This window comes from Diabrotica undecimpunctata, chromosome 5, assembly GCF_040954645.1.
Source record: "Diabrotica undecimpunctata isolate CICGRU chromosome 5, icDiaUnde3, whole genome shotgun sequence".
Classification (NCBI taxonomy): Eukaryota; Metazoa; Arthropoda; class Insecta; order Coleoptera; family Chrysomelidae; genus Diabrotica; species Diabrotica undecimpunctata.
Window position 1 is genome coordinate 65,534,259 of NC_092807.1, and position 72,089 is coordinate 65,606,347.

The 72,089-nt window shown below is 32.1% G+C and overlaps 1 protein-coding gene across 1 annotated transcript; it reads right to left on the reverse strand.

Annotated features, from left to right (window-relative positions):
• Window positions 1–17,199: 17,199 nt before the first annotated feature.
• LOC140442234 (TBC1 domain family member 1-like) lies at window positions 17,200–56,738 on the reverse strand. Its single transcript, XM_072533310.1, has 8 exons — window positions 56,710–56,738; window positions 54,499–54,823; window positions 40,954–41,123; window positions 40,586–40,824; window positions 31,467–31,787; window positions 26,183–26,334; window positions 24,770–25,022; window positions 17,200–18,754 (listed from the first exon to the last, which is right to left on the reverse strand). Exons 1-8 carry the CDS (start codon window positions 56,736–56,738, stop codon window positions 17,634–17,636), a joined length of 2,610 nt encoding a protein of 869 aa, XP_072389411.1. The 3' UTR covers window positions 17,200–17,633.
• Window positions 56,739–72,089: the final 15,351 nt, after the last annotated feature.

Here is a 72,089-nt window from a genome sequence, read left to right on the forward strand (position 1 = left end):
CTCTCCCCACTTAGGCTGGGGCAGCAGAGATAACAACGCTCGAGGTAAGTCTCTTTATGACTGTATTATTAGAAAAGATTTGTATATCTTAAATAGAGGCACCAAACGTACCTTTATTAATGTTCGTAGCCAAACAGTCATAGATATCACGCTGGCAACAGCTGAAATATCGAATAAAATTCAGAACTGGCAGGTATCGGAGGATACCTCTATGTCTGACCACCGCTGACCAACCTATAATATTAGTCTGGAAAAAAGCCTTATCAAATCGCGCGACACTAGAAGGATGGATGTAGAACTCTACAACCGACTCTTAGAAGATGCTCTGCTGAATTAAAAGGCTTCAACTCCAGGAACTAATACAGAATTGGAAAGATATACGGTATCTATCCAAAGCAAAATAAGCTATGCTTATAAAAAATTCTGTCCAATAAGAATGGTCCAGGAAAGCCGCAAAACCAACTCTTGGTGGTGTACTAAATTGGAACACCTTAGGAAGATAGCAAGAACAGTTTTCAATAGAGCAAAACGCACCAAACTCAAAGAGGATTTGAATTCTTATTAATTAAATCTTAGAGAGTTTAAAAAAGTCTGCAGACAAAGACAAAGAGCTGCTTGGAAAACCCTCTGTGAGGAAATCGAAGATTTCCCGCAGGCTTCCAGGCTACAAAAAACGCTCTCAAAGGACCCACATCGGCATGTCGGCATACTAACGAAGGAAGATGAAAACAAAATTTCCAACCTTCGCAAAAGTGCTGAGGTCCTGATGAAAACACACTTTCCCGGTTCTAGTGTCTCAACAGCACCAAACTGGATGGAAGAAGTAATCATACCCTCAATAAACGACTGGCATCTCTCCAGAACAATGATTAATGAGAAAAAGGTAAAATGGGCCATATATATATATATTCAGCCCTACTACGGTATGGACTGGATATCCTTTTGCCGCACCTCGTGGAAATATTCAGAGCCTCTTTGGTTCTGAGATATATTCCTAGGAAGAGGAGAGAGGTATGTGTGGTCTTCATACCAAAGAGAGGTAGGATGGACTACACCCTACCAAAGGCTTTCCGACCAATTAGCCTAACATCCTTTGTGTTGAAAACGATGAAAAGGCTATGCAAGAGGTACAAAAGGGATAATGTTCTGGTCCATAATCCACTTCACCCAAATCAGCATGCACATACTTCGGGAAGATCTACCGATTCTGCACTGCATCATGTAATGGGAAGAATTGAAAGATCGCTGGATAATAAAGAATCCACCCTAGGTATATTCATAGACATTGAGGGAGCGTTTGATAAAACCACATAAAAACACAGGAATGTTCCCCTGGCCGTAAACGAATGGATATTCAGTATGCTCTCTAATAGAGCAATAAGCATAAATGTAGAAGACGTTTCTGTTAGAGGCATGGTTACGAGGGGGTGTCCACAGGGAGGGGTGCTATCACCACTACTCTGGAACATAGTTCTAGATACCCTGGTTGACCAACTCAGCAGCAACGGTTTCTACACAATAGTCTATGCAGACGATATTGCTGCCCTGCAAAGCAGTAAGTTTGAGAACACACTATGTGAGAGATTACAAGTTGCTCTCCGACTAATAGAAACATGGTGCAAGAAACACTGACTATCTATAAATCCTAAGAAAACAGAGATGGTCCTTTTTACCGGAAAAAAAAATCACGGGTTTAATACTCCCAAGGATTCTAAACTACAGTCTAAATTTTTCTGACGAGGTGAAGTACCTTGCTATTACCCTTGACAGGAAGTTAACATGGAATTCACACTTAGATGGTAGAGCTAAAAGAGCATATATATGCCTGTCATTAGGCCAATGCTAACTTACGGAGCTATTGCTTGGGTACCAAAAGGGCTACAGGCAACAGCGATTAACAAACTAAACCATATTCAGCGGATGGCTTGCATAAATATAACAGGTGCCATGAAAACAACACCAACTGCTGCAATGGAGTTGATCATTGGCATCACGCCTCTAGGTCTAGATATATATGTCAAAGAGGTGGCGCTAGTGACAATGCTGCGACTGCGCTCAGCTGGTGCAAACCTTGATGTAGGAATGGGACAATTGAGAACTCGTTTCTGGCAGGGAGAGCTGGATGCGCTACCACTGCTACAGGCACTCTGCGACTCAACTGAACCAAAGTTTGTCTTTAACAAACCCTACAAAATCGAAACAAGACAAACGTGGCAAATGCCTATTGCATATACACCGATGGCTCCAAAATGAAAGAAGGCTCAGGATGCGGGATACACTCCAGATCACTGAACCTAAGAATAAAGTGGGGTATAGGCAAAAATGCCAGCGTAGTTCAGACAGAACTAACTGGTATCTCCATAGCCGCAAAAGGGATAACCCAAAAAGGAATAGCAAAGAAAACTATAATGTTCTGCACAGATAGCAGACAAGCGCTACTAACCTTGAATAGACCACGTGTCACATCAGGGTTAGTAATGGAGTGTCATGAGTTACTAACTTTAGCTTCGCATGGTAATACCATAATCTTGAGGTGGGTTAAAGGACACAATAGGAATAAAGGCAACCGCATTGCTAACCAATTATCTAGGAAGGCGGCAGGCCTAAGACTCTTAGGACCTGGGGATCTTTTTGGTTGGTCAATTACAACAATCGCGGAAATTGTCAAATGTCACTACCATACGCAAACTGTAAAAAGATGGGAAGAAGGGTAAGGATGTAAACTTGCCAGGGTAACACTAAGTAACCTTGAAGAGTCAACATCAAAGAAGTACTTGGGAATGACCAGGAAAAACCTACGTTTGGCAGTTGGTTTTTTGACTGGCCATTGTCAACTAAGCAAACACCTCCACACACTGTGGCTAGCAGACACACCTCTATGTAGGAAATGTGAACGAGAAGACAAAACTGTAGAGCATGTCCAATGTGAATGCCCGGAGTTATCGTTAATACGAGAGTACGCGTTCGGCGAGTCCTGGCCCACACCTGCCCACATAAGAGAGATATCTCCTGGTGACTTGTCCACCTTCCTAGAAATGGCAGGATGGACAATGAGCTAAAGGTGACAGCTCGCTGGGAGGATGCACAATGGGTCAATTGTGGCCTAAGTGCTGTGAAACTTAACTCGCCCTCCCTACTCTACAGATACAGATACAATACGTTCATTCAACTATTTTTTTTTTACTTTTTACATGCATGCTAGTGGTACATTAGTGCAAATTTTAAAATAGCTGACCCAGTATGGTTATATAATCCCACATATAAGAATGAACTTTGTACAAAACTTCAAAAAAACTGGAATGGCTCGTACACCATTTCTTCAGAAAATAAACAATCTAATCTATCGTATCCAGTTTTCAGCTATAAGTACACCCAAGGTAATTCATATCGAGAGACTAGCTCCATACCATGGAACTGATCCACCATGTTGGCTTCAATCGATCCCTGATAGTCCAGTTATTAGAGGCGTAAACTATAAAGGAGGAAACAGTGTTACGGAAGTTTCGTAAGATTTATTTTATATAGAAAAAGTTTCTTGACGAAACACAAGTAGTAGTTCGAGAACATTCAAGATAACATCGAAAAAATTCATGAAATTTGTATTGAAGGTTGGAACGTCAAATATATATATATATATATATATATATATATATATATATATATATATATATATATATATATAGATATATATATATATATATATATATATATATGTATATATATATATATATGTATATATATATATATATATATATATATATATATATATACAGGGTGGTCCTTAAGTAATTGTACAAAAAGAAACAGTAGATTCTACACTTTAAAATATTAAGATTTAAGCCAAGTAGCTTTAATAAAATGTTGATATTAAGAAAGATACAGGGTATTAAAGTGCAAATTTAAAAATTTACTTTTCACTATAACTTTCATGTTTGTAAACATTTATGTATAAAAATTTACAACTGGGTACTTTTAAATATGAGAAATTAAAATTTGATGCACACTTTGATGTAACTTTTTTGCTCCTTAAGTTACCTGTATTTGGGACAAAAAATATTATGTTAGTCAAAACTCAACAGTCAGTTTTCAAGATAATCGCATTTTACAAATCAGCTGCATAAGTCTGATTTAAGGCAATTACTCCAGGCAACGAAGGAAAAATATACAAAAACCTTAATACTTCTGAATTTTGGTATAAAATACCTTTAACTAAAGTTAATAGTTAACAAAATATTAAATAAAATAAATATATTAGCAAGATAATTAATAATAGGATTTGACAAAATAACAGAATAATAGGATTTTACATCAAACATTTTCGTTTAATTTTAAATTAAAGTCATAATCAAAACATTTTGTTTACAAACCAAATTAAGAAATAGTTAAACTAAATAACATAACGTTTTGTCAAAGTAAGTGTTCGATATGTCCACCATTTTATTTAATTCATTTGTCGATATATTCCATAAAAAATTGTCTCATATTAAATAGCATCATTGGTTCTAAAGAAACTGCTGCAGTATTTATTTCTTTCCATAGTTGGTTGCGAATATTTATGGGATTCTTATAGACACGTTGTTTTAATGCGCCCCATACACCAAAATCAAGCGGATTAAATTCTGGGCTACTTGGTGGCTATAATGTAAAATGGATGAATATATTCTTTTGGATACATATCCAAATCTTATGGTATATTATGGAACTACATCTTATTTGTAGCAGAGGTTAAATAATGTATTAAACTGTGATGCATCTCGTCCATTGGTTACTCATAATAACCTATCGATAGCATTACTTATTTATATGATTCCGTTACAGCTTACGAGTAACTATAACTACATCTCGAACAAATGGACTATTGTGATTTACTAACGAACTAATATTATGCTGAACTAAATTGCCTATGTGTTTACTATATTTATAACAATATCGGTTATTAGGCAACGATGATGTTTTTGTAAAAATGCTGAGTCTTTAGGGTTAGATTTGTAGCAAAGGTATTATGAAACAAGACACATATGTGTTATTTAATACCTTTGCTCTGGCTTTGTCCTAATAAAAATGGATAAACAATTTACGTAATAAATAATAAGTATTCTTTTCGGATTTTTTATGAAATAAATAATTATATCAACATCTCACCATATTGGCAAGGAATATGACTACCACGACCAATCCAACGTTCAGAAAAGTTGTATTTAAGTATGTTCCAACTGGCTTCTCTCTAGAATGTGGTGGTAGATTTTCAGCATTTTACAATACAGAAAAAGTAATACAACGCCAGTATAGAAACTTAAGAAGCGATAGAAAAATGAAATTGTAAACATGATGACGGCCAACGTCTGAATACGGACATGGCACCTAAAGAAGAAGATGTATAACAAAGCATTTTGTGATATTAAATTATCATCTTTGAGTTGTTTTAATAAGAATAAACTATGAATTATGCTTATCTAGAGGTATTCAGTGCTTTACCCTTAGATTAACGAAACCGCACAAATATCAAACTAAGAATTATTATGCAGCTGACTTATAAAATGCGATTATCTCGAAAACGGTTGAATTTAGAGGTTACTAACAAGTATACCTTTTTTTGTAAAAATAATGTATCTTTAATATTTTTTAACACAAATAGAGCTAACTTAAAGAGCAAAAAAGCGCAAATTAAGCGCAAATTTATTCCACACAGGTGGCATATGTGGCGCCCTCTATCAGTTACATTAAAGTATGTATAAAATTATAATTTATCCTACTTAAAAGCATCCAATTGTAAATTTTTTTCCAAAAATATTTACAAACGTAAAAGTTATAGCAAAAATTAAATTTTAAATTTCCACTTTAACACCCTATATCTTTCTTAATATCAACATTTTATTAAAGCAAATTGGCTTAAATCGTAATATTTTAAAGTGCAAAATCTACGGTTTCTGTTTTCTGTTTCTGTTTCGGTATATATATATTTATATATATATATATATATATATATATATATATATATATATATATATATATATATATTAAACTTAGAGCTAAGATTAATATTATTATAAAAATTAATATTAAACTCACCAGTCTTCCGGGTTGAACCGCGTCAGTAGTGAACTAGTGAGTGAACTAGAAGTGACTATTGAGTGTAGTAGTGTCTGGGGGCTCGGGAGACTGAGACCTCGGAAGCCCTGAAGAAGACATCAGAGAGGATGTCGAAAGCTCGGCAAAATGGATATCGACGCGGTTCAACCCGGAAGACTGGTGAGTTTAATATTAATTTTTATAATAATATTAATCTTAGCTCTAAGTTTAATTGTACTAACCGCGGAAATCTTTCCGAACATATATATATATATATATATAAATATATATATATATATATATATATATATATATATATATATATATATAAATAATATATATATATATATATATAATATATATATATATATATATATGTATAATATATATAATATATATATACTATGTATATATATATATATATATATATATATATATATATATATATTGTTATGATATGTAAAATCGAGAAAAATATTGGTTTGTTTAAAAATATTTCAAAGTTCAAAAACATTAAAATAATTCAGATAAGTAGGATAATATCCAACAAACATTTCGGAGAAGGAAAGTTATTAAATCCTTGGATTTCCTGTACTAAACAAAGTGTAAGCTTTGCATTTATTTCTTTGTTATATTTGAGTGACCCGCATAAGTTTAAGTGAAAGCCACAGACAATTGAACGGGGTTTTTCAAAATACATTAGTGCAGTGATTAAAGACAATAGAAGGGATTATAGAAAGTGGTTTTTGTAAATAAGTTTTAGGAAATTTATAAATGTGGGTAGGAGTTTGTTTGTTATCGAAGTGAAGGAATGGGGGAATTGTGACGAGTTGTGATTGGCGGAGATTGAAAAAGGTGGATAAGTATGTAGAAAAAAGTTTAGCGAGATTGAGGAGTGAAAAAAGATATAGGCAGTTGGTTTTCCAAATCTGTAAGAGGAACAGTGATTGTTCTCTGGCGGTTCCTGAAATGTAGCAAGCAGTAGTGTTGAATGTTAGTGAGTTTTTGTGGAGTTAGTGTATCTGACAGAAGCTGAAGCAGAAAATATTGTAAGTCATATTTCTCTACTTATATTCCAAGAGTCACTGTTCAGGCCAATGAGAGATTCAGTTTATCGTAAAGAGAAGATATTCCAAGAGTCATTTTTCACTCGGGCCAACGAGAGATTCAGTTTATCGAGAGGAGAAAGGCTATCATAATTTGAATGATTTGTGCTTTTGAAGGAGATCATTAAGGACGATATACTTGCAACAATCTGTGTAAGATTGCTGATTACATAGGGAGCGGTTGAGAGGAGATAATATAGTCTACAAGGAACAAGGATTTGGACCACTCATCATCAGAGAGAGATATTTTGTTTTCTGCAGTTTTTTCTTTTATGGATAACACAATTTTTACACTTAATTTAGAAAGGATATAAATATTTTGATTAGGAGAGTTAGAATAGTTCGGAATTTTGAGATTTCAATTAATATTGTTTGTACCATTAATTTTGATTGTTCACGTACGTAGAACAAAATTTTTGAGAATCATTATATGAGATTTGTTTATTGAAAACTTTTGAGTGTGAATTATTTCATTAATTTTTATTTCAATATATAGTGTTAGATCATATGTGTTTTTTATTATTCCGGTATTCTCTGGACCTTACCTTTCACATGTAATAGCATAGATATTGAAGCACGAATTTAACCCTGAGATAAGAGAATTAAAAATTGTGATAAAGTCATAATCATATCATTTAAATAATTTTAATTAATCAAAAAAATTAATTAGCTAATTATTGCTTGGCGCACCAAGACTTTAAATATCACAATAACTGGCTTCCAAAACGTGGGGCTTGAAAATATCGCAGCTTTACATTTGAAGGAAGGGAAAGAGATCTGGAATAAGTACAGGTGATCCAGAGATAAAAACATATAACATTGAGGGAATTTGAATTTGAAAGTATTTTGACAATTTTTCCAGGGAATATAAATTTGATTTATTGATTGATTGTAGTTAGTGGATATTTACTGCTATTGAATTATTTGATTTTATTTTCTTTACCAATCGTACATTTGATATTTATTTGGAATTATTTGAATTTTACTGATTGCATATTTGATATTTGTCGTGAAAATTTAATACATTTGGGGAGAAATATTGTCGTGTTCTGAAACATATAGAGTGTTGTAAAATTTCACATTTGGCGGGGACAAAAACAATAACAAAAAGTAACAACATGTCTGTCACAAGGAGACAAAGTAAAATGCAGGAAAGGAAGGAGGATAACAGAGAAGATGAAACAAGTTTGGAAGAAGTATCGGATAATGAAGGAAATGTGACAATAGTTGAGGAGAGAAAAGAACTATCAGGAATAGATAAAATATTACAACTAATGCAACTCCAGTCCCAAAAAATGGATGAAACATCACTAAAAATGGATAGAAATCAACAAGAAACAAAACAAACAATAGAAATAAATAACAGAAATATAGAGCAGCGTTTGGAAAACTATGAACAGGAAATTAAAGGATGTGTTGAGGGGATAAAGAAAGAACTGATACAACAAATAGAAGAGATTAATGAAATTAAAAATAATATGAAAGAACAAGAAATGAGAATTAAAGATAATTTGGAGGGATTAGAAATAAAATTTGAAAATGCGCTACAAGAAGACAGGAAGGAAGTAGAAAGAAGATTAAAGCAAAATGAAAAACAAATGGCAGAAATTGAACTAAGAGGGGTAGAGAGAAAAGAAATGGTCATCCATGGAACAAGCGAGGCGAAAATACAATTTGGCGGGGATATTCGGAAAACACACCCAGTACCGTTTGTTAAAAATTTGAAAACCAAATTACAACATATTAGATATTTTGACGATTGCAAAGAAACAATTAGAAACCATTTGAAAGAAGGAGCAGCGTTATGGTATGAAAGCAAGGAAGATGAGTTTGAAAATTGGACAGATTTTGAAAATAAATTTCTCAACTATTTCTGGGGGAAAAATAAACAGAGAGAAATCAACCAAGAGCTACAGAATGGAAAATATCACGAAAAAATGGGAATATCTGAAGAAAGATATGCTTTGCAGATATATAACAATTCAAAATATCTAGAATACAAATATTCTACCGAACAGCTGGTAGAAATGATCAGCAGACATTTTGAGGAAACGTTGGAAGATCACGTGATTTTGAGAAACTATCAAGATATTGATAGTTTGTGCCAATTCCTTCAATTAAAAGAAGCGAAAAGAAAAGAAATGAGAAATAGAAGACAACATGACCAATATAATGGACCGGAAAGAAGGTATTCATCAAATTATGACCAGAGAAACCGACATCCCAGATCAACAAACGAATATAGGCCGAGAAATTACAATAATTACAATAGACAACAAAATTACGATAACCGGAATGATACACAAAATAGAACATATGAAAATCACAACAGGAATAGAGATGCACAAAATCCTCCGAATAGGAATACTAACGAACAAAGGGACGATAGAAATAACCAGAGCTTCCAACAACAAAATAGAAGGGAGATGAATCATGTAGCAATAGGAAACGACAGACAAATTTCTAATTCTAATCTAATATTTTTAGATGCATTTATAAAACATAAAGCGATTAAAATTGTGATTGATTCTGGATCGGAGATATCGCTAATCAATAAAAAACTAGTAAAAGAATTAAATTTGGACAGATTTGTGTATAAGATTCCTAGGGTTGATTTAGTGGGTGCAAACAATAAAAATTTGACGACAGTAAACGAAGGCTTGGGAGTACAGATAAGAGTGGGAAACAAATTCCATATTATGAAATGTGTGGTGATTGAAGATTTAAATCATGATATGATAGCGGGAATTGATGAATTGAGGAAAAAAGATATCACCATAAATTTTTCGGAAAATAAACTGGAAATCAGAGCAGAACCAGACAACACAGGAGAAGAAAAGCAAACAGATAGGAAAACAAATTCTGGAAGGATCAATGCACAGGAAAAACGCAAAGAAATCGATATGACTGTAGAGGATAAACCGAAAGTACAAGAACAAGATCTAACAGAAAAGAAAAAGAGAAGGAAGAAAAAGAAGAAGAGTTCGAAAAGAAAGCAGGAAAATAAGATGGAGACCAGAGAAAAACAGGAAATAGAAGGTACAGAAGAATTGTTGGCAACCGACGATAAAACAGAATGGAAGCAGGAAGAAAAAGAAGGTATCATCAGAGAAATGAAAGGAATAGAAACATGGTGCTCGGAATACCAAAGGGAATTAGAGGATAAAAAGAAAACAGAAGAAAAAATGGCACTGATGGACGAGAATCCAGAATTTTGTGAAGAAGTATTATGGACAGTGAACACATGTGAACAAAAGGTGGATGAAAGAAAAATAAATTGTGGAAAAAACATGGAGAAGGAAATAGAGAAGATTTTAGAAAACCATGGAGATTTTGTTAATAAAGTAAATCAAGTGGTTAAAAATTATGAACTTTCTTCTAAGGGAAAATACTTGGAAAAATTTAAAACGAAAATATATCCAATCCCGTATAAAGACAGGCAATATACGGGGTATTTTAACATTCACGACATTTGTCAGTATCATGAATAGATTTTAATAACATGGTGAAATAATTTGATCCTAGAAAACTTTTGTCATTTTTAAAATTTAACAAAGAGTTTTCGGCAGATCAAATGGCGGGGATTTGTTATGATATGTAAAATCGAGAAAAATATTGGTTTGTTTAAAAATATTTCAAAGTTCAAAAACCATAAAATAATTCAGATAAGTAGGATAATATCCAACAAACATTTCGGAGAAGGAAAGTTATTAAATCCTTGGATTTCCTGTACTAAACAAAGTGTAAGCTTTGCATTTATTTCTTTGTTATATTTGAGTGACCCGCATAAGTTTAAGTGAAAGCCACAGACAATTGAACGGGGTTTTTCAAAATACATTAGTGCAGTGATTAAAGACAATAGAAGGGATTATAGAAAGTGGTTTTTGTTAATTTTTAAGAATTATGGAAGAATATTATTTGTAAATAAGTTTTAGGAAATTTATAAATGTGGGTAGGAGTTTGTTTGTTATCGAAGTGAAGGAATGGGGGAATTGTGACGAGTTGTGATTGGCGGAGATTGAAAAAGGTGGGATAAGTATGTAGAAAAAAGTTTAGCGAGATTGAGGAGTGAAAAAAGATATAGGCAGTTGGTTTTCCAAATCTGTAAGAGGAACAGTGATTGTTCTCTGGCGGTTCCTGAAATGTAGCAAGCAGTAGTGTTGAATGTTAGTGAGTTTTTGTGGAGTTAGTGTATCTGACAGAAGCTGAAGCAGCAAAATATTGTAAGTCATATTTCTCTACTTATATTCCAAGAGTCACTGTTCAGGCCAATGAGAGATTCAGTTTATCGTAAAGAGAAGATATTCCAAGAGTCATTTTTCACTCGGGCCAACGAGAGATTCAGTTTATCGAGAGGAGAAAGGCTATCATAATTTGAATGATTTGTGCTTTTGAAGGAGATCATTAAGGACGATATACTTGCAACAATCTGTGTAAGATTGCTGATTACATAGGGAGCGGTTGAGAGGAGATAATATAGTCTACAAGGAACAAGGATTTGGACCACTCATCATCAGAGAGAGATATTTTGTTTTCTGCAGTTTTTTCTTTTATGGATAACACAATTTTTACACTTAATTTAGAAAGGATATAAATATTTTGATTAGGAGAGTTAGAATAGTTCGGAATTTTGAGATTTCAATTAATATTGTTTGTACCATTAATTTTGATTGTTCACGTACGTAGAACAAAATTTTTGAGAATTATTATATGAGATTTGTTTATTGAAAACTTTTGAGTGTGAATTATTTCATTAATTTTTATTTCAATATATAGTGTTAGATCATATGTGTTTTTTATTATTCCGGTATTCTCTGGACCTTACCTTTCACATGTAATAGCATAGATATTGAAGCACGAATTTAACCCTGAGATAAGAGAATTAAAAATTGTGATAAAGTCATAATCATATCATTTAAATAATTTTAATTAATCAAAAAAATTAATTAGCTAATTATTGCTTGGCGCACCAAGACTTTAAATATCACAATAATATATATATATATATATATATATATATATATATATATATATATATATATATATAAATATATAGAAAAGGATACTCCTGCAGTGATCCTTTCCCAAGTTAATATGCTCCTTTTCTAACTTGGCTGCACCGTACTGAAGACGACCAATAGTCAGAAATACCTATATACGGTTGCCTTCCATCGATATACCATTTTTGGTTTTCTGTTTTGCGAGACATGCCGTTACTTTTTACTTATATATATATATATATATATATATATATATATATATATATATATATATATATATATATATATATTGGTAAGCTATGTAAAATTGAAAATAATATTGGTTTACTTTTAATATATTTCAAAGTACAAAATATAATAATTCAAATAATTCAACTAATAAACTATAAAAGATATTTCGAAGAAATGAAAGTCCATTATCCTGGATTACCTGTAGTAAACAAAATTTAAAGATATGCATAAATTATTTTCTTTGTAAAATATATTCGAGTGACGTGAGTGAGCTTAGTGAAATCGTGAACAATGCGAGCGGGTTTGCCAAATAGACTTGTACGTCGATATACAGTGAATAAGACAATAGAAGAGAAATATTTAGAAAATATAATTTTCCGTTAGTTCTTAAGAATTTGTAGAAACCGATTAGCATGTTAATAATTTTTAGGAAATGTATAATCATAGGTAAAATTGTTGTTTGTCATCTAAATGGTAGATGGGGATAAGTGTGACGAACTTTGATTGGAGGAGATTGAAAAAAGTGGGATAGGTATGTAGTAATAAGAGTTTAGCTAGATTTTTGAGGGAGAAATGTAATCCGTTATTTTTCCAAAGGTTCAAGGCGAACAGTCGTTGTTCTTTGGTAGTAAGCAGTAGAAGTGAATGTTTGTGAGTTTTCTTGGAGTAAGTGTATCTGACGGAAGCTGATCCAGTAAAATATTGTAAGTTATATTTTTCTACTTATATTCCAAGAGTCACTGTTTAGGCCGGAACGAGAGATTCAGTTTATCGAGAGGAGAAGAGGCTAGCATCATTTGAACGATACGTGCATTGATATTGAAGCACGAGTATAACCCTGAGATAAGAAAATTAAATAGTGTGATAGAATCATAATTGCATCATTAAATAAGTTTAATTAATTAATTAATTAACTAATTAATTGCTTGGCGCACCTCAGACTTTTAATATCACATTAATTGTAATAAACGTACGTATAAACAGATACATAGACGCTTTGTACGTGAAATCAAATCTTGACTGTCTTTTTCATTTTATTCGGATCTACTCTGTATGAGTACAAGAAACCAATTCGCTAATGATTTCTGCTTAGTTGAGGAGACATGTCGTGGAATGCAAATTTTAGATTCCCCATGTCTCTATTAACATCTTTATCAACGTCTGCTTTGCCTTGCAATTTTTAGAAGGCTCAGATTAAGGCAGAAATCTGAATTGTGTTTCGAAACTATTTTACGGATTTATTATCAGATGTCGCTATTGCGTCCGTTTCGAAGCCATTTTAGTGTTGCTTCTTAAAGACAGGAAAGATTTATTTTTCACGTTGAGAACGCCTATGAATAGCTGTTCTGATGAGCCTTATTAAGGCGAAATACGTATAAACAGATACATAGACGCTTTGTATGTGAAATCAAATCTTGACTGTCTTTTTCATTTCAAATTATATATTGATTAGTTTAGATGTTTTGTCACTATTTACAAACCTACCACTAGATGATATTCTTAACAGCATCAAAAATAACTGGAACAGCATCTCTCCGCATACCAAGATCAGTTTAGATGATTTCATAAGAGTTTTAACATTAATTTTTGACTCTAACATCTTTTTGTTCAATGGTAATTTTTTTAAACAAATCTTTGGCACTCCAATGGGCAGCAAAATATCCCCCATACTATGTAACTTTGTTTTGGATGAAGTTATAAGAACGTGTAGAGAAAAAAAAACAAAGTAACTGATGTTTTAAACACCTTTAACGCCCAGTGTGAACACTTAAAGTTTACAGTTGAGAGAGAGGCTGATAATATGATTCCTATTTTGGACATGCTTATACATCGTGGCAATGATGGCATGCTAACGAAGGAGTGGTATCGTAAACCTTGTTTTAGTAACCGTTTCATAAACTTTTATTCTCAACATCCATCTAAGATGAAAACAAATTTGCTACCACAATCTAAAATAACGTATGGTTGCCTACCCTATATTCCAGTTCTCACACCTAACCCAATGAACATTTTCAAAAATGTTAGTGGCTTAAAAATTGCAACTAAGAATTTGAAAACGGTATCGAAGTTGTACACAAAGACAAAGGATCCTTTCACAATACAGGAGTCATCCATTGTTGTTTATTCTATACCGTGTGCCAATTGTAAAAACGTGTATATCGGAGAATCATCTCGTAATTTTCACAGTAGAGTGACCTCACATCGCAGCGACATAAAAACCAAAAAAATAAACGCATGTTCGCTCACAGAACATGCATTAACGTTAAAACATGAATTTAATTTCGAGGATTCCTGTATTTTGGCAAAGGAAAAAACCATTCAAAACGTGTTTTCTTGGAAATGTGTTTCATAAAATCCAATACGTCTTGTATAAATAAAAAATCTGATATAGATAAACTAAGCAACATTTATTGTTATTTACTGACAAACATCAAATATAAAATAAAGATTTACTTTTACATATACACACCATAATGCACCTGCATACAAAACATGTTGCATACCATCAAGACAGGTTTAATATACTACTTTCATTAATATAACATGAAGAACACCTTAATTACTTTTTAATCATACTATTTTTGTTTTTTCTTTCTGTTCTCTATGGATCAGTTAAAACACACCATTAAAAGATGTCACAAACAAATTTTTACTATCATAACTAAATATTAAAATGTATTTTGTTCATTATTTTATATGTTTTATTTTATATGTGTGTTATTAATGTTGAGTGTCATAGCTTTATATAAATAATCTCAACGCCTAGTAAGTTGCACGACAATTTGTGATATATTGTAAATATTTACACATTCTTCTAATTACAGTGTCTTGAATAAGGAATAAAACAATTCCGAAAGCTAGACCAAAAGTCAAAAGAGTGTTTCTGTAACATCCCGGCTAAACACTGACACTGACATTTCTGACTGCAGCCCTAATAAACTGTGTTGTTTGTTTATATCGACAATCAATAATATCTAGTATTTCTTAATATATATATATATATATATATATATATATATATATATATATATATACATATATATATATATATATATATATATACATATATATATATATATATATATATATATATATATATATATATATATACCTATACATATATATATATATATATATATATATATATATATATATATATATACATATATATATATATATATATATATATATATATATATACATATATATATATATATATATATATATATATATATATATATACCTATACATATATATATATATATATATATATATATATATATATATATATATATATATATATATATATATATATCAACAGATGTTTGTGACAGTTTAGGACTTGTATTTTGAGTTTTAAAGTTTATAGTCGGTAAAATTATTGTAAACGAGTTAGTGTTCAATAAAGTTGATTTCAAAGAACTGTAACAATATTATGGTAACGTAATTACTATTTAAATGGGAATAAGCCACAATTAAAGGTTAAATTGCGTTTATTGACGTTTCAATTTTCACTTCGGAAATCGTTCTCAAAATACAAACATTAGTAAATTAAACAAATTTTTGTTTTTCTGTTATTTACTGAAAAATTCTTCTAAATTAAAATTAAATTAAATTAAAAAAGAATTAAAATTAAATTAATTAATTAAGTAAATTAGAAGAATTTTTCACTAAATAACAGAAAAACAAAAATTTGTTTAATTTACTTTTTAATGTTTGTATCTTGAGAACGATTTCCGAAGTGGAAATTGAAACGTCAATAAACGTAATTTAACCTTTAATTGTGGCTTATTCCCATTTAAATAGTAATTACTTTAAAATACCACAAGAAAATAGCTTCAGAATTATGGTAATGACTTCTTCTTCTTCAGTGCCTTATCCGGTCCGGATGTTGGCGATCATCAAGGCTATCATGGTTTTGTTGACTGCTCTGCGAAACAGCTCCGCTGAGGTCATCCCAAACCATTGTCGGAGATTTTTCAACCACGAGATACGACGGCGTCCCGGTCCTCTTCTGCCAAATACTTTACCCTGCATAACGAGTTGAAGAATTCGATGTTTTTCTTCGTTCCGCATCACGTGGCCGAGGTACTCAAGCTTACGTTGTTTAATTAAATTAAGCACTTCTTTTTCTTTTGTCGTGCGCTGTAGGACCTCAACGTTGGTGACATGGTCCACATAAGATATTTTTAGTATCCTTCTGTATATCCACATCTCGAAGGCTTCGATTCGTTTTTCAGTGGCTTGCGTCAGTGTCCAGGCTTCAACTCCATATAGTAATACTGGAAGAACGTAGCACCTCACTATCCGCATCTTGGTATCCCAAACTGAGATCACTGCAGCACAGCAAAGATCTCAACTTAATAAATGTAGACCGTGCCATTTCAATTCTGGATCTAATCTCTTGAGCGTAGTCCCATTGTACGTTGAGGGTAGTTCCGAGGTAAGTGAATCTGTCGACTCTCTGGATCTCTTCGCTACCTGCCATTAGTGCCCCGGGATCTAAATTTGTACGGCTGACAACCATCAATTTAGTTTTCTTAATATTGAGGTTCAGTCCGGATGTTACGCTCACAGTTCGCACTCGGTCTAGTAAGGCCTGCAGATCGTTTAGGCTGGTTGCTAGTAACACAGTATCATCGGCGTAGAGGATATTATTGATGTATTCACCGTTCACTCGGATTCCCATGTCTAGGTTTGTGAGGGCTTCATTAAAAATCATAATGACTGTGGTAACAAAATTAGTAGTGATTATAAAACAATGGTGATTAATAGATTGTTGTCTACGACGTGAAGTATTTTATTGAACCATACAATCTTATACATATACAACTGGTTAAATGCCTATAACATTTGGTTTTTGTTTAATTTTTATATACTTGAATCCTGAATATGTTATAAAACAATAATAAATGTTAATATTTTTTATTCACTAATTTTACATAAAAAGTTATAAGAAATCTGATTATTAATTTATTCTGCTTTAGAAATTATCTCTATACAAAACAGTTATTATTGAACTATTAGTATACCCTGTCTATTATAAAATTTAACTGAGTATTATGTTTAAATATCAATACAACACTTCCTGAACAATACAAAAATCACTCTAAATATTCCTAAGCTATATCTTGATATCACTTATTTCTAATAGGATATAAAGTACTATATTTCTAATAGTAAGTAGATTTCTTATAGTTAATATAAACATAAAATATTTTCTGAATCATTTATTTATAACGTTAGGGCTAATTTGTCTAAGATTATTTATGTTCTTTATAGTTTTTAGTTCCCTAGTACCGTTAAACATAAAAGAAACATCACAGTTGCTTAAGGGGTGTGATTCTATGGATTTAGGACTTAGAGGGTTACTAGCTGGAGATACCACACCACTGTCTTCCGAGCTTGTAGGAGAGATGTTATTGTTGACAAATGGAAAATCGACAGAATTATTTTCACGAGCACCTTCGTTTTTGAACTCTTGAACTGTTATATCTATTTTAGTATTACCTAACATATTATTTTGAGCGTTTAGTTTCTGTTGGAGTATATGGTGATGAGAACCTGAAAAGAATTTTGATATCCTTTCAGTTGAATTACTAGGGGTGGTTGTCAGATTGGGAATAGCTTCATTTCTTTTACTTAGACTATTAGTTCTCGATCTAGCTTGGTCTGACTTGCTATTAACATGTGTTGGTAAGTTAATTATACCCATACTTTGTGATTTGGTCATTATTTTTTCTGGAGATCTCTGGAACATTCTTAAAAGATTGTTTTGATGTGGTTTTACTTCATGTTTTATTCGTTCTGTAAATGATAGTTGTGATAATATTCTTTGTACATCATCAGGAATTTCAAGGTCTAATTTTTGTTCAATTAAAGATTGAACAAAATTTCCTAAAGAGCCTATAGTTACATCCAGAGCTCTGTTCTGCATTTCCAATTTGTTTATTTGTGACTGTTGTAGAACCCTAGTTTTCTCCAATCTTTGAACATTAGACAGACTCAACTCCAGTTGTTGCATTAGTGCTTTATTTTGTTCAGTTAAAATCTTGCTATGAGCTTCTAATTTATGAAATGCTTCAACCTGTGGTTGGACTAAATTCAGCTCCTCTTGCAAAACTTGATACTCTACTTTATACTCATTTAGTTGTTTGGTAAACGAAGTAGCATATACTTCTTTCATAATTTTATCTAAAGTAATTTTATCTATATTAGGAAGCTGTTCTTTAAGGTAATTCATGATCTCTTCAAAACTATCACATAGAAGTAATTTTTCTTTGTGGAAGATTAAAAGAGCCAGCGCTACACGAAAAATGACTTCAGGTCCTTCCAGAAATATAAGATCTGAAAAATAAAAAAATAATATCAATTAAAAACATTGATACATTTTTTACGTGTTTCTAATTATTTGTTTTAATCTATATCAGAAAGATCTACATTGAATTATCTTCAACATTTTAATAACAATCTAAAACTAACTAAGACCTAACTAAGAGCTGGCTGACTAGAAATTCGACATTTTGAATATTAATATGAATAAATTTAGTAAGTACATAAATGACACAATAATATAGTTCTCAATTTTGACAGACCTCAAATAACCCATGCAATAATTTATAAACTATTTTTATATCAAACGAATAACCGTTATAGAGGGCAAGCAACAATTAGCTTTCTTTGAATTGCAATCGTATTTAACGTTTATGTATCATTTGTAGTGAGTTTGATAATGTTAAATACATCAAATTTTTCATGCATGTCCATAAGAAAAAACGCGTATGTATAAACTGCTTGATATAGTGCGTTGTGGGTTTTTAGTGCTCCTGCTTATTTTTTAACAAAAAAAAGACTTCTAGATACTTAATTGGTTCCCTGGATATACGGTTGGTACACTTTTTCCCCAAGCTCACACTGATTTGAATAGATAAAAACAACACGGCTTTGTTACATACTTTTTCATGTATACCTTTCACATATTTTCCAAACTCACTGGGAATTAGTTTTTTATTCATTGTCCTCACAGAACTGTGTTTCTTTATGTAACTGCTTATTAGTTACTTTTTCATATTTTTATGGTGTGGATTCGTATAATAGTAGGTAGGTAAGTATGACTCTATATAGCGCTTTAGAACATAAATTTTTGGAAATATACAATCTTGATATTAATATTATTTAGGGGCATAATTTTTGTTAACGGGGCTGTCATTATGTACCATTCTCGGTATTATTTTTTAGTATTGAATTGCACGTGTGTGATTGTTAGATTCACCATCGGGCGCCTCCCAGGTGGTACAGAGGAAATGAAATACTCGGGTTGGACCAAAACTGGCACATGATTTATTACCGTTTCCAGGTGAAGGAAGGTGGTAAAGGAAGGTGAAGAAGGAAAGCTCTTTCAAGCTTTCTGTAGCTAGATAAAATGATGCCTAGATATTTAAACCCCATCACTTGTTCTATTATCTGACCTTGGTAAATTTACTGTTACAACCATGATTTTGTCTTTTTTTGAAGAAATTAACATGTTTAACTTTCTGGCGGTTATATTAAATTGGTGCAGCATACGTTGTTGTTTTTGTATTTGTTGTAATTGTATTTTAAGTTGTCTTTCTCCCATTTGGTATCCTTTTTTTAGTTCTTACTTTTTTTATTATTTAATCCATAATCAGGTTGAACAATAGAGCACTCAGGGAACCTCCCTGTCTTATCAAACTGCCAACTTCAATGAAGTTGATTTTTCTTGCACTTGCCTCATTATTAATATTTCGTCGGTGACGTCGTCATCTTCCTGACCTAAAACCTTGTTATTCTTCTGCCAGTATTATAATTCCATTCAGTTTATTTATTATAACTTTACCTTTTCCTATTCAATATGTATTTCTTCGTTTGCCGTTACCTCTGGTGTTGGTGGTTCATTATCGTCACCTTTAGAAAATAGGGATCGAAAGTAGTCTGCCCATGTTGCCTTCTCAATGTGTTTCGTTTTAATTAGTTCGTTCATCTCTTTTCTTTGTCCTTTGATCATTCTCCATATCTCTTTCTGTCGTGTTCCATCTGTTTTGAGAAGCTCTGCCAGCGTTCCCTTTTTATTTGTCTAACCAAAGTATTCGTAATTCGATTATTGTGGTTGTATGCCTGTTACGTTTGTTTGTTTTGTATTGTAAAAAGGCTTTATTTTTTTCTTCACGTTTTATCTTGTCTTCCTCTCTAAACTATGGGGTTTTCTTTTTAATTTGTTATATGTTATTCTTGAGTTTTTCCCAGCTCTCCTTGATGTTATCGTTTTCTAATATTTCATTCCCGGCATTCTTCTCTGATATTCTTTTTCTGTATAAGTATTCCGTGGATTTCGTATTCAGTCCTTTGACTCTGATTTTTGTTTGTGTTGGAGCCTTTCTATTAGGTGTGAAGTATTCATGATGATTCTTATTTTACATAATACTAGGCTATGGTCGCTACTTACATCTGCTGAGTTGAGGCATCTTACGTCTATTATTATTAATGGATGTATATATATGTTGGTTATAACATAATCTATCATAGATCTTTGTCCACGGGTGTTATTGAATGTATATTTTTTTTGGTCTTTGTGGTCAAAAAATGTGTTGTTTCTTATCGTCCTTACTCGACGAAATGGGTACAAAAATGATGGTAATTTATATGGGTAAATTGTTAATGCATGGTGGAATATAAATATTCCCAGCATCGCTCTGAATAGCTTGATTAAGCTTGGGTATATAGTTTACTTTAATTGCTATCGACATTTCACTTCATCTTCCCTCACTAGAGGTCGCTAGTAGCATACTCTAGTAATTATTTTTCCTATAATTGCCATACTAGTCGGTGCGTTTTGGTTTGGTTCGAGTCTTCTTACAAGTCTCACTGATGACGAGTAGACCCAAAAACACGTGTTAGAGAATGGTAAGAGACTCAAATTAAATCCAAGTCTACGTATATATATATATATATATATATATATATATATATATATATATATATATATATATATATAAAGAAGTAAACGTTAAATAGTGGGTTTGCAGCAATAAAAAATGAAACGAGTACTCTTTTAAATTTTTATTCCAAGCTTTCGGACATTGGTTATGTCCTTCATCAGGGAGCTACAAATGTGATGAATAAATTGTTGGCGTTGGTATAATTAATTAAAAAATGTTTCTACTTACAAACTTAATGAGGTTGTATCAACGAAGATGTATTATAATGTTGATAAAATTTATCATAGTCTCTCATCTTTTTTCAATATATAAAAACTATTTTTATGTTTAAAAATTTAAAAAAATTACTATACATCCAAAAACACTTAATTCTTCTAAATAAATACATGACATTATTTTGTCAAAATAATGTCATGTATTTATTTAGAATAATGAAGTATTTTTGGATGTATAGTAATTTTTTTAAATTTTTAAACATAAAAATAGTTTTTATATATTGAAAAAAGATGAGAGACTATGATAAATTTTATCAACATTATAATACATCTTTATAATGTATTCTCTCTAATAAAAATTTAAAAGAGTACTCGTTTCATTTTTTAATTTTTTATTGCTGCAATCCCACTATTTAACGTTTACTTCCTTACGTTGTCAGCAAATACTTCTGGTTCATTATATATATATATATATATATATATATATATATATATATATATATATATATATATATATATATATATATATATAATGAACCAGAAGTATTTGCTGACAACGTAAGGAAGTAAACGTTAAATAGTGGGTTTGCAGCAATAAAAAATGAAACGAGTACTCTTTTAAATTTTTATTCCAAGCTTTCGGACATTGGTTATGTCCTTCATCAGGGAGCTACAAATGTGATGAATAAATTGTTGGCGTTGGTATAATTAATTAAAAAATGTTTCTACTTACAAACTTAATGAGGTTGTATCAACGAAGATGTATTATAATGTTGATAAAATTTATCATAGTCTCTCATCTTTTTTCAATATATAAAAACTATTTTTATGTTTAAAAATTTAAAAAAATTACTATACATCCAAAAACACTTAATTCTTCTAAATAAATACATGACATTATTTTGTCAAAATAATGTCATGTATTTATTTAGAATAATGAAGTATTTTTGGATGTATAGTAATTTTTTTAAATTTTTAAACATAAAAATAGTTTTTATATATTGAAAAAAGATGAGAGACTATGATAAATTTTATCAACATTATAATACATCTTTATAATGTATTCTCTCTAATAAAAATTTAAAAGAGTACTCGTTTCATTTTTTAATTTTTTATTGCTGCAATCCCACTATTTAACGTTTACTTCCTTACGTTGTCAGCAAATACTTCTGGTTCATTATATATATATATATATATATATATATATATATATATATATATATTTTGTTATGATATGTAAAATCGAGAAAAATATTGGTTTGTTTAAAAATATTTCAAAATTCAATAACATTAAAATAATTCAGATAAGTAGGATAATATCCAACAAACATTTCGAAGAAGGAGAGTTATTAATTTCTTGAATTACCTGTACTAAACAAAATGTAAGCTTTGCATAAATTATTTCTTTGTTATACTTGAGTGACCCGCATAATTTTAAGTGAAAACAAAAAGACAATTGAACGGGGTTTTCCAAAATACATTAATGCAGTGATTAGAGACAAATAGAAGAGATTTTAGAAAGAGGTTTTTGTTAGTTTTTAAGAATTATAGAAAATATTATTTGTAAATAAGTTTTAGGAAATTTTATAATTATAGGTAAAAATTTGTTTGTTATCGAAATGAAAAAATGGGGGAATTGTGACGAGTTTTGATTGGCGGAGATTGAAAAAGGTGGGATAAGTATGTAGGAAAAAGTTTAGCGAGATTGAGGAGAGAGAAAAGAGAATCAGTTGATTTTCCAAGTCTGTAAGAGGAACAGGATTGTTCTCTGGTGGTTCCAAAGAAGTAGCAAGCAGTAGTGTTGAATGTTAGTGAGTTTTTGTGGAGTTAGTGTATCTGACAGACGCTGAAGCAGCAAAATATTGTAAGTCATATTTTCCTACTTATATTCCAAGAGTCACTGTTCAGGCCAACGAGAGATTCAGTTTATCGTAAAGAGAAGATATTCCAAGAGTCATTTTTCACTCGGGCCAACGAGAGCTTCAGTTTATCGAGAGGAGAAAGGCTATCATAATTTGAATGATTGTTGCTTTTGAAGGAGATCATTAAGGACGATATACTTGCAACAATCTGTTGTAAGATTGCTGATTACATAGGGAGCGGTTGAGAGGAGATAATACAGTCTACAAGGAACAAGGATTTGGACCACTCATCATCAGAGAGAGATATTTTTGTTTTCTGCAGTTTTTTTTCTTTTATTGATAACACAATTTTTACACGTAATTTAGAAAGGATATAAATATTTTGATTAGGAGAGTTAGAATAGTTTGGGATTTTGAGTTTTCAATTAATATTGTTTGTACCATTAATTTTGATTGTTCACGTACGGAGAACAAAATTTTGAGAATCCTTATATGAGATTTGTTTATTGAAAACTTTTGAGTGTGAATTATTTCATTATTTTTATTTCAATATATAGTGTTAGATCATATGTGTTTTTTATTATTCCGGTATTCTCTGGACCTTACCTTTCACATGTAATAGCATAGATATTGAAGCACGAATTTAACCCTGAGATAAAAGAATTAAAAATTGTGATAGAGTCATAATCATATCATTTAAATAATTTTAATTAATCAAAAAAATTAATTAGCTAATTATTGCTTGGCGCACCAAGACTTTAAATATCACAATAATATATATATATAGTGAATGGGATGTTTTCGGTCAATTTGGAGATAAAAAAGACAAGAGTTGTGCTACTTTATCTATTTAATGAAGACGTTTATTATATATATATATATATATATATATATATATATATATATATATATATATATATATGTATATATGAGGTAACAAGAAGTCAGGATACCTCTCTTTGATATCTTTTACTTGATGGGATTTCTTATTTGGCGAAAAAAAAATAAAATTTACATATTTCTCTACTGCGCTTTTTACAACCACGGCATTATCCTTCCTGACCTGAGTAGGTCTCCTCAGAGCGACTTATACAGAAGCTCAGCTTTTAGCGTTTATGATTGTAATTTGAATAATTTGGTACTCTACTTTGGCGCTATACAAAAACATTCACAGGTTGTTGCTAAAACTATATTTCGTACATAGTTTTAGATGACAGAATTATTTTAAAATGAACTGGAAATAGTATATTTTAGGAGAACTAAATTAATGGTAATTACAAAAAAAAAAACAAAAGGAGCTGATATTTTACGACATATAGTGACACTTACCAAATACTCTTGTAACGAATCCCAATGGAAACTGTGAGGAAAAAACCGTCAGCAACCATGGAGCTGCATACAAAGTTGGTGTTACTTCATGAAGGTCAAAATGAACGTAAACATCGTGAAGCTGGTCATGTAATAATCTAGATAATTGATACAGCTTAATTTGTAAGCTCGCCATATCCGGAAGGTACTGAGTGCGCATTCCTCTGCGGAACATAAGATGTTTTAGTAGTAAAAAAGCTTTACTCTCTTCCATCTGAAAAAATAATTTGGAAATAAATGTATCCTAGTGGCAATGATTTTTTTTTTATATAAAATGTATCGAAACGTATGCCGTCCCTAACTAGAGTTACAGGGTATAATTTCAGGGAACTATATTTAATAGATTAGTCCAATTTTATGCTTATGCTGACGACGTGGACATTATAACAAGAGGCAGGGCGAGAACCACGGAAATTCTAACAGACCAAGTAGCAGCAGTAGAGCAAATGGGATTACCTACACATAAATAAAAATAAAAATAAATCTAAATGTATGCTGACTAACACAAACACGAGAGCTGTAAATGTTGATGAAGAGCTTACTGTTAATAACAAACAATTTCGAAGCGGTTAAAGAGATCATATAGCTACGGACAGTGGTTGACCAATAATTATTGGAAACATTAGGGGAAATAAAAGGTGGATTATAATTGCAGGTGCAAGGTGTTGTCATGGTATATTAAAGTACTTAGCTAGTTAGCTAACAAACGTCAGCTCAAAAAAACTCGTATAAGTGTATATTATATATTCCTACATATGAATCAGAGACATGGACCATAATCAAAATCGGATCATCTGTACAGATTTTTAAAAGAAGGATATTATGCAAAACATTCGGGACGATATGTAAAAATGGGGCATAAAGGAGTAGATATAACTTGTAATTACAGAATATCAACAAGAAAAAATCGTGAAAACGGTATTACCATCTTAATCAAGCAAAACCTCCAGGACATGTAGCCCAGGCCCCGAATCAAACATAATAAGAAGGATTTTAAGTAAGCCGCCGCGCCGGTGGAAATGAGGATGGGCAAGGGATAAAGTAGAATGGAGCAGACAACTTAAGAATATCGAGACTCTTTAAGGACTTTGGCACCGTAATGAGTGAGTGAATGATTACAAAGAGAAACAACAAGTTGATACACCATCTTGCGTCGTATGTCGATTCAAATATTATTGAAGAAGCAAGAAATCTTTACATGCAAATGAATTTTAGCTCAAATGCATAACAGCTTAAACTCAAATTAAATATTTTTTGCTCGATTTGGATGCTGTTACGTACCATATCCCTGATTTAAATTTTGCTTTGGAAAAATTATTAGTTTATTTCAGTGGTCTTTTGAAACCTTTTATGAAACGTATAAATGTTACTTACATGTAATAAAAGAATACCAGCTACAAAGCTTAAGCCCTGGCAGTATCCAACATCAGGATCAAGAAGGGAATAGGCTTTCAGTAGATTAAAAAGAGCTAATTGTCCGGGTCCTAGAGGACTACTGAAGTATGAATGATTAGGAAAAGTTCTGCCTAAAAAGTTAGTATAGTAAATAATTAATGACAATGAAGTAAAATAATGGATACTAGAAAATACATGTTTTGTCCCATGTAATATTTCCACTATTTTTTGAGTATTTTGATGAGTAGAAATAAATTATGCAATCATAAATAGTCTATCACATAAGATTTTCTCAAAAAAAGTCTACTTTATTATTTATTGTTCGTATTTTTTGAAATTTTAATATATAATTAAAATAACACTTTACCCCAAAAATCTCTAGTTAAATGCTGCTATTTAATAACAATAAATCCATTAGTTACTGCATACATTTAAGAAATCTGTACGCCGCAGAAAAAATGTTTTAAATATAAAATGTAGCTGAGATAATTTTAAACAAAAATGTTTGTTAGCACTTTTTGTGTAGATTGAACCGTTCTCAGTTACGTGCGCAAAATCAATGTTAAATAAAATTTGTATCAGCTTGACGGTAAAAATTCGATATCCTTTGATCCAAGTGTCCTATCAACAAAATCAGGATGCATTTTAAAGGTAAAGCGTGCAGCTTTCGTAAGCAGTTTCCGCATTTTGCCAAGAATAAACTCAGTTGTTATAAAGGTGTTAAATAAGTAAATATGGCGCGACTTTTGCCATTTTTTACGATTATCGTGTGATCAATAAAATTGATCAGTTTCATTAACCGTTCGTAGTAAAATTTTCATTTTTAGAGATCAATCTTTGAAACCAGACATAAAATTTCAATTTTAGGTTGTGGCAACAAAAAACGCGGATTTAATGTTTTATATTACAAATGATCGCACGTCACGTGAAATACCTCCAAGAAGACGGTTTTGGGTGTAATTTATAGCAAAAGTTTAATTATTCTTCTAAAAAAACGTACTAGTGTAATTGAAAAAAATTAAGTTTTAAACATTTTAGTATTTAGTTTTGTATTTTAGATCGTTTGTTATGTGAAAGTGTAAATGCAGCGTTTTTTAAGCATATTTTAAATACCTCAGATTTGTTGCCAAAACTAAAAACTAAAATTCCATGCAAGTTTTGAAGGTTATGCTCTAGTAATCGAAACTTTAAAGTCAATAAAAGAAATATATTGTATTGTATTTTTATAAATCATAAAAAATGGCAAGAATAGCGCAACGTTTATTTATCTAAGACCTTTATGAAATTTAAGTTTATTTGCGGCAAAATACAAAAATTGCATAAAAAAGCTGAACTCTTTACCTTTAAAACACATTTTGACTTTGTCCATAGGACACTTGAATCAAAAGATATCGAATTTTTACCGTCGAGCTGATACAAATTTTATTGAACATTGATTTCGCGAGCGTAACTGACGTTCAAAATCGACAGCCGCTTCCAAGCGTTGTTCGAAGAGAACGGTTCATTTTACACAAAAAGTGTTACAAATGCTTTCAAACACTTTTGTTTGAAATTATCTCAGCTACATATTTTATTTAAAACATTTTTTTTTTCAAAACGTACAGAATATTGGTAAATCGATTTTTTTGCGTTTTGTCCACTTTTTTGCTTTTTTTTTGGGATCCCAAAATTAATAAGCATTCTCGGCTAAATTTCAGCTTGTTCGTACGATTTTTTAAAGGTTCAGTGGCATTTTCGTCTCTGACGACTGGAGTATAACGGCATAATATTACATAAAATAAGAACAGTAACAACGATGTAAATTCTGGTTGTTTAAAAAATTTTCCTGACATCTATGGTAATTACTTAAGATATATATATATATATATATATATATATATATATATATATATATATATATATATATATATATATATCGAGAAAAGGAGTACGACCGTCAATCCAAAATAAACTAAGGTACACTCGAAGAGTGGTGGGTTTTTCGGTCAAAGTGGAGAAATAAAAGACAAAGAAGTTGGCTACTTCATCTATTTATTGAAGACGTTTCGCTTTCTGCTCAGAAAGCATCATCAGTTCATCTAAAAAGAACAATATGAAACCAAACATCCATAGAGAAGTTAAAAAAAATGTGTGTTACCTTACACAGACATGTAGCAGTCAATGATATTAAAAGTATAAAAAAGCTTCCGAAACTGGACATTTAGAGTTAAAGTTGTATAAAACAATTAATTGAAACTAGGAAAAGTTTGCAATTAAACAACATTAGCACAGCAAAAGAACATATGGTAAAAATACATGTATATAAAAAAGTTATTATAAAAACTTAAGTAAAAAACATTAAAGTTTATTTTGTTGTATAAAAGAACTAGAAAGATCATGAGTGCACTTCCAACAATTTGTTTATAATCAATTAGATTTTCATTTTAACTTTAGGAATCATTATTAAATTATTTAAGATTGATGTAGTAATTAAGATAAAAATAAAGTTACCAGTCTTAAGCTTACTGAGTCTCGCAGGTAAATGAAGTGACAGGTTTAACACCCACGCACCCAACGTGAATAGATATAGCCTTGAAGTCAGATGACAGAATAGCAAGGCAAAATACCAACTTCTAATATAATAGAACGGTACATTCATAGAATGTGATAAATTTGGTTGACAGCTTGTCGTTAAAAAGCCAAAAAATGAAAGGAAAAGGTGGTTAAGATCACCATTTACCCCCCAGTGTTTGATTTGTTAACAAAGAACAAAGCATGCGAGGTCAATCCAAAATATCATATATTAAATATTTTATTTATGACGTCACTGGTTAGCCAGCAACAGGTGAAGATTAATTCAACTTCCACAGTCCCTAGGTTCACAGCATTTGGAACTGCAGTGAAAAGGATTCTATGAATCAAATTTCAGTTTAAAATTTTACCAAAAAAGTTAATCAACAGGAACAATTACTTTAAGTATGTAAAAGTGATATTGACCAAATAGTTAATAAAATTTAAGTTAATAAATCTAAGTTAATAAGGAAAAGAATAATATATTTATTTTATTTTATTTTTATTTAATTTATTATATATGAAAATATGTTGAAAAGAACCCATTAAGGGACAAATTTAAAAGTAAACAACATATTAAGCCTAATTCTTGCAGAACTTTAACTCTAAATGTCCAGTTTCGGAAGCTTTTTTATACTTTTAATATCATTGACTGCTACATGTCTGTGTAAGGTAACACACATTTTTTTTAACTTCTCTATGGATGTTTGGTTTCATATTGTTCTTTTTAGATGAACTGATGATGCTTTCTGAGCAGAAAGCGAAACGTCTTCAATAAATAGATGAAGTAGCCAACTTCTTTGTCTTTTATTTCTCCACTTTACTTTACTTAAAATATATTTATTAATAACGAAGTTATGACAACTTAAAATTTTAAAACTCACTAAGCTACGAGCCAAAAAAGAACACCCTGTATCAACAGATAACCATTAAACTAATTATTTTTCAAATAATTTTAATAATAAACCACTACTAGACAAAAAAATGTTTAAAATAGCATAAAAATTTAATGCAAGTAACGCACTTACATTATTATTAACTTTACATGCTGCAACTTAAATCTCAGTTGCCATGACTACGATATTACTGTTTGATTATTTGTGTCATACAAATTTCAGTGCTAGCATAAATTTATGCATAATATTTGCAACAATATTTACTTCAAATTCTTTTAATAATATTTTGTGTCATGGCTGCAAGATTAAGTTTGAGAGAAAAAATTAAAATTATACGTCTTTTGGGAGATAACGATAGAAGTGCCAGGGAAGTTTGTACAATATTTAATGACAGACATGTAGATCGTCCTAATATTAGCTGCGGTACGGTAAACAAAATAAATAGAATATTTAATGAATATGGTGCAGTATTAAAACTAATTTTAAAAAATAACCCGTTACAAAGAAGAAGAGGAAATGATCAAATAATTTTAGATCATTTCAGAAATAACCCTAATGCCAGTTTAAGGAATGCCAGTTTATATTTGAATGTGCCTCGAGAGAGTATTCGGCGATGTCTTAAGGTAAATAATATTAAACCTTTCAAACCAAAATTCTTACACACATTACAAGAAGGCGACGAAGCAAAACGTTTAGAATATTGTTTATGGGCCCAAGGGGAATATTTAAACAATATAAATTTTCTAAAAAACGTGTTGTTTACCGACGAAGCCACTTTCACTACAAATGGAGTAGTATCATCACAGACTTGTCGCTATTGGACAGCAGATAATCCCCATTGGGTAATAAACTGTAAAAGCCAGTATTCTCAAAAAATCAATGTCTGGTGTAGTATACTGAACGAGCGAGTTATTGGTCCTTTCTTTTTTGAAGAAAACTTGAACTCACAGAACTTTTTAGAATTTTTAAATACCGACTTGTGGGATGCTATTCATAAGCTCCCAATTAATGAACGATTAAATTTGTATATCCAGTTAGATGGGTGTTCTGTTCATTACGTCAGAACCGTAAGGCAATGGCTAAATGAAAATTTTCGGAACCGTTGGAGAGGCCGGGGTAGTCCGTTGATAGATTGGCCACCCAGGTCTCCAGATCTCACAATTTTAGACTTCTTTCTCTGGGGAGTTATCAAACAAAAAGTTTACCAAATCCGTGCAATAGACGTAAACGAACTTCGTGCAAGAATTCGACAAGCATGTGCAGAAATTGCTCCCCAACAACTAAGAAATGTAATTAGAAATATTCATAAACGCTACGAAAAATGTATCCAATTAGATGGTGGATTGGTAGAGGCAACTAGAATTTAAACTAAATTTATGTTTCCATGTTTCTGTTAATACAGAGTGTTTTTTTAACGTTAATACAGAGTGTTTTTTTCTTAGTGAGTTTTAAAATTTTAAGTTGTCATAAGTTTGTTATTAATAAATATATCTTAATGAAATTTTTGTCATAGCTATTTGAAGCCACTCTAAATCCAGTGGCGTAGAAATTTTTTTAATAAAAAAATCGCTAATACAAATTCTCCATTTTCGACGAAGAAAAAGTATCGTAGACTGCCCTGAAAATTTAAATAAATATTTCATATTTTGTTCCGCAATAGACCTTTTATTACATGACATTAAAAAAAAATTTGGTTAAAATCGGTTAACAACTTCAAATTTTATAGAGGTGTTTCCAATCTAAATGGGTCACACTGTATATATATAAATATATGTATATATGAATATTTATGTATAAATAACATTTGACTTCTTTACCTAAATCTATAAGAATAGCGTGTTGGTAAGATGTAAGTTGCTTTAACAAATTCTCGTAAGACATATGGTAATTCGGATATTTTGAAGTATCAGGAGGGGCAATATTCGCTACATATTTTTCTGCTAAAAACTGCCACACGTCACCTCTCTTTGCTCTAGGAACACCTTGACGAATTGCTTGTAGAAGCATCTGAGAGTCGACCTTAATTTGACTGCCTTCTTTGTTAGTTATGATTTCCCAAACTTCTAGTTCTCTTTGAACCATGCGCATTTCGTCGTATTCAAGTTTTATTCTTTTAACAGCCGATTCCTCTTGTTTAGCTGAAAAAATTTGTAAAAAATAAAAAAAATTCATAAAGTTCAGTAAACATTTTGAGATATAGACACAAAAAAAAACATTTAAAAAAGATAATTTCATTTATATATTTTAATTTGAAACAATTTTAATTGAGTTTATTTTCACAGCCGAACTTTCTTATTTGTATGTTTTTTTTTAATGTAAATGTAGTTTGAGATTTTTAATTATAGTATATATTTTAGCATTGCTTACTTTTTTTACCGAAATGCTCATTTCTTCATAGTGATATAAATATATCTATTTATTATTATCTAAACAGGGTGTGATGAATCTTTGATTTTTTTGTTATGGCTAAGTAATGTTTTATATAAAAATATTTACAAAACAAAACTGATGTATATCAAAGACGCCTATAATTTTAAAATATTTTTGATATTACACATTATACAATATACAATTAAATTATTTAATTTTCTTTATTTATTTTGTTTTAAATAGGACACTCTAAATATTATTATTGTAGTTTTGGTATGGTAATTCATGCCAAGCATGATTCTTTTTGTAGATATTTAAAACAAAACAAAAATTATAAGAAATATAATCTGATTTTAGAAACATGCGTTATAATATTAAAGATGAAAATAAAAACGTATGCTAGTAAAAATAAAGTGAATTTATTAACTCATTCTTCTTCTTCTTCTTCTTCTTCTAATGCCTCTGCATCACTGCCTGATGTTCATGGTTTTAAGATCCCTCTCTACGTCGTCTATCCATCTTTTACGGGGCCTTCCTCTTGTTCTGTTTCCTTGGGGCTTCCATCTCTGGACTACTTTTACAGCTCGATTATCTGGCATTCTTTCTAGGTGACCAAGCCAGTTTAGTCTTTGTGACTTTACAAATCTGACAATATCTGCGCTCTGCATTAGTTCATCCAGCTCGTGATTCATTTTAATTCTACACGAACCATCGCTGCATTGGGTTGGTCCAAATATCTTCCTTAGTATTTTGCGCTCAAATATTCTCAGTTGATTTTCATCAGTGGTTGAGAGGGTCCACGTTTCACATCCATATGTGACCACTGGTCTAATTACTGTTTTGTAGATTCTCAGCTTAGACTCACGATTCAGTAACTTACTTTTCATTAAGTCTTTGTATGCATAAAAGCACTTATTACCGCTAAGAATCCGTGCTTGTATTTCTTGACTGATGTTGTTGTTGTCATTTATTATTGAGCCTAGGTAGGGAAAAGTGGAGGCATATTTGTAGGTATGGTTGTCTACCTTCAGATTCTCATGTTCATTCGATTTTGTGCACTCCATATATTTTGTTTTGCTTTCATTTATATATAGACCAAACGTAGCAGCTTCTCGTTTCAGTTCTATAACTTTTTCGCTTAATACACTTTTGTTGCGGCTTATTATGGCAACATCATCCGCATATGCGCATATTTGCATAGATCTTGTATTAATACAGCCGTTTATATCCAGTTTTCTAACAACAGCTTCTGAAGTTAGATTAAAAAGTGTTGTTGATAAGGCATCCCCTTGTCTAACTCCATTTTCAATATCAAAGGCCTGCGTCATATCTCCATCTATTCTCACCATAGCTTTGGAACCCTCCAGAGTCATTCGTATAAGTTTAACCAACTTATTGGGTATCCCTAACATAGATAGTTGCTTTAACATCTTTTGTCGATCTACTCCATCAAACGCCTGTTTGAAATCGATATACAAGTTGTAAATAGGTATGTTATTAACTCATTATGTTATCAAATAATATTTACCACACTAATAAATGTAAAAATAGTAAAAATAGAGAAGCAGAATGTGACTAAAGTAAATAGTAAAAAATATGAAAAAGACTCAAATTTTAGTCATTCCAATTGACTTTATATTATATGAAATAATTTAGCATTTTTATACAGTACTATCTTATTTCAACAAATCTTTTTCCAAGTCAAGAGTAAGTACTCTTTTTCATTAATTGCTTCGACGAACGTCTATAAAATGTAGCAAAAAATGTGTATTTTTAAACGTCACAAACCAATTCATTTTTGTGACCTGATTGACAATATAAAAATGTTATTTTTACGCCTAGACATAGAAGTGAAGCAATTTTACGCCTTTTTTAGGCACAATAGTGTAAAAGTCAAAAGCTGAAAAGTTTCGTAAACTGCAGTGGACTTGGTAATCAACAATCTTTCGGTTATAGTGTTAGCAGTCCGTAAAATATCTACAGGAATACGCGATGCCGTGGATCTTCGAAATCAGACATTATACTCGTACTTTTGGGCGACAATAAGCACAAACCTTTACAAAACTGAACGAGTAGAACAAAACTCGGCGATTTTTCTTATTTATCAAGGTGACAATCAATAAAAGTAATCATAGTAATATAAAACGTATTTACAAAAAGGAGGTTAAACGTAGACATAGGTATCGGAGAAATTGTTCTTTTGCTGGTAAGAGCAAATCATGAAAATCTCCAGTAAATGCCTAACTGATAGTGACGAATAAGCCACAGCTGATCTAAAAATACAGCCAGCTCTGCCAACGAATCTTATCTCCTACGTCCATGAAGAAGTCGCGTAATCCCTGGAAATATATGGCGTATTATGGGGGTACTATACACAGCAGGAGGAGAGTAAAAGGCGGGTTCCGGCGCCTTTTAAAACATTTAAGTGAACCCTTAACAACCCGCACTAAGACAGCGTGGTAAGGTACACCTTACAATCCCTAACATGAACGGGTCATTCAAATCATGGCCCTCATTCTCCTTAGGCCCAAATGGCCCTGATATGGATAGCTTTCAGGATTAATCTAGAAGTTCACAGGGTGCTAAGAATCTGCGGAGTCTAAACCGCTACCCAAATAAAACGAAAACGCTTTATATAGCGACTTATAACTGCCGCTCGCTATCAAATCAATCCAGACTTTTAGAACTGAAAAAAGAAACTGAAAATATAAAATGATACATCATAGTAGTTAGCGAAGTAAGACGGAAGATAAATAGCTATTGAAATTAGCGTCAGGAAATATATTCTACTACCGAGAACTACACTTCAGGTATTTAATTCGTGACTTTAATGCCAAAGTGAGAATGAGAAACGACAAGGAACAAGTCGTGGGAAATTCTGGAGTCGGTGAGAGAAATGGAAGGGGAGAGTGGTGAACTGTGAGAAAAGAGGAGAACCAAGACTGGTTCAGTTGGCACATTACCAAAATATGTGAATTTTATATACATCTTTAAGAAAAAATCGAACTGAAAATTGACTTCATTCTAACCGACAAGATTGCTACAATCAAAGATGTCAATATAATAAATGAATTTCGAACAGACAGGGACCATAGACTAATCAGAGCAAAAATTGTTCTAGATCTGAAACTATAAAGAATAAAATTAATTACAAAACCAACAGTAATCGGTATAAATATTAAAAATCTAAAAGAAAACTATAATCGCTATCAAAGGACAGATGAAAGATTACATGGCCAAATCGACAGCTCTCAATTAAGGAAAATCATCATTGATAGTGCCAAAGAAATCGTATGACCTCAACAACAAAATAAACATAATAAACTATCCGACAAAACTGTAATAATCCTAAAACAAAAAAAGGAAATAAAAGTAAGTAGCAGCATACAGAGAATACAATACATAGAACTTTGTAAGACAATAAGGAAAAGTATTAAGGAAGACAAGAAAACACAATGAAAGACTGGTAGAAAATACAATCGAAAACAGAAAAAACTATAAGGAAACAAGAAAAGCATTAATCATTGGGAAGAAGCAAATCGTTGCTCTAAGAAACAATAACACTGGAGTTACAGACAGAACTGAAATAATACAACTCGTGACTAAATTCTACAGTGAACTATACAAAGCCTTGAACCACTTCAGAAGAACTGAAGAAAACACTGAAGAAACAATCAGTAGCCAAGAAGATGTACCAGAAGTTCTTTCGGAAGAAGTTGGATCGACGATTACAAAAATGAAAAGTGGTAAAGCGGCTGAAATAGATGGCATAACAGTAAAACTGCTTACAAAAAACAAGCTAGCAAAAAACCGGGAAAATCTTAGGAGGCATATTTACAAACTGTTTAAGATCAAAATGCATACCATACCACAAACCAATGGAATACAGCTAACCTAATTCTCATTAATAAGAAAGGTAGCAAAAAGGATATCAAAAACTACAGACCTATAAGTCTATTACCAATCATATACAAGATATTCACAAAGATCATCAACAACAAATTAACAAATGCATTAGATGCTGCACATCCACGAGTATGGATATGATTCAGTCTCATGGATCATATCCATACGCTTTCAGAACTAATGAGTAGAGATAAATAATATGAAATACCGCTAGCATTAACCTTCATATATTTCGAAAAGGCTTTCGATTCAATATACCCCAAGGCAGTAATAAAAGCTCTAACCAACCAGGGCATTGACAAACCGTACATAAAAACTTTCGTACATTACAAAACACTCTAAAATTTTTCACTACCAGAAGCGTCCGACAAGGAGACGAAATATCATCAAAGCTCTTCACTGCCACTCTAGAAAACATATTTAGCAAAATGAACTGGCACAACAAAAGAATATCCATTGATGGAGAATATCTCAGATATCTACGATTTGCAGACGATTTGTAGAACTACAAGAACTTATAAGTGACCTAAATGAAGCTAGGAAGCTAGAAGTTAGTTTAAAAATGAACTTGGCAAAAACAAAAACCATGTCCAAGATGGAATAAAAAACATTACTGCACTTGAGGCATTAGACGAGTATGTATACCCTAGGACAATAAATACATTGACTTAATTAATACATTAAATATATCTCCTTACTCCCAGAAATCAACAGAAGAATGAAACTGGCTTGGGCATCTTTTGGTAGTAATGCAGTTATATTCAAATCGAAAATGCCACTCCATCTAAAGAAAAAATCATTCGATCAGCATATACTACCAATCATAAAATACGGCTGCGAAACTGAAACACTTAAGAAAGAGAAACTCAAAGTCACTCAAAGGGGGATTGAAAAAGAGTAGAATAGATCAGACAGAAAACCAAGGTCACTGATATAATCCACGGAATATAATCTTTGAAATGGCAGTGGGCGGAACATTTAGCGAGAAGAACTGACAAAAGGTGTCAAGAGACCAAGAAGACGTCCAAATTTAAGATGAGACTTATGATATAAGTAAATAACCGGTAGAACATGGTACTGAAAAGCAAATATTTCGCAATCGTGGTAGAAACCAAGAATGACTATATAAGGGAGGCTGCATCATAATCGATAGAATATGCTGAGAATGATGATGATGATGATGATGATAATTATAAGAAATGCAGTGGCGGTTGGTCTGGTAAAATTTTGGGTAGGCCAAGCCAGCAAATTACATATAGCTATGTGTAATCAGTGGCGGATCCAGAGGGAGGGGTCACGGGGTCATGATCCTCCCTAAAAATGACCTTGGTAAGACTAAAAGTGACCTTGCATCAGAGAAAAGTAATCACCCTCAAGATCCATGACCTCCCCAAAAAAAAATTCTGTAGCCGCCAGTGTGTGTAATATATATTTTTTTGTGAGAGTGGGAATCTTTTTTTTTTCGAACTTTACGATTTTTTTTTTAATTTATTTGGGCAACCGTGCACTTGTTTGCAATTGTGTTGTTTGTTTAAAAATATGTTACAATTATAGACTATGTTACATATTTTTTATCATAATTTAAAAGAAAATTTATATTACAATTCGATAATTATGTTACAAGTGACAACGATGATCGGCGTAGGCCCGATCGTCCGGTGCCTAAACAGCAAGCATAAACACGCCAATATAAATCGTTGTCTGGCAAGCTGCTTAACTTCAAACGCTTTTTGTACGGGGATCTTATGTGAGCTGGGTCGGCCAGTTCCGATCGGACCTATTAATGATATTTAAAATGCCTGAATACGATTCGATGCTTTCTGTGGTAATATAATAACATAGTTATTTTAACGGACGCTAATTTATTAAGTGATTTAGTACATTTAAAAGTTATTTACATGCATTAACATAATTTTTGAATATATGTTTTTCAATTTTAAAGCTCTTAAAATTATTGGGTAGGCCCGGCCTATCCTGCCTACCCCCAAAAGCCGCCACTGAAGAAATGTAAGTATGTAAGATATATTGTTTTTTCAATGAATTAGTTCTTAGTTCAACCAAAACTGTGTTATACTAGTCTTCGTTGTATGGGTCTATTGTGCAACGCAGAAATCAACTGTAGTGCATTTTTGTATATGGTTTATAAACATCTTAAATGCGCCACTTAATCGATTGGTGCATAATATCCGTTACTCTCCGTTAATAAACATAAAGTCAAAGCTGTTTACACACAGCCACTCAAGTAGCTCCAAGGTAGGTCAGACATTCCCCGGTCTTCGCACTTAGGGAAAAATACTTACAAAAAGTTTCCCATGTGCACACAAACGTCCAAAATTTAACTACTGAAACTTGTATCTATTACATAAATCTATTATCTATTAAAAACCAATAACTTTAAAAAACTGTATTTGCGCGATATTCCCCAAAGTATCTACGGGGTAATTCTGCGCAGAAATTAAATAAAGCTGTATTCTAAAAGAAATATTATAATAAAGTAAATATTGTAAACAAAACAAATTTCTTAATGAAAACATTAAAATAACACATTAAAAAGATAATTTTGTTTTCTAACTGTCTTCTGTTTGACCTTGGCACACATATCGCACGTATAATTAACTGCTGAATCCCAACCACTACATTCTGATTGAGCTCAATTCGAACACATTATAGAACGGTACCAAATTTCTTTGTTTCGTCCGATTTTACTGCACACCAAACACTCCTCATTTTCTAATGTTAAACCTATATCATCTAGTTTATTATCATCAAAAAGCTTACGCTCATCCGAATTTTCAGACTCAGAATCATCCAAATATAATTTTATTCCTTCAGCTTTCTTGCCTACAGGTCGTTTCTTTGCTTTAGTAGCCAGTTTTTCTACGGTTACAATCATTATTTTCATTTTTTAGTTTTTTTGACCTTTTCAGCATTTCAGATTTCTCTTTTCTTGTTTGATTTCTAATTGAGTTTTTAGTGCCTTAAAAGTGAAAATTTCTGAGTGTTGTTTTGTACGTGATTTGGAACTTTTCTTAACAATTTTGTCAAAAATAGGAGCTAGCTTTTTAATAAGTACACAAGACTACGTTTTAACATGTCCTGACGTTCCAGGCTGGGGATTAGCTCACTGACTTGATTTTAATTTAACATAACAATTTCATGTCATCTGCAGTAAGTATTAATCTCCAAAGAAATGTGACTTCCATGGTTATCCAATATAAGAAGCACTGGATCTTTTTTCCAGGCCTTTATATGCCAACGAAAATGTTTTATCCAGTCGAAAAAGAACTCTTGATTTATCCAACCGTTTTTTTAACACCTGTATATTGGGCTCCAATTGAACCAGCACTTATTAATTGCAGATTCATACGTATTCGAGGGAATATGAATATGGGAGGGACAAACTGTCCTAAAGCATTTACAGCGCATGCTATGGTAACATTTTTCGCTCTCTCCCAAGATATTACGGATCCTACTTGTTTTTGATCTTTTGGTGCCAAAATTTTTGATGGTTTCTGGACTGTAGAAATGCCCGTTTCATCTACATTAAAAACGCGACTCTCAGGAAATTGGAACTTTTTGATAACTGTGGGCAGATTGTTAAAAGATCTTTCAACCTCATTTTTATTAAATGCAGAAATGCTGTTTTGTACCTTTGGGCTTTCTAACACTATTGTCTGGATGACTTTAAAAAGAGTTCTAACCAATCTTCAGCAGTGATTTTCTTTATCGAGTCGCAATGGTGTTTTATTTTATTCGCTTCAGCAAAATGGTATATTAAACGCCTTAGTTCTGCTGGTGTGGATCCAAAAAACATATTCGCCAATTTTTTAACATGGTTGGCTATGGTAGATTCCTGTTCATCATTAAAAATTGGTTTTCTGCCAAGTTTTATCTTTTTTTAGCTATTGATTGTTTACCAGTGATAGCAGAGTTTAGTTTATCTTTTGTCCATTTCGATCTTTCAGTTTTCCGAACGTAAGCTCGTGGCATTTTAAAACCTAAAAAGCATTACAAACACTATATCAGCATAAATTCTCACACAGGGTAATACCGCGCAGCGTGATATTACCCCGATACAGCTGCGCGTTATTCCCCCTAGATGAGTAACCTAACTTGTTCGTTAATGACTAAATACAATGCACTGTTTATATTAAAAGCACTTACCACTTTTTAAACATTATTCGAAAATTACATTAACGTCTTAAAAAAAAAATTGGCGACTTTGTCCAATCCAACACTACGAATGCAGTTATATTACAAGCATGTGCTCGGCTAGCAAATACGAGACTGCCCGCTGTGTTGAATGTTGAAATACTTATGCCGTGTTGGCAAGATACTGATGCGCAAAAATCTCCCGTGCGTGGAATTCCCCCGGTCTCCCGTATACGCACATTTTATGACAGTCTATCTTGTTCTTGATATACAACGTATAAATATTCGTAAGAGGTATTTTATAAGAAAACGATAAATTCCACATGTCACAGTTTTTTAGAAGACCCAATACAAACAAAAATATTTTAGAAATATTCGAGTTGTCATCTTTATCACACATTTTATTTTATCTTGCAAAAAATGTATTAGTTAAATATAATTGCATGGGATTTGATATTTTACATCGTTAAATTATGCTGTTTCCCGTTTCTGCTTACTGACAACTTACCTCTAATTGTTGCATTTTCCTTTTCCATTCTCACTAACAAAATAGCTTGATATATTGATTTCTTCCATAACATTCGTAGCTCTTCTTTTGTCATTTTCCTATCAGATCTCCGAGAGGGGTCCTGCTTTACAGTGGCTACTCTTTTGATTATTGCTTGTCTCCAAGAACCAACATCTTGCTTATTCGCCGATTCATGGCCGTAAAAGTTTGATTTTGGACTATTTCCAACTTTTAGAAAACTAAAAGAAAATATGTTTTATGGAAAATATGGTATGGAAAAATATATGATAAAAGAGCTGAGGGTCTTATTTTAAAATTTATTAGTTTAAATTTAGTTAATATTTAATACTATTATTAAGGTAGCTTACATGTCCATCATCGGTGATTTTGCTTCTTTTTCAATTCGTATACCTTTTTCTAGAGATCCGGAATAATTATGTGAATCTGTTATATCAGCCTGTGATCCTATTGTAGATGTTTGTGATCTACAACCATCAGATTCTCTATCAGAAAGATCACTTGCATTGGATGAAGTTTCCTAAAAGCCGAATTCGTGTATATCGCAGATATATAAGAATACTATTTAATATTAATTTATTATCAATAAAAATTTAAAGCAACTATGTATTTGAGAACATTTTTGGTAAAAATTAATAATGAAATAGACAAATATATGTAGCTATATACAAAAAAAATATGTTTAGGCATATGATACTAAGTATTACTATAAGTCCAAGATGCCAAATACGATTTGGCACTGCAGCAAACGTTTAATGCTTCATAGTATCTAACACAGTCTATATTATTGTGCAAATAAATGTGATCATTAACAATTTCTGTATTATTTCAACTTAGCCACTTCCCATAACCTACCATTCTGCATTAAGTTATTGCTAATCAGTGGCGGGTATAAGGGGGGGGTCAAGGGGTCATGACCCCTCCCAAACAAAATTAAACATCAATCAAATAAGCTGGAAGTCAAAAGTTGAAATGATTCAAACTCGTTTATTCTAGGGGTAAGTGTAGAATTATGCGGGAGCCTTTTTCCATTGGTCTTTAAAAAAATCACCTGTTTTGAATATAGTAATACCTCGACTTGATCATATATATGATCAAGCAACAACATCCATCAAAATAGATGAACAAACGGAGCCCATTAAGATACGTCGAGAAGACAGGGTAACACTATATCACCCAAACTATTTAATCAAGCTTTGGAAGACGTTGTGAGGAAATTACAATGGGAAAAACGGGGTATTAACATAAATGGCCAATACTTGAATCACTTAAGATATGCAGACGATATTGTATTAATAACAGATAAAAGGGAAGAATTGCAAATATGATGGATGAATTAAATAGCGAATCAACAAAAACAGGTCTACAAATGAATTATAATAAAACGAAAATTATGACCAACCAACCAGAGGAATTAATAATTACAATTGCACAATCAACTATAGAACAAGTAAAAGAATATGTATATTTGGGACAACTAATTAAATTAAATAAAGAAAATCAGACCGGAGAAATAAAGAGAAGGATACGGTTGGCTTGGGTATCCTTCGGAAAACTTTCCTATATACTAAAAAAATAGAAAATACCATCAAAATTTAAAAACAAGAGTCTTTAACCAATGTATACTTCCTGTTCTCACCTACAGTTCTCAAACTTGGACGTTTACAAAGGAAAACATGGAAAAAATAGCAAATACCCAAAGAGCCATGAAAAGGCACATGCTGAACATCAGGCTATTAGACAAGAAAAGAAATACTTGGATCCGCAACAAAACAAAAGTGACCGATGTATTAACGCAGATAGCAAAACTTAAGTGGAAGTTCGCTGGACATACCATAAGACAGAAAGACGACAGATGGAATAAGATGATTATACACTGGAGACCATATAGTTACAAACGAAAAAGAGGAAGGCCACAAATGCGATGGTCAGATGACTTGAAGAAACACGCAGGCCCGAAGTGGATACAAACTGCCTACAATAGAGAGACGTGGAAGAAGGAAGGGGAGGCCTATGTCCAAAATTGGACAGCAAGGGCTGTATAGATAGATAGAATACCTCGACTAACGCTACCCCTACTTCCGCGAATTCAGAGTTACGCAATTTTCAAATTTTGTCAATTCGTCATTTGAGTGCCAGAAAATCGTTCGATTATCGATGAGATAGAATTACCGCTCAGATATTGTTGCTCATTCAATGTACATGACATGACTTTTCGCACGAAATCAGCTCATTTTTACTTTGTATTAGATATTTCTTATCTTCAGTTTTGTCTACGAATTGGTTGTTTGTAATTTGAATACGTATTATAATTGTTGAGACTGTGTGCTACATTTTATAATTTATCTATAATAAATATCAAAGTGAATATTGTTGTTGCAGTAGCTCTGTCTGATACGTTAGTGAATACAAATAAAGGAACTGGGGGCTACTGTCCAAGGTATTTGTGAAACTCGTTGGGTTGAAAGGCATAAAGGTCATCTTCAGTCCAGGACGAATCAATCATCAAAATATACAACGCTCTTGAAGCAATTTCTTCGTGAAAGGACAGTAAAATGTCAGCTGATGCATTTTCATTAACGCAAACTATTAGGAGGAGCCCAGAATTTCTAATTTCAGTAGTATGTCTTAGTGATATTTTAGGTACAAATGTATCACTTAGTCGTCTTCTTTAGTCACCAAAATTAGATTCAAAGAAGGTTACTGAGGCCATAGAGGACACTAAATGCACCCTTCAAAATAAAATATCAAATGCTGAATCTGTTTTTAGCAAACTATACTATGAAGTAAAGGTAATAGCTAAACAACTAGACATTTAATTGAAGATCCCTAGTATAGTTTCCCATCAAACCTGTCGTCAAAACCAACCTGCTAAATCTTGAGAAAAATATTTCCGAAAATCTATTTATTTACTCCTTTTAGAAAATATCTTATTTATATATCAATATATCAATCTCTGGATTTAGAAGAACGTATTTCACTGAAAGTTATTTCTAAGTCTTATAAGAATCTATTTAATCTTCTAGTTGTTTTACCTAAAACTGATAACACACCAGAAGATAAAGTTCCATTAAAAAATTGTTGACACCTTCCAGGGTATTATTGGACCATCTACTGCATATTCCACAGTAGAACAAGAGTTTTCACTGCGGATTCAAAAGTGGAAAAGAGTCGTGCAGAATAATGGAAAACTTCTTGATTCTATTTTAGAAGTATTAAAAAACTGCTATATTCATATGTAATCAAATATCAGAATATTTCTGCCAATATTAATTACACTGCCAGTCAGTGCAGCAACTGCAGAGCGTAGTTTTTCTACGCTTAAGCGTCTAAAGACTTGGCTTAAAAATAGAACTTCGGAGAAAGGCTTAACTGCTTTAGCTTTCATCAATGTGCATACTGAAATTTCTCTAGATGTTGATGCAATCATAGAACGATTTGCTAAATCAGATAGGCGAAAAGAATACATTCTATAAAATTATATTTACTTTTTATTATATAATATTTACGTGATGTATATATTATTCGTGAGAAAAATTTCAATATCGAGTAAAAAAATGTTCCCTTACATGAGGCACAAATCATATCAATCGTAAAGGTGCAAAAATCTATATCCTATGTCAAAATCACCCTCAAGACCCATGACCCCCCCCCCTACAAAAATTTCTAGGGATCAGCCACTGAAAGGTGCAAAAATCTAAATCCTATATCAAAATCACCCTCAAGACCCATGCCCGTGACCCCCTCCGACAAAAATTTCTGGATCCGTCACTGTTGCTAATGTCAATCGTCAGTTTTTTCGCCGCTTACTGCGACTAAGTTACATGTCTTATTGTGGGTTTTCGTATAACTGGTATATTTAAGTTAGTTTCTTTTCTGTTTGAATTAAAGTTTGTGTGGCGAGTTGTGGACGACAAGCTCATGTTTGTTCAGAAAACTGAAAAAGGTTCAACCAGTTAGCACGTCAATTTTCCAGTAGGATTCATCAATGATATTCCAGTGAGATAAGCAAAATTTAAGGGGGTGTGGAACATCTTAATGGTTAGGTGTTTGACGACATTTTTCGTTAATATATGCCTATAGTAAGCAAACTTATATGTTTTCGTTAGAAATTTTGGTTTTTGAAATAATTAACAATTTAGTGCAAAAAATGAACCTTTTTCAAATCTTTGCTAACCAATAAAAGGTATCTATTTATACTTAAATATAAACATTTTATCAATTAAGAAACAGAAAAACTTTTAAAATGACGTTTTCTAAAATTTTCTTTATTAATTCGTTGCTTCCAAAACAGCCAAAGGAAGCAAAATCGTTAATTGTTTACCAGTTTACAACTATAACTTTCATAAAAATTAGCTTCTACATTTATAATTGCTCTAAAAGGGGAGTCCTTGAGTCCTTGTAATGCTTAACAAATCCGCAAAATTGTAGCTTTATCCATTCAGTGGCGGACTAAGGCTAAAGCGGGATCTAGGCAACATAGTAATTCCGGGCCTATTTTTCAATCATGTCACATAATTTGCATTTGGTAGGTATTTTCAAAGCATATAGTATGTAGTTTTATTTGATTATCGAATTCAAAGAAAAAAAAAGAAAAACAAATAATATATATGTAAAATAATTAAATAAATATAATTTATTAACACAAACAATAATACTTAAACAAATATACCCAGATTGACTAATTATTTTGCTTTTTCCCACTTTTAATTCTGCAAACGCGTCAATTAGTTTGTCATAATTAATTGTTATTTTCCTCTCTTTTTCTGTATAAACTAATGATAAACTATTTAATTTTTTTTGCCTAATGTGGATTTAAGAAAAATGTTTTATTGTGGCCATTATTAAGAATAATCTTTCACCGCTTGCATTGTTTATTGAAACAGTTATGTTTCTGAAGTTTTTTCTGAATAAATGACAACATGGTTAGAGCCGAAATAATATTTTATTTGCTAATAAAAGTCTTAAATTGTAATACTTCAGTTTTTAGGTTCTGTTAGGTTTAAATCTTGTTCATAATTTTAATTTCTCTATTGAAAAGTCACTATCATCATTCAGATCACGGATAATAATTGATCACATCAATTAAATGTTGCTAATGAAATAATCACATACAACAAAAATATTAACATATTAATATATTAACATGCTCTTTGTCACTGAATCTTATTTAATGTTCTGAAATTTCATCTTGAAATAGTTTTCGTATTTTCTGACTTTTTTATCAGTAGTATATACAATATCTTTAACTTTTTATACTTGTTTTTACCAAATTGTCAAAATCATCTCTACAACAGTTTGTATAAAATCTATCAACGAATTATTGATTAAAATTGCAGTATTTAGGGATTAGGGTCTTTTTGTTGAAGAGTCTTATTTGAAACATTTATTCTCTCTAAAATCTTTTCCCATAATAGTAAGTAACAGTACATACTAGAATGTATCAAGATTTTTGTGTAAACCGACAGCTTTGGACCTGTTAATGGTTTTTCATCTTGGTTTTAAGAAAAATGACGTAAACAATGTTTAATTTCTTCATAATCTTTCTTCAAGGATTTCACAACGTCAGCATCGGAAGAGCAGACCACCTCATGTCACAAATAGGTTTACACATAGGTTTTTACAAAATTATTGTAATGCATTCCACCTATATGTAGATATTGAAAAAAATACGTATAATTCCTGAACAATATTGAAAAAAGTGGTAATTTTCATGCAAATTTCGGCAGCAACGTTACCAATTTAATTTAATGAATGATTTGCCCATGATATAATATGGGCAAAAAAATGTATTGTTTTATTCTGGATTGAAGTCCTTTTTAATTACCTAACATATTAAATACATTATGATCACTTCCACAAGATTTAAAAGTATGAGAAAATATAGGTAGAACTCTCAAAAATCTTTCTTTTACATCACTTGGAAGAACATAGCGAATAATGACGGTTAGCTGATGTACGAAAAATATATCAAGTGTTGAATCATTAATTAGGGAGTAAAATTTGGCTCTCTTTATTTCGTCCACTATTGTGAGTTTTAAATCTTTCGCTATAATAGAAATAAATTCATTGTATAGTGTAGATAATAAACAGTTTATAGTACCGGTGCCGCAGTTTGTCATACTCAGATAAATATTCAAAAACACTTATATACTTACCATTATTTTCACTAAAAAACACTTCATTTTTACCAAGAAACGCTAAAGAGTGTGTAAAAAGTAAACGCAAAGAAGTAAATTTGACTGTCACTACCACACGTTTAAGCACTTCCTCCAATATTTTTTTTTTATTTATCATTTGTTTTTCCAGTTCAATGTCAATACGTTTAGTAAGTTTAGACCTTGTTATAAAAATTAAAATGGAGTTAATGTGGCCACTGGAGTTTTTATGCTCTGGCAATGTGTTATATATACATTTTTCCAATCATTCTTCCCTTTTGTCATTGGCGTTTCTTGCTTGGAGAATGATTTACAGACGTAATAGTACAATGTGTAGTTGGTGTCAGTATAAACCAACTAATCTCCTTTAACTTTTTTCCCGCTATTAATTGTTCTGAAGAAGGAGACAATAATTAATTTTCTTGTGATTTGTTTTGGCCCTTCTTTGCATTGAACAGAAGATGATTACAAAGACCCATGTATTAATTTTGGCGGAGTTTTTATGTAATGCTCTCGCATAGCGTCTGTTAAGTATTCTGCCCGTGATTTGGATTCATAAGCACTGGAGCGCTCGTCCTAACTGGCCGATTTTATCAATCAACGATTCGGCAAAAATTACGGGCCCTATGCACGTGCCTAGGTCGCCTAGGCCTTAGCTTGCCCCTGCATCCATCCGTTAGCTTCTACTGTTTGTTTTTTAATAATATTATTAAAAAATTTCATATTTGTAATGCAGGTAAAAATACAGACGAATCAAAAAAAGATCAAAATCTATCTACTAGAAACGGGAGATACAGAAACTTACAGTATTTTGAAGATTAGTCACATTTTTGAGCGCTATAATTTTAAGTTCTCCCTTAACATGGTCCGCCTAATCCTCGTTTCAGTCTCATTTTTAACACTCGCATACAATGTTATTTAAGTTTAATATTATCCCTACTTTTTACTTAATCGACCTTTAATAACTTCAAAGTAATTACTATTTTAATAGAAATAAGCCACAATTGAAGGGTCAAATAAGTTTATTGACGTTTCAATCTCCACTTCGAAAAGCGTGCTCCAAATGCTTTATTGTACTTTTATTTGTTTACAATTGTGGCTTATTTTCATTAAAATGGTAATTACTTTAAAATGCCGGAGGAAAATAGCTTCAGAACAATATAATAACTTCGTTTCTTGTTTAAATTCGTGTAAAACTGTCAGTTTTTAAATACGAAAAAATATTTCGTCTACAAGTTTAAAAGATATTCTAATTGTTTATACGTTTAAAATAACAGATTTACTTCAAAACAACTATTTGTTACAAAATAACTTGTTTTAGATTCCTTTGGTAGATATTAAATATAAAAGTATTTATCTTTCTTATTATACCGACAGAATTACCATATCTTCATTATTTTATATCTGTTAGTAGCTGACCCGGCTAACTTCGTATCGCCTTAGATTTAAATAATATATCTAAAAAATTAACAGAAAATAAAACAAGAAAACATTTAAATCAATTCAATCAATCAATAAAAGTTAAATCAATTTAATACTTTCGGATATAAATATTTCTATTTTTTTGCGTTAAATAAATATACAACGATGACGGTTTTCCTACACGCGAATATTTGCCCACGTGCAAAACATGGAAACTCCAAGTTAATTCCACAACCTTCCAACTGTAGGCATTGTGATTTGTTTATTTTTATTGCAGAAGCCAAAAGGACGGGAAATTGTAAACTTTTAAAATCAAATGGTACGTTCGCGGGATCAAGACATCCTCTCCTTCGTATTTTTCCTCGATGATCGTTGTCGCAGTAACATTATTCATTAGCCTTTTTACAGTCAGTCTCGTGCCATTGCACAGTCGAGGTTGATTAATATTATTAATATTACGCAACATAATGGCAACTGATCCTACTTTGAATTGTAAATTGTTAGGTAGGAGTCCAGGCAATTCCAATGAAATTAAAAACTCTGTAAGATAGTTGACTACGTCATTCTGACTTATAACTGTGTCAACTAATTTGAATGAAACAACTTTCCTGAAAGAAACTTCAGAGTAGTCATTCATCCGAATATACATATTAAATTTCATAAAAGTCGGTCAAGCCATTTCGAAGGAGTGTGGCAACTAACTCTGTGAAACTAATAACTCTGTCACACCAATTTCGCTATTAAAAATACGGGTTGGTAATAGACGGGTAAAAATTAAGGGTTAATGTATTGTTTACTGCCACATCATAAAAAAATAAAAATATTTTTTTTCAAAAAATAGAAAAACTGTTTGTATGGACTACCCTTACCCCTCAGAGTTATAAAAAATAGATGACGAGCGATTTTCATACCTACCGAATATAAATATAAAATTTCATTAAAATCATTAATCAAAATAGCTCTTTGACATAAATATGGCAATTGAAAATAGAGGTTAGTACTATTAGGGTAAAAATTAAGAGATGTATGTATTTTTTAATGAAATATCATAAAAAATAAAAATAAAAAATGTTGTTCAAAAAATAAAAAAAAATGTTTGAGGTGGACTACCTTTATCACATAGAGGTATAAAAAATACAGTACGACCAACTATTTATATTCGGTTTTCTTTTTATTTACTTCTAGACCCCATATATCATACTCTTTAATTAATTTTCGTGCCATATAGTTTACATCGTCATAATCTTAAGCCATTATTACTTGATCGTCTGAAGAGTTAAGCGTATATACCATAGTATTGGTGAGCGGTATCCCCATTGTCCTGCATTTTTGTTTCCATCTTTTTAAAGCACTTTCAATGTATATTTTGAATAAAGTGGGAGACAAGCAACATCCTTGCTTTAATCCTTTTGATGTTATAAATCCTGTTGTTATTTGTGTCCCTGCTTTTATCTTTGTTTTTGGTTGGTTGTATAGCACTTTGACGGCTTTTATTAATTCAATATTAATATTCGTGCTTTTCATTGATTGCCACAGCTTCTTCAGTGGAACGCTGTCGTAGGCTTTCCGTAGATCGACGAACAACATATGAATCTCTTGATTCCTTGCCATCTTTTTTTTTCTATTATCTGGGTTAAGGAGAAAATGTGGTCAATAGTGGATCGACCCGTACGGAATCCTGCTTGTTCTTCTGCTTCATAATCTAAGTATTCTCTCTCGATTCGGTTCTTTAACACCTTTCCATATATTCGACTCATAGATCTGGTTACAGCTATTCCTCGGTAATTTTCACAATTATTTTTATCACCCTTTTTATGTATAGTGCTGAGGTATGATATCTTCCATTCCGTAGGGATTTCGCTTGTGTTTATGCATTCTTGAAAAAGTTGTCGAAGACATTCGTACAATTTGTTCGTTCCGTACTTAAACAATTCTCCGGGTATATCTCCTGGTCCGGGTGCTTTGTTCCTCTTCAGCTGTTTACATACATTTTTAATTTCCTCTGTTGTTAATCTTATTGGCGAGCCAACTATTGAAATTCTATCTTGGTTTTGATTTCTATGTTCCTGAAATTCGACTCTATTCTCTACCAAAAGTCCTTTGAAATACTCTTCCCAGTCTTCAGGTTTTATGCTCTGTATTACTTCTTTAAAAGTATTACTACTGTATCTGTATCTGTATTATTACTGTAAAACAATATAAAACGCTAAAAAGAATTACTGCGTTACCAAAAAAAAGCTCCTAACTATTAGCTCCTATCTACAGAAGCCCTACATCATACTTTCCTTTATAATAGAAATTTTATTATTAGAATTGACCATAGCGTTTTGCAGTGAATAATTAATTTTACCCAGCCAGAAGAAAAGATTGCTCGGCGAATAGTGAGACTTCAACAGTATAACTTCGACGTAGTACATTAAAAAGAGCGTCTCCATAGCAATATTGTTATTCTTTCTAAGCGAACCTGTATGGAACAACAGTGCCAGAACTGTAACAAACTTAAAGAAACAGATAATGTAATCGAAGAAGTAAGTCTCCAGATGAACATAGTTAAACAGGAAGAAGATAATGATCCACTTCCGTGAAAAAGCTTAAAAAAGTCAAAAAAAAGATAATGACTAATGAATGGGAGTCTTTACGAGAGATTGCGACTCTTTAAATAATAGAGAAATTTTCAGAGCAATGAAACAGCTAGAAGTACTAAATCAGTTGATAAATTTAACAAAACTAACCCTTTAAAAATTGAGTGTAGAGTACGAATCCAGGGGAACTGTCTAAATCTTTAAAACAAATAACAATCTACGACATGGAGACTCCCTCTTCTGTATACTGTTCAATATGGCTGTGAAAAAAGTAATACGTATGTTACAAATCTCAAATATCGGTTCAATTTAATAACAAATCCTTGCCTACGCTGATGATAGCAATATGGTTGTGAGAAAGGTAAACGATATACGAGAGGCGTATGTAGCACTTAGCGGCTACAAACATGAGTTTAGTAATAAACATAAACAAAACGAAGTACATGAAAATAAGCACGCTACAACAAATACTACGTTCAGTTGTTATTGAAGACGACGTTATCGAAGAAGTTAACGAATTTGTATACCTGAAAGAGCTGGTCAACACTGAAAATAACACTACCGCAGAGATAAACCGCAGAGTTTTCACGGCCAACAGGTGCTATTTTGGGTTTAATATTCTTCTTAAATTCTGAATTATATCAAGAAATACAAAAATAAACCTCTACAAAACAATAATACGCCCGGTTCTAACACATGATCCATAAACCTGAACTCTTACAAAAAGTAATGAAAACATATTAGGATGTTTCTAAAGAAAATTATTAAGGTGAATCTTTAAAATGGTGGATGACAATAAAGTGTGTAGAATACGATACAACTTCGAACTTTATAGAATATACCAGGAACCAGATATCTTAAAACATATTAAGATAGGACGTTTGAAGTAAATAGGGCATGTAATGAAGATGGAACAAACTGACCCAGCTAGAAGAACGCTTCTTAGACCTATTGTTCAGAGAATGTGAGGAAGATCCAGAATAAGGTTCCTTAAAATATGGGAATACGTGCTTGGCGGAGTAATGCGATGAATAGGAATGACGAATGGAAAGAAATTCTTGAAGAGCTGGATTTTCTGGCTTAAAGACCCACACAGGGTTGTAAAGTCAGAATGATAATGATATTTTTTTATGATGTCTTCTATTTTCGTTCTTCTGCGAATCTCTTTATTTTTTACGTGATCTGTAAATTTAATTACTAATTGATCTTTCCATTTTCCTTTGTGGAAATCTTAATTGATTAGTATTATTTTTAGTGAGTGTTACTGTTTTGGTTCCATATGTTATGACTGGAAGTAGGCATTAATTTTATACCTTTCTCTAAAAATTCATAGGGAGTAAACTATTAAATGTGTCCTTCAATCTGTGATACGCAGCCGAACATATGTCAAATCTTCTTTGTTTCTTTTGTCTGATTTTATTCGGTGGTTTTTAAAGTTATGACTAAATATGGATTGATGGATTCCACCGTTACTTGATTTACTTTATTTACACCCAACTTTATTTTTAAAACTTCCACACAAAATTTATTTTAAACTGTTATCACTACAGCTGTTTCGGCTGATTGCCTTTCTCAAGTGATCTATTTTTGGCAGGCGTTTACGCTTTATAGTCTCTAATGAAATAGGTTGAGGGGTGGAGAATTGTTTGTCTCAAGATATAGAATAGAATTTTTAAATAATCAAAATATTGAAACTTTACACTAAGATGCGACAGAAAAGTATCAAAAACAAATTAAGCTAGCGTTAGAAAATTCAAAATCAATAGTAAATCCAATAGAACAAAAATACCTCAATATCATGAACCCACAGCCTCCTAAATTATACTCTTTCATTAAACTACACAAACCGTCATATAAACTTTCAAAAAAACTGTTAGAGATTATTTTAGAACTCACTAAATTTTCACCTATATTTACTATAAAACATACAATAGAACTAGTTAATAAAATACAACATTTTCAATTACCTAACAACTCCAGATTAATTTCATTTGACGCAAAAAATCTTTTTCCTAGTATCCCTCCTACAGAAACTTTTATTCTAGTAAAAAACCGTTTAGACCAAAATAGTACAAATCCAATCATTGCATCTGAAATTTTACATCTTCTCGAAGTTTGCATAAACCAGGACTACTTTGAATTTAATAATGAAATATATACAAATAACAGTGCAGGACTTATAATGGGCAATCCTCTAAGCCCACTGCTATCAGATATTTTTATGGATCATCTAGAGACAAATATTTTAAAACATCCTATATTCAAACAGTTTTTATATTGGTAGACGACGTTTTATACGTAGACGACGTACTGGTATGTTTCACAGGAACTAACAGGCAACTCGACCAATTTTTATCATATATTAATTCAATTCATAGTCATATTGAACTGACAATGGAAACAGAACAAAATCAGTCCATAATTTTTTTAGATTTAAAAATTATCTGACTTAAAAACAAACATGACTTCTCCATATTTTATAAACCTACCCATACTGACACGACTATACACAATTCATCATCCCATCCCACACAACATAAACTGGCAGCCTATCATAGGATATTACATGGATTAACAGAAATTCCGATGTCAAAATACAATTTTAAGACAGAATTAAATATCATTAAGCAAATAGCAGTTAACAATGGATACAAAGAACAAAGAATTAATAAAATGTTAAATCGAAAACTACACAAGAAAGCCCTGAAATTAGTAATTCCACCACCAGAAAAAAAACCCAGTACCTTCTGCTCGATTACATATACAGGCAAAATATCAACAAAAATAGTTAAACACATAAAAAAGAGAGTAATAACACCAGCTTTCAGAACAAATAACAACCTAGACAAATATATTAAAAACAACAAGAGCCAAAATAAAAAACACTTACACAGTGGTGTGTACAAACTTAAATGTGGCGACTGCCCAAAAACTTACATCGGTCAAACTGGTAGAAACTTTAATAAACAAATATCGAACAAAATAAATAAGCGAACAAAAAAGGGCTTTCAATAATAGAAAAACAGATTCTACATACGCACTTCACCTTCTAGAGCATAATCATTCTTTTAATGACGAATTTAAAATTCTTCACATTCAAAATAAAGGCCTTAAGCTATCTTTGTTAGAATCTATGAAAATCAACAAATTGAAAAACACATATATAATTCTGAGTGACCAACTTGAGACAAACAGTTCTCCACTCCTCAACCTATTTCATTAGAGACTATAAAGTGTAAACGCATGCCAAAAATAGATCACTTGAGAAAGGCAATCAGCCGAGACAGCTGTAGTGATAAGAGTTTAAAATAAATTTTGTGGAAGTTTTCAAAACAAAGTTTTCAGTGTTTTATTGTTACAAAAAATATATATTGTTTAACCTCTTCCATTGTGTTGTTTTTAAATTTTGTTTTTCCTTCGATGACCAAGTTTGTTAAAAAAATGTTTTACTTCTGCTTATTTGGTTATTTTCTTATTTGTTATTATTTAGTTACAAGTGCTTTAAGCATTACTTTGCCAATGTGTAAATTATCGCCAATAAGGACAATATCGTCGACAAATCGAATGCTGTTAAGCATTTTTATGTCGATATTTGTTCCGATCTTGTACCAATTATTCAGTATAGTCCTGGCATATACTCTATAATTATTTCCATACTATTATTTTAATGAACAACCCCATATTAATACTGTAAAAATATTTTTCTACATTATTGATTTTCTGATATACTTACCTTCAAATTATTATTAATAGGAAGATTTAGTCCCTTTGGAGAAACACCTAAATCATCTTTAGATACCCTCCTTTTCAGCAACTGATCAAACGAATTTGATAGACTTCGTTTAGCTTTTGTAAATATAGTACTGCTACCTAGATACTGATTAAGGAATTCGGAACGATTTTCAGCAGTATCGTGAGTATGTCGCAATTGTTTCGATTCGCAGTGGGCTCTTAGCAACATCATTAGAAATTCATTTTGTTCTCGGACGGAATCAGTTTCGGCACCTCGAAATTTTGTTAGGATTATTGATTGTTCTTCTTCGTCTAATTGTTCTACCCTAAAGATTTCAGAAAATATATACAATTATCTGCTAATACTTAAAAATAAAATATTAAAAAATCTTATTTAGCCTAAAGCCATACGTGAGGTAAATGAAACACCAACCACAACGAGGAGTTACTGATGGTCCTCGTATATGAATTCAGATTTTTAATAGTTTAATATTTTTGAATTTTTTGCGTTCTCAGGTGAACGATAGAAAAAAGCTTCCCAGATGTGGGTGGTTGAAAAAAAATTAAATACCTTCTGCAGACTAATAGGCATAACGCTTTGTAACAGCCAAGCCATTTTTTCGTGCAAGTGAGAGACACGAAGGAAAATCAACTACATATGAAACACCTTGACGCGTGAGACAAATGATGCCTAAGTTACTTAAATACTACGATCAGAAAGGTAAGGGGAAACTAGCCGAGTATAATTTCAGAATATAATATTTAACGCAACATATCAGAAGAAATATATTGCAAATCCATGTGCAAAGAGTATGCAAAATCTCCGTTAAAAAAATTTCACTGGAACGTAAAAAGCATGTATAAAGGTGGTAAGATCCATAAGAATATCAGAGGAATGATCGGATTCAAAGTCCAAACAATGAGTATTAGTGAAGCATGGTGGTCAGAATAGGATAATGCCATATTGATCCCAGTCATAAGAGCGGTGTACATGTTATAGTTACAAATAAAGTTAAACAAAGTATAAAATTCTTTATAACCTATTCAGACCGAATGCTCCTTTTTTATCTAAAAGCCACCATAATAACAGAATCCTTAGTATATTTTCCTAATACTGATAAAATTAATGAAATCATCTGAAAGTAATTCATATCATATATACTTGCTTAAGATCATTCCACATTAATTCTACTGGATGCATCTCCATATATTTCCCTCTTAATCTCTAATACCAATCCTAGATACTCAAAACTGTTACTTATCACAGTCACAGTATTGACACTAGTTATTACTTCCTTATACATGTCTCTATTCTCTTACAATCTTTAGATACTTACCAGGAACTCCATTCTTATTGAGCGCCCGCGACAGAACCTCTCGAGACACTCTATCATATACTTGCTCAAGATCAAGCAACACCAAATGAGCGTCTGTTTCTTTATTTCTGTATTTTCCATCAACTGGCTTATAAGAAAACTCATCTGTTGTTGATCTGTCTTGCATAAAACCAAACTAATTATTGGATATTTCGGTTTCTTCACGTATCCATCTACTAATTATTACTATCTCCCATACTTTATTGGTATGACTAAGTAGTTTTATAGCCCTATAGTTTGTGCATTGTTATATATCTCGTTTTGCAAACAGGTACTATTCGTCTGGCATTTGTCCCACTTTAAATCCATTGTATTAAATAAACATATTAACCAACTTCTTCCTGTCTCTCCTAAAACTATCTTCATTTTCCCAGGAATATTATCTGGTCCAGCTGCTTTACCTTTCTTTATTTTTTAAAGGATTTGAATACCTTTCTGGTTTATTATTTTAGTGACCATTACTATTAATGTCTCCGTGAAATCCCAATTGTTTTTACATCCCCGTGTTTTTACATCCCTTTTGGACTTCCTTTTCGTGAACTAGTATTTTATTAATTTATCTCCAATACATTAATATCTCCGATAAATCGGAATCTAATTAATCTGATTAAAATATTTTGCTTTGTTTTATCCTATGTTTGGCTGTTTATATATCTTTCTTTCACCTTCACTGGTATCAAGTTGATCTTATGGATTTGTATATGCTTCTGCTTTAATTTTTGATACTGATATTTTTTTTTATCGAGTATAGTTTTAAAGGAGTGGGTTCGACCTATTTTTTTGTCACTGCGTATAAAAGTTTGTCTTCTCCTTTATTTTTCTTGAACTACGTTTACCCACCACCAGGTTCCTTAATCTCAGACATCTTTCTTAAGGTTTCTCCTAGTATTTTAATAGAAGTATGTATAAAAATATTGACCATCTTCTTTCAAATTGTATTAGGTGTTTCTTTTATGTTTTAGCTTTTATACTACGTCTTAATAATCAAATTACTGAACAAAAACTAAAGAATAGTCCTAATTTCTTATGATATTACATTATTATCATTGTCAGTTTAATTATTGTCATAAACAACTGTATGTGACGATTTATTATTTTGCAGAAAAATATATTAAACTGTACAGCTACTGATTTATTTGAGATTCGTAAATCATCAATTTTTAAAGATGGTAGATGGATAAAGATGGATTTTAAAGTGGTAGAATTAGTTTTATTCGAACTTCCGAAACGATCGGACGACAATAACAAGCGCCAAGTGTCCTTTTTCTACTAATTAACTTGGTTTTAAGTTGGTACAGGTGATTTAAAGTCTGCTATTAACTCAGTGAAATAAATAGGTCTATAAGCAGGGGGGCTGCTTATATGTATTATAATGGGGGAGACAATTTCCCCAGAGACGCCAATAGGTTACTTAAACTTTTTATGTGCTAGTGATAAGAGTGAAATGGATTCAGTTTAATAGAAAAATTTGATGAATTGACTGCAAAACAAAAATAAAACCAGTGACTGTACAGCATTGTCAATAGAACCAGAAGCTCCAACAGCAAAAAATGCAGTAGCGTTACAATTGTTAAATTTCAAATCAGATAAGAATATTTTAATATTGTTTAAGTGTACAAAGAAAAAACAAACAATGAAAACATAAGTCGTTTGCACCCGCTTACGGTCGGCCACATTTGGCATAAAATTTGAACTTTCCTAATATTATTAAAATTAAAGGCATTGAACGAAATAGAATTAAAGTTTTGTTACGGTCAATTTCTGACGAAAATAATTTAGTTAAAAATATAAAATTAAAATATGAAAATTTACTAGCTTATATCCCTAACCATTAAATAGAAATTTAAGGCTTAATTTGAAATTTTGATATCCAATATTTTCATATTCTTCTTCTTCTTTTTATGTAGACATTACTCTCTCTGTTTTTCAATGTGCCTCTGGTAAGTTGTTCCATCTTTTACGTGGTCTTCCTACTGATTGTCTCACTATTGGGAAACCGTCTCTTGCCGTCTTTCTACTCTATTTGATATCATTCGGCTTATATGATCGTTCCAATCTACTCTTCTATTTCTTACTTAGTCCTGGATGTTCTCTACCTTGCATCTACGTCTTATATCTGTACTTCTAGCCCTGTCCCATTGTGTTTTAGTCTTCTTTTTGTCACCTCTGTGTCAGGTTGTGTTTTTGCCGCGTATGTCATTATTGGTGTCATATACTTGACATTTTAGTAGTTTCATGACATGGCACTTGGACGTTGACAGATGTCATGGGACATGACTCACTTCATTACTTACAGAGTTACGTTATGTAGGTTACCACGCACCTGTTTTTAATTAGTGTAATAAAGGAACATAAAATACATTCAACACCATTTTTATTACATTACACGTACATATACAACAGCTTGGCGATTAGGATGGGGTCATTTTGAAATCAGTCAAATAGAAACTGTACCTGTTACTTTTAAAGGATTAAGTTTTGAAACTACAAGAGACCCCACACTACAAAATCTTTACAATGCTCTAGGAACTGAAAAACTAATCGATGCTAGGGATAGATTTAATGTCCCACAGAAAGAATTTGCACTGCAATAAATAGCAGTAATTCCAACTAACATACGTAAAAAAGTTTTAAATGAATAACATACTGCTTATTTTGGCATAGTTATGATGAAGATGCTTGCAAGAGGATACTCTTGGTGGCCAGAAATTTCTAAAGATATATAAGATATATGTAAAAATTGTACAGGCTGCAACAAAATCAGGAATAATCTATAAAAAACAGTAGTACACCCATGGAAGACACCTAGAACCCCTTTTGAAAGAGTTCACGTAGATTTTGCAGGACCTTTTATGAATTCATACCATTTTATTCTAGTGGATGCCTATACTAGATAGCCAGAAATACATATGGTTAAAGATTTGACAAGAAAAACTACCATAAACTTATTAAGAAAAATTTTTTGTACATTTGCAATTCCAAATTGTTTAGTTTCAGATAATGCACAAACGTGTACTAATTAAAAATTTAAACAATTTATACAGCAAAATGAAATATTTTACAAATTCAGTCCACCATATCATACAGCTTCAAATGGAATGGCAGAGAGATACGTACAAACATTCAAATAAGCGCTACGTGCACAAAAAAAGAAAATAATAATGAAAGGGAGCTACAGCTCAACAAATTCTTACTAAATTACAGAAGAACCCCACATAGTACAACTGGCGTCAGTCCTTTGAAATTTGATGTTTGGAAGAGAGATCCGAACACGATAAGATTTATTGAAACCGTTTCACAAAACACCTGTACAAAATCAAAACCATCTCAAGGTAAGAAACTAGTGCTCCTACACTACAAAGGTCCCAATGGGTGATAAAAAAGCCTGTAAGGCTGGACTTGTAAGTATTATGTTTTTGTTTTTAATTTATTAACCTTACAAGTTTACCATTTCCTTACAAGGAGGAGAGTTGTCATGTACTTGACATTTTAGTAATTCTATGACATGACAGTTGGACGTTGACAGATGTCATGGGACGTTACTCACTTCATTACTTACGGAGGTACGTTACGTAGGTTACCACACACATGTTTTTAATTAGTGAAATAAAGGAACATAATATACACTCAACACCATTTTTATTACATTACACGTACATATACAACAATTGGTCTTATGACTGTTTTGTAAATTCTGCCTTTTATTTCTTTTCCGATATTTTTATTTTTCCATATTGTTTTATTCAGGCAACCTGCGGCTCTGTTTGCTCTATTCGCTTGATCTTCCACTTCTGTTTCGAGCTTTCCGTACCTAGATAATGTGATGTCTAGATATTTAAACTGCATTACTTTTGCTATTATCTGACCTTTCAGCTCCAATTTACATCTTAAATTTGCTGTTATAACCATGCATTTTATCTCTTTTGAAGAAACTACATGTTATATTCTCTGGCGGTTATATTAAATTGGTGCAGCATACGTTGTAAATCATCTTCACTCTGAGAGAGTAGTATTGCGTCGTCTGCATAGCAGATTTGTTTAAGTTGTTTTTCTCCCATTTGGTCTCCTTTTTTAGTTCTTACTTTTTAATATTTTATCCATAATCAGGTTTCATCCTTGTTTTATCCCATTGTCAGCTTCAATATGGTCAGTTAGTTCTTCTTCTACTTTTACTTTTATTGTGTTGTTTTGGTAGATACCCAATAGGATGAAAATTATTTAGTAGATAATAGTTAATCTGTCTTTCCAATAGTAGGTTTTAAACAAACTTTTAGAAAGGTTGACCGAAAAGGAAAATCTAACTATGTACCCAAAAGAAGTCTTATAGCCACCTATGAAGGAAATATTTTACCTAGCTACATTACAATTAATAGTGTATTTTTCCTGTTAAAACTTATATTGGCAAAGTCACGCAGTGTTATAATTATTTATTTAAGATTTGGACATATTTCCAAGCAGTGGCGCAGTATACAAGAACATTGCATAAAATGTGGAAAAACCTAAAATTAAGATCATGCGTGTCAAGATACTGATATTCAGTGCATCCATTGAAATAGTAAGGATTATGTATCCATTTCCAAGAAATATCCTAAATATGAACTACAAGAAAAGAAAATAAAAAACGTAATGATTAAGCAAAAAATTTCCTTTGTCACCAATTTGGTCACCAAATTGTTAGCAGTGTTGAAGATTTAGATCTTTTAATTTTGAATAACGAAGAACCTACATGTTTTCCTAGACATGGCACGCAAAAATCTATGATTGGCATTGTCCTCTGCACAGCTAATATAGCCAGCAAAATCACTTATCAGTCTTATCTGTCACTTTAGGCTCGAATCGTTTTGCTTTAGCTATGAATTTTTCAATGACCAACACAACACAGGAAATAATTTATTCAAAAAGCAAATGAAATATCAATAAAGCTAATTAGACCCTGGATACATCCTTAATTAAAAACATGTTTTCCAACAATAGTAAGTTCCTTAGAACTTATGATTATAGTTTTCTAATAGATTGCATTAAGGATGCTGCTACTAAATCTATTCCTCAATACTCCCCACTATGGAGGGACGCAAAATGCAATCTGATAATTAATAACAGAAACGAAGCATTATAAGTTTATAAACATTCACCAAGCCTTGAGAATTGTCTAAAATGTCAGAAAATTACTGCTCAGACTAAAAAGTAGCTGAAACAAATGGCCAAAGCTAGTTGGATCAAATGGTGTTATAATTCAAGCAAAAATACTCCCTCTAAATAGATATGGTCACAGGCGAACAAAATGAACCAAAAAGCACATAATTCTATATATCTCTTTATTGATACTCTATCAGACGACTTCTTTAATAAAGTATCCTCCTCCATGGTTCAACATTCACCTACACAACCTACACAAGGTCATCATTCAAATAATCACTTTCTGTTAAAACCTGTTTCTAAAACTAAATTAGACTTTGTCCTTAAAAACCCCGTTAATACTTCTCCTGGAATCGATCACGTAAAATACCCCATGTTAACCAACCTACCAAATGTTGCTTAAAATCTTCTTTTGAACGTCTTCAAAGATATCATCCAAAATAACATAGTTATCGATTCCTCCAAAAACATATTAGTTGTTCCTATCCTTAAACCCGGAAACGACTCAAACATTGTAAGTTCATATAGACCAATATCCTTACTGTCTTACGTATTCAAAACTATAGAAAAGCATATAAAATTTAGGTTATATTGGTGGTTACAGACAGAGAATTTACTCCCAGTAATCTAGTTTGGCTAGAAAAGAGGTTTTGGAACTCTAGACGCTTTAACAACACTTGTTGTAGATGTACAGAATTACATAACTAGAAGTAACTATTTAGCAGCACTATTCTTGGATATTGAAGGAGCATATAAATCAGTTTGTTTGTCAACCTTAAAATACAAAATAGTAAATTTCTTTCAAATGACAGTTGCTTTCGTTAACACAATTATCGATTTCTATAGACAGGGTAATCTATGTCAGAGATAATAATAACAAGCTACAACAAGGACCTCGACATAATTATCACGGTATACCACAAGGCTCAGTATTATCGCCCTTATTCAATCTGTACACCTTTGATATACATAATATGCACATAAAAAACATCCCATTTAAAATAATACAATATACTGATGACTTTTGTGTCTATACGGAAAGGAAGAAGTATGACAACAGTATGCAAAACCTAAGCAGTAAGTATGCAGTTCTCTCTTTCCATGGTTCTTAGAGAACAGCTTAAATTTATCAATTGTTAAATCAGCATTATTTGTTTTTACACGACACAACCTTCCTCTAAACCAAACTATATTTCTTAATATTTATTCTTTTACAATTAAAAAATCATGTCAAATATCTGGGTCTTATCCTAGATAAAAAATTAACTTGGAAATAACACAATATAATGCTGGATAAATGTAACAAAGGTAGTAATTTCTTTAGAATAATAACAAGAGTGTGGTGGGGTTGCGATGTTGAAACATCTTTATTGTTTTATAGAAGTTATAAATGATCTATTATGGCTCTACTTTATATGGTTCTGCATCCAGAAATCTCCTAACAAAAATTGATATTTTTAAAAATTCTGCTTGAGAAAATGAGATCTATCCCTATTTTTATATGGGTATATCTCATTTTTAAGCTGGTGAGCCTTCTCTTGGGATTAGAAGAAATGTATTAAGCGAAAAATGGGTACTTAAAGTAACTCACAAATATTGGATTAAAAAGCCATCTCTGCCGTTGTGCACTGCTTTACAGAACAATCCTATTTTTTCAAAGGATTTGACCACAGTACTTAGACTACTTTGCTCTCTTTCATAAAACTGGAGTCATAATACCTACATACAGTGAAAACAACAAAATCAGCAACAGTACTTTTAGATCAGTTTTGAACTGTTAGAGTGATGCCACAGTTATATGCACAGATGCATCTAAATCGATAGATTTTTTACTCTCCGGAGGTTCAGAATTCAAGTAAAAACTTTTCCTTGCTATTATTTGCCATACTCGAAGCGTTGAAATATCAAGTTAAAAAAACTCTTATATTAAAAATACGTTAATTCTTTTAGACTGCCTTTCAGTTTTGCAGAACATAAAAATACTTTTTTACCGAAAATATTTAGTAAACATTACATATTTTTAATACAGAATCAGTTAAAGGATTTAGCAGATTCTGGCTTCAACATAAAATTAATGTATTTGGGTTAAGGCACATAACTCTAAGATAATTAATACGTAGATTATTTAGCTAAAACAAGTGTAAAATCAGGTATTTTGTTGTCATATGCTTTAAGTCAGTGGTCGGGGAACCGGGGTAAATTACCCCAAATGGGGTAAAAATGAAATTTTTGGGGGTAAAAATGAAACTTGTGAGTAAAAAATATATATTTTAATTTGATTTTTTATAAACCTGTTTTGCATGCACCGAAATTTTTTTGTATTATTTGTGAAAGATAAATTACATTTTCTTCTATCCTTTGTAAATTTTTTATATGCCCTGGAAGGAATTTTAAACCCCAAAACTCCCCCTGGGTGTGCCACTGCACTCCCCACCAGTAGAGTGTTCTCGAGTTATATCTTTGCGCAGTAAAGCACAGCCCCGAGCCCCGGCTACCTGCTCAGTCCCTCAGTCCGTGCCGTGCAGTCAGAATACAAATACATTGACGAGTCAGAGAGTTATAGTTAGTTGCTGACAATCATTAATCATCGATATATCGATCAAGGTAAGCCGCATTTTGAAAATTTAATTTAAGTATTTTACAACTATTATTTTATGTCTCCTTCAGATGGCAGCAAATGGAAAAAGAAAGTATCAAGACGAATTCCTTAATTACGGTTTTACACAAATAGAAGACAATGGTACAATGAAACCACAGTGTGTTGTATGTATGAAGGTATTGACTTCAGAATCTTTCAAAAAAAGTCAACTGAAGAAACATTTAGATAATTTGCATTCACACCTGTCTTCCAAACCGCGAGAATACTTTGCAAATTTAGAAATATCTGTTAAAAGACAAAGATTGAATAGCAACTTGTTTGGTACATTTGATCAGCGTTCAGCATCAAGGGCTAGCTTTGAAGTAGCCTGGTTGATTGCTCGAAATAAGAAACCATACACTATTGGTGAAGATTTGGTTAAACCAGCTGCTGTAAAAATAACAGAGATTATGTGTGGTCAAAAAGAAGCGAACAAACTCAATTCAGTGCCCTTGTCTGCGAGAATTGTGAAAGAACGAATTTCTATATTAGCAGAAAATGTGAAGGAACAAGTTATTTTCTCATTAAAACAGGCTAAATATTTTGCTATTCTGCTTGAGACAACTGATTTTAGTAACAATTCACAGCTAATGGTATATGTTCGCTACAAAGGTGCAGATAATTTTGAAGAGGAATTGCTGTTTTGTTCTCCTCTCGAGTTAAGATCTCGGTTAGTTTAAAATGGGAAAACTGTATTTCAGTAGCTTTGGATGGAGCTCCAGCTATGCTGGGCCATATTAATGGTTTTTCGGCTTTCGTAAAAAAAAATAACCCAAATATTAAAGTTATTCACTGTATGATCCATCGCCAGGCCCTTATGGTCAAATATTTAGAACCTACACTGGAAGCCGTTATGCATGATGTCATCAAGATTGTAAATTTTATCAAGGGCCATGCACTAAACACGTGGCTCTCTCGCGGAAATGTACTAAATCGAGTATGGACTCTCAAAACTGAAGTGGAAATTTTTATGGTTGATCAAAAAAATATTCTCGCAGATAAGTTTAAAAACTCTTCCTGGGTTGCATATCTCGCATATTTAGCTGACATTTTTGAGAGTATAAGTATATTAAACAAAGAATTGCAAGGAAAGAATATTAATATCATTTCAGCGAGAGAAATAGTGTCAGCGTTTGGATTAAAGCTGCAATATTGGAGTCAGAAAGTAGAACAGAATAAGATAGCTTCTTTTTCAAGGTTAGCTTTGTTTTTGGAAGATTGCGAAAATATTACTTTTGCTGACATCAAGGATACAATTGTAAGACATCTTATCTAACTTAGAAAGCGGTTTTCAGATTACTTTCCAGATCTTGATATACGTACTGTCAGTTGGATTGTAGTTCCTTTTAAATGTGAAATTGATATGATATTAGAAGAACCTTCAGGTTTGGCAGAAGCAATTCTTGAACTTCGATATAATACTGAAGCACGTATTCAATTTGAGAGTAAACCAAATCTGTCGTCTTTTTGGATATCAAAAGCTGCAAAGGCTTTCAAAATTGCACATGAAGAGGCGGTTAAAAAATTGCTGCCATTTGGAACAACATATTTGTGCGAACAAGGCTTTTCCACTCTAGTGAACATAAAAACAATGAACAGAAATCGATTAAACGCCGAAGACTGTATTCAAATCGCTCTTACATCAAACAATCCCAATTTTGAAGCAATTGTATCGAACATGAAACAACATCATTTCTCCAAAACGTGAAGGAAGAATGTTTTCAATTATTCTTTTTTTATAATTTTTTCAATTCTAATTTTTGTTAGTACAACCATTATTATTATGAATGATGCTAAAAAAAGGCCTTTTTTTGCTTCTTTTTTGTTTTTTGCCTTGGGTAATATCAACTTACAACAAAATGGTTTGGGGTAATGATTAAAAAAGTTCCCCGACCGCTGCTTTAAGTGTATCAGATTACGAATAAAAAAACAGCTATTCACATGAAAAGACAAATGAAATATTTACTGCTTCACAACCCATACAAGATATACCACTTTACAACCAGTTATTTCACAAACTACTTGGTTTAGAAGTTTTAAGGCTCCACGTAAATATATAACCACCACTAATCGACTACGCTTTGGATATACGCGTTATCCAAGTCATTTATTGAAAACAAATATGATTGAAGACAATAATTGTAAACATTGCGGTAAACTAGGGGATCACATATTTTTTATTTTTTGAATGTCTTAAGTTTTAACAGCATTCAAACTCTCTTTGCAAAAATTTAATATGTATGCATCATTCAATATCCAGTCCCTGCTGGCTACAGACTCACAACAACTATACAATATCATTATAGATTTCTTGTCAGACACATGCACGGTTCAATAAGATTTGTACTCGAGCATGAAACTTTTCATGGTAATGTGAAAGTTTAGATCCTTCGTTTATCCGAAATGTTTTTTTTTTAGTCCTTTTTCTATCCGAATTGTCGAATAAAGGCCTCTCCCATTTCTCGCCATTCATCCCTGTTGTGTGCTAGGCGTTTCCACATTGGTCCTGCGACTCTTTTGATATCGTCGCTCCAGCACATTTGAGGTCTTCCTCTTGGTCTCTTCGCATCGTACGGTCGCCAGTTTCCGACTTCTTTGTTCCATCTACCATCTTCGAGACGTTCGTTGTGTCCAGCCCATTTCCATTTTAATTTAGCTGCTTGTTTCGCGGCGTCCTTTATTTTTGTTTTGTTCCGGATTGCTTCGTTCGTTTGCCGATCTATTAGTGAGATACCAAGCATCTGTCGTTCCATGGCTCGCTGAGTTTTTCGAATCTTGTCCATGTTCTTTTTTGTGAATGTCCAGGTTTGAGCTCCGTAAGTGAGAACGGGAAGGATACAAGAATCGAACACTTTGGTTCGAAGGTTTTGGGGTATCTTTTGGTCTTTCAGTATGTATGAGAGTTTTCCAAATGCGGCCCATCCCATTCTTACTCGTCTGATTATTTCGGTAGTTTGGTTTTCTTTGTTTACCTTGATATTCTGACCCAGATATATGTATTCTTCTACATGTATCACTTTTGTTCCTTGGATGGTTATCGTCGGTTGATCATCTTTATTCGACATTAGCTTAGTTTTACTCAGATTCATTTTCAGTCCTTTTTTTATGGATTCCGTATGAAGCTCATCGATCATCGTCTTCAGTTCTTTCCAGCTGTCGGCTATTAGTACCACGTCATCTGCATATCTTAGATGGTTTAAATACTTTCCGTGTAAACTAAATGTTATTACACCTTATTCTTGCTTCAGTTTTGTTTGTCTACTAAAAATGTCTTGATGGGCCCCTAGACGAGAAGCAGGTGACCCCGTATGTTTCCTTAAAGTACCTTTTTCTATTAATTATCCGTTAATTTTGCATTAGGGATGGGATTATGTATTTGTCTGATTAAAGAATCTATTGCAACTGGCTGAATTACTAATCTCTGGGTATAATGTTAACTAGGAAAACTGTGTGGAGGTGTGTACCATGGTGCCCGAACGATATCTGGAAAGTATGAACGACTACAAGCTCACATCATAACCAAGGCTATAAATGTAAAGTGAAGTGTAAAATGGGCGAATTGTGTCATAGAAAAGCCTTAGCAGTAAAGAACATTACACCTTAATTACATTTTGTTAGATATCACTGTTAGATATCACTATGCCTCTGGTAAGTTGTTCCATCTTTTACGTGGTCTTCCTACTGATTGTCTCACTATTGGGAAACCGTCTCTTGCCGTCTTTCTACTCTATTTGATATCATTCGGCTTATATGATCGTTCCAATCTACTCTTCTATTTCTTACTTAGTCCTGGATGTTCTCTACCTTGCATCTACGTCTTATATCTGTACTTCTAGCCCTGTCCCATTGTGTTTTAGTCTTCTTTTTGTCACCTCTGTGTCAGGTTGTGTTTTTGCCGCGTATGTCATTATTGGTGTCATATACTTGACATTTTAGTAGTTTCATGACATGGCACTTGGACGTTGACAGATGTCATGGGACATGACTCACTTCATTACTTACAGAGTTACGTTATGTAGGTTACCACGCACCTGTTTTTAATTAGTGTAATAAAGGAACATAAAATACATTCAACACCATTTTTATTACATTACACGTACATATACAACAGCTTGGCGATTAGGATGGGGTCATTTTGAAATCAGTCAAATAGAAACTGTACCTGTTACTTTTAAAGGATTAAGTTTTGAAACTACAAGAGACCCCACACTACAAAATCTTTACAATGCTCTAGGAACTGAAAAACTAATCGATGCTAGGGATAGATTTAATGTCCCACAGAAAGAATTTGCACTGCAATAAATAGCAGTAATTCCAACTAACATACGTAAAAAAGTTTTAAATGAATAACATACTGCTTATTTTGGCATAGTTATGATGAAGATGCTTGCAAGAGGATACTCTTGGTGGCCAGAAATTTCTAAAGATATATAAGATATATGTAAAAATTGTACAGGCTGCAACAAAATCAGGAATAATCTATAAAAAACAGTAGTACACCCATGGAAGACACCTAGAACCCCTTTTGAAAGAGTTCACGTAGATTTTGCAGGACCTTTTATGAATTCATACCATTTTATTCTAGTGGATGCCTATACTAGATAGCCAGAAATACATATGGTTAAAGATTTGACAAGAAAAACTACCATAAACTTATTAAGAAAAATTTTTTGTACATTTGCAATTCCAAATTGTTTAGTTTCAGATAATGCACAAACGTGTACTAATTAAAAATTTAAACAATTTATACAGCAAAATGAAATATTTTACAAATTCAGTCCACCATATCATACAGCTTCAAATGGAATGGCAGAGAGATACGTACAAACATTCAAATAAGCGCTACGTGCACAAAAAAAGAAAATAATAATGAAAGGGAGCTACAGCTCAACAAATTCTTACTAAATTACAGAAGAACCCCACATAGTACAACTGGCGTCAGTCCTTTGAAATTTGATGTTTGGAAGAGAGATCCGAACACGATAAGATTTATTGAAACCGTTTCACAAAACACCTGTACAAAATCAAAACCATCTCAAGGTAAGAAACTAGTGCTCCTACACTACAAAGGTCCCAATGGGTGATAAAAAAGCCTGTAAGGCTGGACTTGTAAGTATTATGTTTTTGTTTTTAATTTATTAACCTTACAAGTTTACCATTTCCTTACAAGGAGGAGAGTTGTCATGTACTTGACATTTTAGTAATTCTATGACATGACAGTTGGACGTTGACAGATGTCATGGGACGTTACTCACTTCATTACTTACGGAGGTACGTTACGTAGGTTACCACACACATGTTTTTAATTAGTGAAATAAAGGAACATAATATACACTCAACACCATTTTTATTACATTACACGTACATATACAACAATTGGTCTTATGACTGTTTTGTAAATTCTGCCTTTTATTTCTTTTCCGATATTTTTATTTTTCCATATTGTTTTATTCAGGCAACCTGCGGCTCTGTTTGCTCTATTCGCTTGATCTTCCACTTCTGTTTCGAGCTTTCCGTACCTAGATAATGTGATGTCTAGATATTTAAACTGCATTACTTTTGCTATTATCTGACCTTTCAGCTCCAATTTACATCTTAAATTTGCTGTTATAACCATGCATTTTATCTCTTTTGAAGAAACTACATGTTATATTCTCTGGCGGTTATATTAAATTGGTGCAGCATACGTTGTAAATCATCTTCACTCTGAGAGAGTAGTATTGCGTCGTCTGCATAGCAGATTTGTTTAAGTTGTTTTTCTCCCATTTGGTCTCCTTTTTTAGTTCTTACTTTTTAATATTTTATCCATAATCAGGTTTCATCCTTGTTTTATCCCATTGTCAGCTTCAATATGGTCAGTTAGTTCTTCTTCTACTTTTACTTTTATTGTGTTGTTTTGGTAGATACCCAATAGGATGAAAATTATTTAGTAGATAATAGTTAATCTGTCTTTCCAATAGTAGGTTTTAAACAAACTTTTAGAAAGGTTGACCGAAAAGGAAAATCTTACTATGTACCCAAAAGAAGTCTTATAGCCACCTATGAAGGAAATATTTTACCTAGCTACATTACAATTAATAGTGTATTTTTCCTGTTAAAACTTATATTGGCAAAGTCACGCAGTGTTATAATTATTTATTTAAGATTTGGACATATTTCCAAGCAGTGGCGCAGTATACAAGAACATTGCATAAAATGTGGAAAAACCTAAAATTAAGATCATGCGTGTCAAGATACTGATATTCAGTGCATCCATTGAAATAGTAAGGATTATGTATCCATTTCCAAGAAATATCCTAAATATGAACTACAAGAAAAGAAAATAAAAAACGTAATGATTAAGCAAAAAATTTCCTTTGTCACCAATTTGGTCACCAAATTGTTAGCAGTGTTGAAGATTTAGATCTTTTAATTTTGAATAACGAAGAACCTACATGTTTTCCTAGACATGGCACGCAAAAATCTATGATTGGCATTGTCCTCTGCACAGCTAATATAGCCAGCAAAATCACTTATCAGTCTTATCTGTCACTTTAGGCTCGAATCGTTTTGCTTTAGCTATGAATTTTTCAATGACCAACACAACACAGGAAATAATTTATTCAAAAAGCAAATGAAATATCAATAAAGCTAATTAGACCCTGGATACATCCTTAATTAAAAACATGTTTTCCAACAATAGTAAGTTCCTTAGAACTTATGATTATAGTTTTCTAATAGATTGCATTAAGGATGCTGCTACTAAATCTATTCCTCAATACTCCCCACTATGGAGGGACGCAAAATGCAATCTGATAATTAATAACAGAAACGAAGCATTATAAGTTTATAAACATTCACCAAGCCTTGAGAATTGTCTAAAATGTCAGAAAATTACTGCTCAGACTAAAAAGTAGCTGAAACAAATGGCCAAAGCTAGTTGGATCAAATGGTGTTATAATTCAAGCAAAAATACTCCCTCTAAATAGATATGGTCACAGGCGAACAAAATGAACCAAAAAGCACATAATTCTATATATCTCTTTATTGATACTCTACCAGACGACTTCTTTAATAAAGTATCCTCCTCCATGGTTCAACATTCACCTACACAACCTACACAAGGTCATCATTCAAATAATCACTTTCTGTTAAAACTGTTTCTAAAACTAAATTAGACTTTGTCCTTAAAAACCCCGTTAATACTTCTCCTGGAATCGATCACGTAAAATACCCCATGTTAACCAACCTACCAAATGTTGCTTAAATCTTCTTTTGAACGTCTTCAAAGATATCATCCAAAATAACATAGTTATCGATTCTCCAAAAACATATTAGTTGTTCCTATCCTTAAACCGGAAACGACTCAAACATTGTAAGTTCATATAGACCAATATCCTTACTGTCTTACGTATTCAAAACTATAGAAAAGCATATAAAATTTAGGTTATATTGGTGGTTACAGACAGAGAATTTACTCCCAGTAATCTAGTTTGGCTAGAAAAGAGGTTTTGGAACTCTAGACGCTTTAACAACACTTGTTGTAGATGTACAGAATTACATAACTAGAAGTAACTATTTAGCAGCACTATTCTTGGATATTGAAGGAGCATATAAATCAGTTTGTTTGTCAACCTTAAAATACAAAATAGTAAATTTCTTTCAAATGACAGTTGCTTTCGTTAACACAATTATCGATTTCTATAGACAGGGTAATCTATGTCAGAGATAATAATAACAAGCTACAACAAGGACCTCGACATAATTATCACGGTATACCACAAGGCTCAGTATTATCGCCCTTATTCAATCTGTACACCTTTGATATACATAATATGCACATAAAAAACATCCATTTAAAATAATACAATATACTGATGACTTTTGTGTCTATACGGAAAGGAAGAAGTATGACAACAGTATGCAAAACCTAAGCAGTAAGTATGCAGTTCTCTCTTTCCATGGTTCTTAGAGAACAGCTTAAATTTATCAATTGTTAAATCAGCATTATTTGTTTTTACACGACACAACCTTCCTCTAAACCAAACTATATTTCTTAATATTTATTCTTTTACAATTAAAAAATCATGTCAAATATCTGGGTCTTATCCTAGATAAAAAATTAACTTGGAAATAACACAATATAATGCTGGATAAATGTAACAAAGGTAGTAATTTCTTTAGAATAATAACAAGAGTGTGGTGGGGTTGCGATGTTGAAACATCTTTATTGTTTTATAGAAGTTATAAATGATCTATTATGGCTCTACTTTATATGGTTCTGCATCCAGAAATCTCCTAACAAAAATTGATATTTTTAAAAATTCTGCTTGAGAAAATGAGATCTATCCCTATTTTTATATGGGTATATCTCATTTTTAAGCTGGTGAGCCTTCTCTTGGGATTAGAAGAAATGTATTAAGCGAAAATGGGTACTTAAAGTAACTCACAAATATTGGATTA

Coding starts and splice junctions, on each gene's coding strand:
- LOC140442234 (XM_072533310.1), bottom strand. CDS start 56,738: ATGTCTGAGATTAAGGAACCTGGTGGTGG. Junction 41,124..54,498: donor CTATTAATAATAATTTGAAG/GTAAGTATATCA, acceptor TTCGGCTTTTAG/GAAACTTCATCCAATGCAAG. Junction 26,335..31,466: donor CGCTATTCTTATAGATTTAG/GTAAAGAAGTCA, acceptor CTAACTTTTTAG/GCAGAACTTTTCCTAATCAT.